Source organism: Pinus tabuliformis, chromosome J (genome assembly GCF_031772625.1).
Source record: "Pinus tabuliformis cultivar Carrire ecotype Pingquan chromosome J, CPIR1, whole genome shotgun sequence".
Taxonomy (NCBI): Eukaryota; Viridiplantae; Streptophyta; class Pinopsida; order Pinales; family Pinaceae; genus Pinus; species Pinus tabuliformis.
In genome coordinates, this window is record NC_142295.1 from 254304990 (window position 1) to 254377078 (window position 72089).

Genomic DNA, 72089 nt, shown 5'->3' on the forward strand with positions numbered 1-72089 from the left:
GTTTTTCCAATCATACTTAGTTTTCGCCCTCTCGAATCGAAGGGCATTTTTGAGAAATTTTGCAGCTATCCTTCTATCCTATATCTATCTTCTCTATCTTCTCAGTTCAAAAGAAAGAGATTTTTTGTAAGCCATTGTAAAAGATATTTCAGAAAATCTTCACAGCTCAGAAGAGAGTCTTTTTTGTATACCACTATAAAAGATACTTCAGGATATGTAAGAGAGGCCTTTTTTGTAATCATTGTGAAAGAAAAGACTGGTTTTGGTGCTTGAGCATCCTGCTCGCGCCACCCCACTCAGATTGTAAATACCAAATTTTGAATTAATAGAAACTATCTTATTTACAAATATATATATATATAAATTCTGGGTGATTTCTGAACTGTATGTTGAAAATTTTAATTAAATATTTTTTATATACTTTATTTTAGTTATTTAATAAAAAATTAATGGTACAATTTTTGTTTATTTAAATTAATTAATTTAAATAAACTACTTAAAATGCATAAGCAACACTAATTTTTTAATTCCCATACATTTCAACCAAATTTAAAAAAAAAAACTACATTTAAAAAACAAATTCATAACTCTTAACAAATAAACTAAGGTTGACAAATTTTCTAACTATTTTCAATAAATTCTTTCTCGGTGATGATAATTTCAGTGGAAATAACCTGATTTTCTATTTTTAACTTTGGTGGTGTTCTTTATAATCAAATTTCGTATGCGTGTCTTTATGACTCGGTTGCAATTTCTTATATTCATGTGTTAAGTGTACAAAATAAAAGGAAGTGTCATCAAGCAATTGTCACCTATTTGGAATATCGTCTACAGGGTAAATGTTCAGTACAGTTCTTCGCTGTCTTCTAATGTGAAACGCTGAGTGCAAAATAAAGGCGATGCTCTTCCCGTACAATTGTCCTCCTCCTCCTATTGGAAAATAATGTATTGACAGTAAATGTTGAGCACCAAGAAGTGCATATTTTATTGGAAAATGCAAGATAAAAGTGAGATTGAGCCTCTGATTACCTCCATGTGGGACCCAGGCTTCACTGATTACAGGATACAGAACACTTAGGCTTTCATTTTATGCCAAGCAGGACTGCATTTTGACGTTTTTTTTTTAATTTCATCTGTGCTTGTCATAAAAATTTAATGAGTGAAGGAAATAATTTTAAACGTCAAAATGCATCGTACATCACATTTTCTATTTTGAGGTCTTGATCTGTGCCTCATATGAATCGACCAGACAGATTGCTTGAATTTGACAACTTTATTTATGAATAAATAAATGAAGTCACAACGTAGCTAAGCTTTGTCCAACACCAATGAGTAATGCGAAAATAGAGCGAGGTGTGGTTCTTAGGGATGGCGCTGACACTCTACCTAGAAAATGCACTTGATGAATTCATCCACTTCTCTACCAGTTTAGATAGGGATGATTTAACAAGTCTTTCAAAAACTCTTTCTTTTTGTTTACCCCTTCGAAGCCTTTCTCTATATATATTTCCTTATTGACACCACTCATGAAAAATCGATCTACTTCTAATTGACTGCAATAATAATATACAACATGCCCACCCTAAGAAACTATAGATATATAATTCACTCAAAACATGTGAGTTGCAGCTCTTTTATTGATCACACAAAACATGATTCTTACAATGAACTTGGTGAAGGGTATTTAACATTGTCTAACTATCGACTTGCCTAAAAAATCTTGTCACGCAACCACACACTAAAAATCATTTATCACTTAATTCGACTTGACTCAACACTTAGTTAATTGACTCTCTAAGTTTAGTCAACTCCTCATCCGGGAGTAATTAGCTTATTTTAACACAACCTCTAAACTAAAACATACTCATGACAACTCAAACACGCCTGTTGGTCTATATCTCAGCTAGGCTTACAACAACCAAGTTTCTTCTATGAAACTCAACCACATCTTGTGTTAATGACTTAGTAAATATATTAGCCAATTGATCACTAGATTTCAATGCTTCAAGTGAACTTCTCCATTGCTCACAAGTTTTCTAATAAAGTGATATCTAGTATCAATATGCTTACTCTTATGATGAAACACACTATTCCTAGATAGTGCAATCACTGAGGTGTTGTCATAATATATTGTTGTTGATCCTTGTTGTTTATGCTTGAGTCCATCAAATACTCTTCTTAACCAGAGTGCTTGATATGTTGTCGATGTTGCTGCTACATATTATGCTTCTGCTGATGAAAGTGTCAGAATGGATTGCTTCTTAGATTCCCATGAAATCACAGCTGAACCAAAATGGAACACATAACAAGAAGTGATCTTCCTATCATCCAAACTGTCTACAAAATCACTATTTGGGTATCCAATCAAGTCCTTGTTTTTTGTGCTTGTATACCTTATGCCACAATCTCTAGTTCCTGCTATGTATCTCAGAATTAGTTTTCCTACACTCCAAGCTTCCAACCAATCTTTTGAATAGAGTTGGACTCAAATCTGATCCTTCATCATCCTGGCTTAACTTTGTACTTGTTGCAACTGGTGTAGGGACATGTTTGCAATTTTCCATCCCGAATCTTTTCAACATATCTTTGGCATATTTATTTTGACAAATAAAAAAATATTTTTCAAACTTCTCAATTTCTATGCCAAGAAAATATTTCATGAGACCAAGATCTGTCATCTTAGATTCTTTCATCATGGTTGCATTAAGTTCATCTAACTCAAAATCACCTATAAAAATCATGTCATGGACATATAAGAAAACAATCAAAATTTGTCCATGTTCATTTACCTTTGTGTACAAGGTAGGTTCAATGTTATTTCTGCAAAATCCATTCTTGATCATGTAGCTGTCAGTACTGCTATACCAAGCTCTAGGTGCTTGCTTCAGTCCATAAAGTGCTTTATTCAACCTATAAACTTTCTCTTCATTACATTCAACTTCATATCTCAGAGGCTGCTGCACATAAATTTCTTCTTCTTGAATTCCGTTCAAGAAGGTTCATTTCACATCCATCTAATATACTTTCCACTTGTTCTAAGCTGCTGTGGCTAGAACTGTTCTTACAGTATCCAAGCTGACTACCCTACTGGAGCCAACATTTCTCCAAAATCTATTCTCAGTTGCTATAAGAATCCTTTTGCTACAAGTCTAGCTTTAAATATGTCAATTTCACCTTTCTCATTCAACTTTGTCATGTACGCCCACTTTACACCAATGAGATTTTTGTCCTTTAGCAAATCAACCAAATCCCATGTATCATTCTTTTCAATAGCTTCAATTTCTTCATCCATGCCTTGCACCCAATTTTCGTTTTTGATTGCTTCTTCAAACAAATAAGGTTGGAATGAAACAATACAAAATTTAAACGAGTATCCAAACCATCATAAATATCTTTCAGACTTCTCATTTTTCTCTTACCATTGCTTGATTCATCAATTGATTGATTGTTGAGAGAATCTCGATCTATTGATCTGCTTGAAGATCCATGTTGCTCTGAAAATATTGCAGTCATTGTTGGTGTGTCTCTATTTGGTGTCTTCACCTGTGATTCTGGCTACTCCTTTTCTACTACATCATCTTCTTCCATCAGTGGCATTTGTGCATCAACTGTTTTGTCTACAATTGCATTCCATGACTCTTATTCTTTGAACACAACATCGCTGCTAATTATGGTCTTCTTTTTTACAGTGTTATACAATTTGTAAACTTTTGATTGCTCACTATAATCAGTGAATATGCATTTTTCACTTTTATCATCTAATTTGCCTCTTCGCTCCTTAGGCATATGTGCATAAACTACACATCCAAACACTCTGAGATGAGATACGTTGCAAGATATACCTGAACATGCTTGTTCTAGTACTCTTTTCATCACACTCTTTGTAGGAGATCTATTGATCACATAAATAACACATGAAGTTGCTTCTTCCCAATACTCATTAGAGAAGTTTCTTCCTTTGAACGTGCTTCTTGACATATTCATAATGGTTCTGTTATTTCTCTCTACTACACCATTCTTATGCGGTGCATATCTCATTGTAAATTATCTTCTGATCCCATGTTGTTTGTAGTAATCATGGAATGCCTTTGAATCATATTCTCCACCATGATTTGACCTCAATACCTTGATCTGTCGATCACTTTGGTTCTATGCTAAGGCTTTGAATTCTTTAAACCTTACAAAAGTTTTAGACGTCTGCATCAGGAAGTAAACCCAAGTTTTTCTGATATAGTAATCAATGAAAGCAAGGAAGTAACTACTTCCACCATTCAACTATGTCCTTATAGGTCCACACAAGTCTATATGCACTAGCTCAAGAGGTTTCTTTGCTCGTTGTGCAACTCTATTTGGAAAAATTTCATGGTGTTTCTTTCACAAGGTGCAACACTCATAAGTACTGGTAGGTTCTTTGATGGGAGGTAGTCCTCTGATCATTTGTTTCTGCTACAAGAATCTTAAACCAGAAAAGTGCAAGTGTCCAAATCGAAAGTGTCATAACCAATAATCACTAGAACATGCCACTATAAAAGAACTTACCTAATCACTGTAATTCATAATTAGAGGAAAGAGTATGTTCCTCGTCATCTGCACCGTAACTATCAGTTTCTTGCTTGGGGGATTTTCATATATAACACATTCTTGAACGTGAAAGATAACTTTGTATCCTATCTATGTCAATTGACCAACACTTATCAAATCATATTTGAGACTAGGAACATAATATACCTCTAAGATTGTCTTCGACGCCCCCTACTTGGTGAGAATGTTGACCACTCCTTTTCCATCTACATCCACAATATTGTTAGTCCCCAAATTTACCTTTATTTTCACAAATTGATCCAAATTTGCAACCAAATTCGTGTTGCCTGTCATGTTGTCACTGCAACCACTTTCCAATAGCCACACGTTATCATAAGGTTTATGCATGGTATGGAAAGCTAGGAACATGGAGTTAGTACTCTCTGTAGTGACATTAGCTCTCTGGTTCCCTTGATCAACTATCTTCTTCCTACAATCACGAGCATAGTGACCAAATTTAATGCAATAATAACATCTCACCTTTGATTTGTCAAATATTTGATTATTGCTGAAATTTCTACAGTTTCTTCCACATTCATGTTCATGCTCTTCTCAACCATCTCTTTGACCCACATATCTTTTTCCTCATCCTCTACCTCTTGATCTACTTCTACTTTGACCTCTGTCTCTTGAAATAGAAACCTGACGTTTGAAAGCAGTTTCTAAAGTGTAATCCTTATTTTTGTGTATCCTTGCCGCATGTGATAGAAGTGTTCCCATCAACTCATCAATTATCAATGATGCCAAATCTTTGGCTTCTTCTATGGCTACTACCACAACATCAAATTTGGCAGAAAAATATATAAGGACCTTCTCAACCACTTTTTGATCTTTAATTTCTTCACCATAAATTTTTAACTGATTTACGACAATTATGACCCGATTCATGAAAGAATTGATGTCCTCTGTCTCCTTCATCTACAGACTTTCAAAATCTCTCCTAGTATTCTACAACTTAATAATATTGACTTTGGACATACCTTTATAGTTTGTTGTGAATGTATCCCATGCTTCCTTTACTGAAGACGTGATCATAATATTTTGGAACACTGCTCGGTCCACTCCTTGCTAGATAAGCTGCTACACTTATGCATTCTTGTTTTTGTCCTTCTTCCATTATTCCCTCTTCGCATTACTGACAGCTCGTTATTCTTCTTCATTCTTAGGTTATGAAAACCAAAACTGGACATAATCTCAACCATCATGAGCATGCAAGATGGTCGCAATCTTAATGGCCCACACACCATAACCCTTCCCTATAAACAGTGGAAACAGGGGCTAGAAATTTGAGAAAGCCATCTTTCTCCAAAAATTTCTCTTCAAAAAACCCTAAATTTCTCCTCCTATAAGATTTGCAAAAATCCCTTTTCAAAAATGCCCCTTTCCATAAAAACCTAAGTTTTATTTTTTTTATATATATATAAACCTTAAAAAAATCCTTGATTAATATTTTATTTTATATAAAAAATATTTTCAAAAAACAATCATATAAAAAATATATACATCACCATAAAATAAACGACCCACTTAACAAATCCACTTAACATATAAGAAAAAGTGTATCACTCCACTTTAACATATAACAAAAAACTTTTGAATAGTATAAAACCTCTCATCATACAAACCACGTGATCTTGACTTCGCAATTTTAAACAAATGTATGTCCTTTAGTGTATTAACACTCTTGTTGTGGTGATGAAATGCATGTTAAATCCATCCACGGTGATGAACTCTTGCATTAGTCTGCTAATGCCACTAAATTGCGTTAAGTATGTCACCTTTAACGGGGATTTATGCTAAGACCATCAGTGTTATAACGCTTTGAATACCACTATGAGGTGTGCTATAGCTCAAATAAGAGAAAAATTCTCACGGATTACTGTTGATCCGATATCCCTCACTCTGATACAAAATTTTTGGAAAGGAAGAGGAGAAAAAACACAAATTACACACAAAACACACGAGCTGCAGCTCTTCTATTGATCACACAAAAGCTTGATCCTTACAATGAACCCGGTGAAGGGTATTTAACCTTTTCCAACTAGCGACTGACTAAAATATCTTGACATGCAGCCACAAACTAAAAGTCATCTATCACTTAACTCGACTTAACTAACACTCCAACACTCAACCCTCAACACTTAGTTAACCGACTCTCTAATTTTAGCTAACTCCTCATGCAGGAGTAATTAGCTTATTTTAACATTTCTCCGCATATATTTCCTTGTTGAAATGACTGGTGAAAAATTGATCTGCTTCCAATCGGCTGCAATAATAATATACAACATGCCCACCCTAGGAAACTGTAGATATATCGATAGCCAACATTTTTCTATTCCTATTTGGTATTGGATATAATAAAGGAATGCTACCCATCATGATGCCATGAGCAGGAAGATCAAGACATTTGTCTCACTGATTACACAACCTTTGATCTTATTTTCTTCCATCAAGCCCACCAACAAATCTAGGGCTTCAACATCATTAACAAAAACCTCCTTATCATCCTTATCGTTTCAATAGCCTCCTTATCGTCTATAAGGTCTTCCCATTTAGCAATGGGAATCATAAGCATATTGCGTTAGAATTGAATATATCTTCATACACTCCTTTCCCTGTCATGATAAACTGAAAAATCTCCAAAAATCCAATTCTATCAAATCATAACATGAACACCTAGAATTTGAATGATTTTGATGTGATCTTGAAGAGAGAATTGTGAGATATTGATATCTTACTCTCAATTGCAAGCATGTATACGTGATTAGGTTTATTGTGGCCTTTGGAGTCCTGAGAAATGAGGTTTCTTGTAAACATAGGGTAGTTCTAGAGATCAAGTTTGTCATGGGCTTGATGTCCCATTGATGCAGTTTCAGCTTCAATACCAATCTTTGACAACATTTGTTTCTCTAGAAATTTTGATGAGCTCCGTCATGTCTATCCCACAACATGAAAATTCAAACCATGGAGAAAATGCTATATGCTCTCCTTAATCCATGAAGGTGCTAAGGAGAGTCACTGATATAGGCCATAAATTTGTTTAATGGCATGAACATGTGCCATTATTTAACTGGCAGTGGTGGCTCTTCCATATGGTCTAGTGGCTTTTTCTAGAAATTGAATTGACTGGAACGACCTAGATCCAGGCATTGGAAAGGCCCAAGATGCTCTGTTAAATTTCCATAAGGAAATCTATATCTAGTTAATCAAATATGATATTACATATATACAGGAGTATTGTCTCAAGATAGGAAAACTATCTTGGACACAAAATCTGTTGGTTGAGAGACTATCTCAACCACACACCAAGCTAGGGAAACAACTCCTATAGAATAGGAACAAAATCTTTACATAGAAAGTCACAACTGAGACAAGTGGAATTACGTTTTCCAACACTCCCCCTTAATGACTACTTATCTCGATATCAATTTGCAAGATCTACATCTAGTCCAGTCTCGTAATTACACCTTGTAACTTTTTCATGCAATCGTCGATGTCCATATAAAGGAAAAACCATCTACCAGAATGCATGGGTTCCCAACCGCTGCAACTACCAGTCTACTAGGAAGTCCTTCACATACACGGTTCATCCAACCTCTCAATGAACTCCCCCTAGCTATACAATTTCACCTCATGGAGTCTAAAACCAATATGGCCCACCCAATTTTATCCATCATGCATGACACACTTTTCCAGGGTGTTAAAACTCTCTTACAGAGGAACACATAACAAAGGGTATGCATGCCTCTTTGGGTCTTACAACAAGTACATAAAACATTTCAAGGACCACAACTAACCATTACAAAACAATATATGACATGTATATTTTCTCTAATTACAATATGTGACTCATAATACACCATGATTCTATTCTACAAACCCACACAAACTTTCAACTAGTTGTCCATCATCCCAAATTTTCATAAAATCAATATTTGTTGCACTTCAACCATATTATCCACCATAGAGTGTCTTTGCATCCTCTTTCTTTTTCTACTTTAATTGTTGTCTTGGATTCAGATGCACAATTTGTTAGAGTATCTAATTCTAACAAAATCACTCCATTGAGTTAGCTAAGCTCAATGTAAAAAGTTCCAAAACATTTACAAATACCACTATTTCTTTTCCTTTGGAGTTTCTAAACATGCAATTATAATTATTTCTAACCAATTGCATTTCTACATTGAGTTGATCAGGCTCAATATATTTATCTTTCCAAACACCAAGTAAATTCACAATTTTTTATTTTACCACAGTATAAAATTTCCATAATATAATTGTCGTTGGTGGAGTCGAAAAATGCACCTCCACAACAATTCCATGGCAGTGTGAACCGGCTTGTGCCGCTGGTGGTGAACTTGAAGAATTCCAAAATCCACAATCCAATAAAATCACTATCAGTTGCAAGAAGTCGAGGATGATGCTCACGATATGTTGAGATTGAATGGCAAGATATATAGGTCCACCACCATGCCCAATACTTCCTCCACGGCCATGGAATATGGTAACTTTAATACCAAATTTTTTACCAGCAACTACAATATCTTCCTGTGCTTTATATAATTCTCATGCAATAGTGAAACACCCTGAATCTTTTCCTAAATTAGAATAACCAACCATAACCTCCTGGCGTCCATTATCATTTTCAATAATATGGTTTCAATACTAATATATTGATAATAACTTCCAAATTACTGATCCAGCACCTCTCAAATATTTGACAATCTCAAATCGGGGCAGAACATGCAAGGTGTTATCAGGGCAAGGTTGTCCTAGTTCTCTGCTTATAGCTAGACGCACATCTTTGTGTAGCAACTCCACAACCATAATATCACTAGCCTCTGAAACCAATGAAATATCATAAGCTCCAAGTGAATCACTCCCTAATTTTGCAACTACGTGGAATGTATCTAGAACCTCCCTTACTTTATCTTTTGATGCTCCCAATGGTCAATGTGTTTGCACTTCTCTAGAGCATGTAACAACACACAATTCAACTCACCTTCAATGCTTTAGACTAATCTACACAGTCTCCTCCACGCTTCTTCGACGCAACACTACCATGCATCTCCTAGTCTCATTGTTGGCACCATCAATCTCTCGACCTCGTTTCACTCTGTAGTAGCCACACCAGTGATCTGCAATCTACCGCCTGCTTGACACACACCATCGACCCGACCTCCTCCAATCCTATAGTGATCTGCACCCAACAATATTCTCCACGCTTGGCCACCACTCCATAAACACAACAACAACACTTCCAGTTGACCTCTGCCAACATTACCACTCCACCGACTCTATCGATCTATTGTCACCTGCTCGGATCCCACTCTCCAACTAGCAGACACACCACGACTTTCGATCTTGGAGGTCCTACTGAGATCAACACCATGACCTACAACAATCAATGGCACCACACACTAGGCACCTGCAGCAGTCTCACTCTCTTACACTGCACCACACACTTTGATCTAGCAATCTCCTTTCACACATTCACAACAACCACACCCTCTACTCTTTATCTCTTGCACCAGTCGGCAGGTTCACTTAGGCTACATAATGCATAAACACCCTAGCTTATATCATCTCACACTAGCACATACGCTAGTTCATATTACGAGATAGGGCTCATAAAACTCTAGAGCCAACACCAGAGGTACATAAGTCAAATTAAGATTTAATGCAGCTTGTGGTTCACATAGGTCCATACAACAACGTGCTGAAGCAGACACACTAGGCCACATTGCCATCGCTGCTCTGATCAACTTCACTCTAGAAAACATGCACACATAGCGCATCCATCAACACAATACCAGTCGATAGGCTCAGTCCATAATTATCCATATGAAGTAGATTTGTTGAAGCAGATCTCAGGCGTGAATCTCCACAACCACCACTGCACTAGCCAACAAAGGGTGATGGACAAAAAAACATTCACAAAAATTTTATTCTACTTATTTTACTTAGCCCAAGATGAGCTAAGCCTAGGAGGGGCCAAGCCCTCAAGGGCTTGGATACCATGTTAAATTTCCATAAGGAAAAATATATCTAATTAATCAAATATCATATTACATATGTACAGGAGTATTGTCTCAAGATAGGAAAACTATCTTGGACACACAATCTGTTGGTTGAGATAATATCTCAACCACACACGAAACTAGGGAAACCACTTCTATAGAATAGGAACAGACTCATTACATAGAAAGTCACAACTGAGATAGGTGTAATTACATTTTCCAACACACTTACCAAGGACAGGGCCACATTTCAAATCAATCGTTGCCAACTAAATTTCACCGCTGCTAAATTAAATAATTTGTTTTCCATCACTTCTCTCTCACTCGCACCACAACCTTCGATCTACAACTTAGATGAAGCATATTCCAGGATTAGTCACCGAGATTAAAGCTCGCCCATCCAATTAAATTTTAAAAGACGTCGACATCACCCCATCCACCTAGGTCAAAATAGGAAAGCCTACGATGAATTAGATCAAGGAAGATATCCTTCTTTCCTTTATGGATGGAATCCAAATCTATGTGTTCATCTAAGGAGTTGGAGGAGTTGAAGAAGCTCAATATTAAATGATTACCTAAAATCATTCCTCGATAAATATAGAATGCATTATGACAAGAACTTCTTGCAAATAAATATCCATCTATGCTTAGTGAGGACTTTAAATAATATGGGAATGAAAGAAATTAGAGCTTACTTCCATGTCTTTGTCAATAACTGGGAGGTGAGAAACGTGATCTTGTTCTTGATCTGGTTAACTACGATGGGTGTTGGAAATTGTAATTACTCCTCTATGTGATAGTTGGTTAAATTTGGAAACTCTATTAACCGAGTCAAGTATATTCAAGTGAGTTTGAGTTAAGTATATTTTGGGAAAAATCGAATTTCGAATGTGTGTGGATGTGAAGTTATTTTGGCCGAGTCACTAGATGAAAAAGTTTAAATACCCTTCACCGGGTTCATTGTAATTAATTCAATCCAAGATTGAGTGATCAATAAAGAATAACAACAACTCATATTGAATTTTTTGGTATTTTGTCTTTCTCCTCTTTGCTTTTCCAATAAATTGTGGGATCAATCGACTTAGCGATTTTGAACAATTCCCAAATGGCATTTGTTACTCCTGTGGCTTTAATATGCCTTTCGAAAATCAAAGGATTGGAATTTGGGATTGTAGATAATGTGAGTCCACAATCCTTCAATACCTTTATATATCCATTACAACCATGTTAAAAGATATAAACAGATACACATATCAATCTCATATCAGAGGGATCTTCCAGGTGCAAACTAGAATATTAATTTCATACAAGTTTAAAGCTAATGTATTAAGCATCTTTAAGTACATTCTGTCTCAAAGAATTGAGTTTCTTTTCAAAATAGTTTGAAATTTTATTAAATTAAAAAAAATGACTTCGTACATATTTTTGTTTATCAAATTTTAGAATATTCCAAAATCTATTAAGTTCAAGTCCTCGAACATGTAAGCCAAAAAAGACAGTGTTTAGTAAATCAAGTTTGAGTTATTTTTACTCAAAGCTTTTGGGCTAAGAAATACAATTCCACTTTCTTTATCAGATAACAATGCTCACACTACGGCCATGGGGCTTTGGATTGACGATGAATGGGTGCACTATTAAGGCACTCCTTGTAATAGGTCATTGGTTCAAATCCCCTGTGGGTGCTTACCTACCCAAAAAAAAAACAATGCTCACACTACTACATGATAGGGCGTTTTAGGACATTAGTTTGAGACAAAATAACAATTTCGTCTTAACTTGCTCTAGATGATAAAAGGAATAAGCGGGATGATGGTGCCCTATCACTAGAATATTAGGTCACCCTATATTTGGATTATCATTTATGGTCTGTAATAAGCCCTTCCCTGGAAAGGTTGATAAAGAATTCCTCATGGTGCAAGCATTCCAATATTGTCCAAGAATGCATGGTTATGTTAGAGAATATTTTAGTTGCACAACCACCTTCCACGTAACATGAAAAGTAGATGGAAAGTCCTTTTATCACCCTTGTTGTTTATGGACTCATTTTCTTCAACCTCATTGATGCAAAAATTATACTACAACCCCTAATTTCCACTTATGATTCAGGCTTCCTAACAATGGTGGAACACACACTATGTTGCATACAAAAATTGATAATCTACAGTCACATTAGGGGTGAGGGTGATGTGACCGGTGAACCCAAGGGAAAGCTTCTATTTCATCTCATGGAATGAGTCTGTAAGTAACACAATTTGGGAGATGAGAATATTAAGCCTCTGGTTCTCAAAACCCTACTTTTGAGGGTTACATCTACGAGCTTAAGGATTCATGGTTCATGTTATAGGTTGTGTAGACCTACTATAATGTTTACTTATGCAACAAAAATGTGGTTAATCAGAGCCGTTGTGGAATGCATACATAAATTGATATCCTATGGTCACATTAGAGGTGAGGCTAGTACATATATGACTAAATTATTCTTGAATTATAGGAAAATCATTGGGAAGAAGTTGCAGGATGAAATACTCAATTTTTTGGATTTCAATATCCAAAGTAAAAGATGGATCATTTCTATGGACCAAGGAGAAATCATCTATTTGTTACAAGGTATTTCAATATTCTGGAACCTGTTCTTCGGGCTATGAATAGTAACAATGGCTACCACAATCTTTCAGTGCCAACTCTTACAAAAAAAACTTGAAGATGTAAAGAAAATATTCAAATCCACCTTAGGCACTCCTTTCTTATTTCCTATCATGGGTATGTCTAGTCTTGTCTGAATTATCATGCTCATCTCAAGGTTTTGACTCTAACTTGCTTCTTTTTATATTTTCTTCAATGCATGTTTCTCTTATATTTCTTCTTTCTTCTATATATAACTTCATTAGAGGGGAACTTTTAAGTGCACATTGTTTTCTCTTCAAAAAAAAATTGGTTAGGTGTCCTCGTAGGGAGTTTTTGGATTCTTCCACTGAGAAATTCACCCCCTATATTTCTTCTTTCGATTCTACATCGTTGAAGGTTCTATATGTATGTATAATATCATTCTATTGTTTTTACTCAATTTCTTCCCAATCTGAAAAGCCATCAACCAGATGTAGTAATTCAAGGTAAATATCTCATCTTTTCAGTGGAAATACCACTTTTCTCTTTTCAAAAATCATTATCTACCCTCCAGAGTATATGTGTAGAGGTATTAGTATTTTATCAAAAAAGAACTTAGAGGTATTAAAACCCTCAAGATACACGACTCCCAGTAAGGAATCGACTTGGGATTGTGTGACCTCAAGGGTTTTAATAACTCTCAACTTTATATTGATCATGGTTTTGTTAAGGGTATGGTTATATTGTTGTGATTGGTTTCTTCTCAATATTAGCACACCATTTAAAATGGCCCTTGCTAAATCCATGTGAGTAGTCAAAATGGTTTTTGATGCTAGCTCATAATTATGTATTATACACCATAGAAAATCGAAAATTTTGAAACTCAACCTTTATGAGAGGACAAGGATTAAAAAAGAGTACATTTTGATAGAACCCGTACTTTTGGCATACCTTTTGTACTTTTGTTTACTAGAACTATTGGATTCTCTCAGCGCATTAAATTAAAATTTTAAACCCACTCTCACAAATTGTTCTTTTCTCTTAATGAAGTTGTGTGTTTGTATTTAGATTCATCAATTTTCCTTTCTGTGGCTTCCCTCATATGGTTACAATGAGTCAAAATAACTGCTAATTTATGAAATAATTCATTCGGGAAACTATTTGGTAGTTTCAATTTAACTAGATGTGGTAATGTATATTGTATAATTTTGACTTTCACGTTGGTGTTAGCTCAATCCACATGCATGGTGTATCAATCATCTAACATATATTTGTGGAATTATCCAAGTAGTGGTGCCTGAGAAAGTGCTCCTAAAAGCACACAATCACCATGGGGTCAAATCATCTCTTTGAGATCGACCAATTCAATCTTTTGTGAATTGATCAACTGAAGCACCTCAACTCTGATGTTTATGTTGTACAATGTGAATGGGGGACACGGGTGGATATTGGTATACTAATGGCAAAGCTTGAAGTAGATAAGGAACACAAAGTAAAGGCTATCTATTGTGTTCACAATGATAATACAACTTGGGTCACAAACAGTTTGTAAAATATAAGGAAGGTGCTCAATGAGTATGACCAATGGTGTTGATTTGATTGATTGCTTAAGAGTATTTATTTAGCATTTTACAATGCCACTTACTAAATCCATTTTCTATGAAGAAGAATAATTAGTTAAGGGTTAGAAAATTATCCTTATCTTGATTGCAGATTCCAAAATATTCTAGAAATCTAACAGAAAGGAACAACTGGATATAGTTATGCCATCCTTCTCTCAACTGTAAATTTTAGAAACAGAATAGAAAAAAGTGAATTCAACTATTTGAATTCATTGTTTTCAATCAAATTTATGAAATCTACAATTGACCTACACTCATATCTATAATCATAAGAAAAAACACTCTATTTTTTTTAATAGTAAGTTCACTTGTATCTAATGATATTTGGAATGGGGAGCTGCAGATGATTGCGTGCATCTTTCTTTGTTTCAGATCGATGTTGTGTCTTCTATATGTGCCATTGACTTCCATATGGATGAATGGGGAGTGGATGTAACACTAACAGGTTCTCAAAAGGCTTCTCTCAATCCAACAGGTGTTGGTATTGCGTGTGCAAGCCCAAAGGCCTTAGAAACAAAAAAGATTGTGAAGTCGTCTTGAAGCCTTAGATTTCTGCTGCTCCAACATGGGGTATAACCACCTAGTTCGAACCTTAAAGATAACTCCTTTTCTGTTTGAAGTGGTGGCTCCCATTGGGGATTATGGGACCAGTTTCCCAATGTGGGTTTTAAAATGAGAATGGGTGGTTTGCAAGTGATTGCAGTAAGAATAATGATAACTAAATGGTTTATTCTATCATGCAAATCTCTAGCTAACTTAATCTAATATACACCCGGGTATTCTGTGTGATATGTGATCTAAAAAGATATACGCTTAACATGTGATAATAAAGATCATTCATGCATTAAACAGAGATGATAATGTATAAAGATAATTTCTTTGACTAAATAGTTAGTTAAAGAAATGTATAAACTATATCACATATATTTGATGATTATATATGAAAATAAACACCTTCAGCTAGGAATCATACAGTAGTGTAATTACGCATAAAAGAAAGAACATATTCCATATACAATTCATGAAAATGAAATGTTATCACTAATTAAACAGAAATGTAAGTATTCATACAGGATAAAAGTACCATATGTGTGAAGTTCTGCTCATTTGACTAATGACATTGATCAACTCCTTTCTTCAGATCAAATTATTCTCCAAGTATACAATAGTGCATCAACAAAGGAAAGTAGTCTGATATTTAAAATAAATGACCATGTTCCATAATTTCATCAAGGCATTCACAAACTTACAGAAGTGTATTCTTTGCAAATGTTTTTGATAAAATTCTAGACCCTTCTCTAAATGCATGAGAAGGGTATAAACACTATTCTAACTAATGTTCAAAAATAGATTATACAAAAATTTGAGGAGGTTTCAGACAACCTTCCTCCTAACTAGGAAATAAATCTAAAAATAAAATTGACTTGATGAGCAGAGGTTATAAAGATGACTTGTTGTCTGCTAGCTTCTCCATTAGATCACATATATTGAACATCAGTTTCACTTGAGGGGGTGCCCCAAACTGTGTTCTGACCTGTCCTGTGAAGATATCATCTGTGAGAGCTGGTGACATCCTTTGATTTGAATGGAGTTAGCAATTGAGCATCATGATTTGGCTGTGAGGCTTGACAAGGTATTGCCAATATGCCTCCCAGCTAGTCATTCATAACTTTGTGATTGCTTCCCCTTAGGTTTTCACCTTTACCTTCCAGTTTTGACCCAAGTCATTTAAATCTAGAAGCGCCTTTGGATTACCTTCTTTCATCAAGTTGGTAGTGTGAAAAGTGTAATTTACTGCTTTTACTATCTTCTTTTCCACTCCTGTCGCTCTTGCCACAACTAACTCTACCTGTTTGATCTGTGCATCCCAATCTATGAGCAGAATTTCCTTATGTGTCTCCTTAATCTGGGGTAGATTAACTCTCCTTCCTTCTTCAGTTTCTTACCATTCAATGAATTTAGAGATATTTGTATTTAAATCATTAAATTCAGTTCTCTGGTTAATCACCTTGTCCATCAACTGATCACTGGTGATCAGATAAGGACTGACATGTGACATTCTTTGAAAAGGTAATTTTTGTTGTTTCAATAGAAGGGAATTTAGCTCTACTGCCTCTTTCATGAATTCATAAACAATAGGGACATCTTAATATTTTTCCATGGCTTCTTGTAATTCTTGAATTTGCATGTCCTTCACAAAAATTTCTACTTCATGGCTTATCTTTAACATTTCCACATTCTTCTGTAATTGAGCGATTTCTTCAACATATTTGCTGGTTCACATTTTCTTGTTTAATTTTCAGTTGTTGCTCGAGCTACGCTATCTTATTTTTTTAATGAAGCAAGAGACGATGCTTCTATTTCAATAAACCAAAAATAATGTTACAACATATACAAAAAACTTTTCATCTTCATGGACTGAGGAAATACCAAGGGTATTTTACCATAGACATGACCCTCACCCCTACAACATTCACTACCAACCTCTTCAATAATACATGAAGTTGGACTACAATATTCTCCAACCAAATGGAAAACTCTGCTAACTCCCCCATGCCATTGCCCCGAAAAGCAACAACAGTCGCCACTGTCCTTATGTCGCATTCCAACCAACAGATGAGGGAAAAAACACCTTGATAAGACTCATGGATAAAAGACATGGCCCCACAAAATAACATGTTCATTTCTGATTGTCGATTCATTCAGCGATATCCAATGGCCTGGAGAAATATTGGGCTGCCAAGATGACTGATCTTTAGTGAGCGATTGAGGGCAGTATTCCTTACCACCCCCCTGCCACGTGTTGGAAGCCTAATGGAATCACTTCCAAATCTCCAATACCACTTACCACTGAGGAGCCATGCGATCACCTGGAAACTACTTTGTGCCTGGTTTTCCATTCCGCAAGTAGATTGCAGGTAAATTATCGCCGTCGGAAAAATCTAACCTCCCTTTCTGCTCAAGCTAACTTCAGAACTTGCACCAGAGACTGCGACCGCCTGAAATTTGATCCCTGTGTTGCAATCTGAAAAAATGAGGAGATTGGTCAACATACACCAGGGAGTTTTGAGACTGATATTTTCTTGCCCTTATCCAAGATACATATAGGAATACTGTGATCTAACTTGCAGAGATAACTTCATTCTATGCCTTTCACTTTGGGCCGGTGTCTAAAAGTTTCTCTGTCCTCTACTGTTTGCTCATTGCAGAGATCTTTTAATCTACTCTGAGGTGTCTCCTGCCACTTCATCTCAATCTTGCATTCGAAATTAGTCACTCCTTGGTTGGCCAATATATCCGCTAGTTCATTGGCTTTTCGTCAAACATGGTTGAAACTAACAGTTCGAAGTCTCTGGAGATGATTTTGAATTATTTGGTAAACTTGGATTAGTCTCCAGTGTTTTGAGACTTTCTCTGGTGCTATTCCATAGTTGATTCTCTTTATAAAGTTTATGGTGATCTCTGAATCTGCTTCTATAATCACATTTGAGTTATGTTCTAGTTTTAGTATCTCTAGACATTGTTCCAATGCCATTAATTCAGCCATATTGTTGGTGGATTTACCTAAATGGCAGTGGAAGATGAACATGATGTTTCCTTCTTCATCTCTTAACACCCCTACATAACCAGTTGTTCTGGGGTTGCATTTTGAAGCACCATCAATGTTTCATTTCAAATAACCTTTCGATGGAGGATGCCAGAACTCCTTTTCCATTTCCAATACTATTTCCTTCCTATTTAGTCCTTGGGGAATGATCTCTTGTATTCCCAGTTGCTTGAGAGTTCTCAACTCAGTTTCTATGGGGGGATTCTTGGGGTAATTGAAAACAGTGGTGCTAACTGTTTCCTTAATCTATTTCAAGATCAAATCCAATAGGCGAAGGGGAGTATTTTTTTCAGCCTTGAATATTCTTTTGTTCCTTTCTTTCCAAACATTCCCGATAATGAAGCTTGGTGTAAAGGTTGAGGCCAAATTAAGGAGCTTATTCTCCACAAAGTTTCTTCTCCACTTGTTTAGGGTATTAATGATACTTCCTTTATCTCTATCTGTCTATTGAAAAATGGTGGCAAAAGAATCCCACAACCAGGTGGTGTAAGTGCAGTTGTTGAGAATATGCTCCATTGTCTCCTCTTGAGCTTCACATAGTTGACATCTAGAAGGCCCCATAACACCCCTTTTCCTAATATTGTCCCAAGTCAAGATTTTCTTATGATGTACCAACCACATGAAAATCTTGATCTTCATCCACCCTTGATGACTCCAAAGTTGTTGCCAGGACTTATCCGAAACACAGGAATCTAGGTCCAGGATAATTCTTTTTGCTTCCTTAAGATTAAAGGTGCCTTCTTTATTGAGGCCCCATCTTAACTGATCATGCTCCTCTGTTACCAAGATCTTCCTTTGTTTTAACATGCTCATGAGTGCCTCTACTTTTATTTTTATGGGGTTGTCATCTGTGCAGTCTATGTTGCTCCAGCTTCTGCACCTCCCCGAGTTATGAGGAATATCCCAGAAATCCTTTACTTTGTTTAATCCTTGGGAATCTATTTCCTGCTTGAGGCTCATAAAGTCCTCTCTTAACAGCATTGGTTCTTGTTGCAATTTGTCTTCCCAAAAGAGAGCTAGATGTCCTGCTTTGATTTCCTAGAAACTATTTTTTTGTACTAGGCTTCTGTTTTCCTAGGCTTTATTCGAGATGTAAGAGCCCTTTATGTTTCCAAACATTCTTATAAGGTCACTTGTTTGCCAGGATCTTGCATATTTTTCTTTCTAGGACTTAGCCCATTGAGCTTCTGACTCTTTAACCCATCACCACCAAAGCTTGGCTCCTAAACCTTTACTAAGAATCTCCTGATCATGTAAGCCTAGACCCCTGTGGCTCTTGGGTTTACAAATTTTATCCCAAGAAACAAGGGACCATTTCTTCCTTGTTTCCTCCTTGCCCCAAAGAAAGTCTCTCTGCATATTCCTGAATTGTTGTAAGACACCTTTGGGAGTTGGGAGGGCTGATAATATGAAAACAGGGATCGATTGAAGAACAACCTTTGTCAAAACCAACCTGCCAGCTATGTTCAATGATCCGATAGTCCATTTTTTGAATTTGTCCTACACCTTATTGAGCACCGGTTCCCCAATACTTTTGTGCATTGGTCTAGCTGTGAGGGGAATTCCCAAATATTTTGAAGGGAGGGAATACCTTTGAAAGCCCAAAGCTGGAGATATTTCTCTGAATTGCAATCCTAGTATTTAAGAAGAATATTTTTGATTTAGAGAGATTAACTTCCATACCTGTAGCCATGGCAAAGTCATTCAGGATTTGGTTGTAAGTTGAAGCTTCTTTGATAGTGGGAATTCCTTGCAGCATGGTGTCATCCACAAATTGTTAGTGAGTCAGTGCCTGACTGTTCTCAATTAACTGAAGGCCCTTAATCTTGCCCAAGACCTTGGCCTGATTAATGGACCTACCCAGTCGCTCCATCATAAGAATAAAGAGAAAGGGAGAGAGTGGGTCTCCCTACCTAAGGCCTCTAGAAGGACTAAAGATCTCTGATGGCGAGCCATTTACCAAAATCGAAAAGCTGGAAGAAGTTACCAGAGCCATAACCCATCTAACCCATTTGTGATCGAACCCAAAAGCAGTAAGGACCTTCTTGATATAAATCCAATTCACCTTGTCATACGCTTTGGCAATATCCAATTGCATGATCATTCTAGCCTAGCTCTTGCTAGTTAGCGTGTGGACCACCTCATGGGCTTGAATAATGTCATTTAGGATTTGTCTACCTTCCACATACCTAGATTGTTCCCCTGAAATTAGAGAAGGAAGTAGAGGTTTGAGTCTGCTAGCCAATACCTTGGATATAATTTTGTATACCACATTACATAAAGCAATGGGTCTGTACTTATCAGTAGTCAGGGCTAAATCTTGTTTGGGGATCAAGGAGATGAAGGAGGTGTTGAGGGCTTTCAAAATAGTCGTGTTTCTTTTGGAATCCTCCACAACATTCAAAATATCCTGTTTGACAATATTCCATTAGGCCTTAAAAAAATATACATTGAAACCATCCAGTCCTGGAGCTTTGCCATTCTGCATATCTTTGAGAACCTAATTGACTTCTTCTTCGGTTATTGGTCTATTCAGGTTAAAATTTTCCTCTCTACACACCAGCTTAGGGATATGTCTTGTAATTTCCTTGATGCATTGCTCTCTCTCTAATTTTTTTTCCTTAGTGATGCATCTTAAATTCTATACCAACAAAGCTTCGATATTCTTATGAGAATCTGAAGCTCCCCATCCTCATTCAATATCGAAGAGATTCTATTGTGAGCTGTATTAGCCATGGCGGATCTATGGAAAAATCTAGTATTATGTTCACCTTCTTTGAGCCATTTAACTCTAGACTTTTGTCTCCAAAATATTTCCTCTTGTTTGCATAATTTCTCCCATTCTTGATGGTGTTTGTCAGCTTGCTCACTTTTGACTTTATCAAAACCATCTATGATCAGTGCCTGGTTGAGTTCCTGTAGTTTGGTTTCCACTAATTTTTGTCCACAAAAATGTTACCAAAATCCTTCTTGTTCCATTCTTTGAGTCTGAGTTTAACGTGCTTCAGTATTTTATGTAGGAGGAACATATTCGTGCCCTAGACCTGCAAATATTCGGACCACCATTTTTCAATGTTGCTGATGAAATCTAGGTGGGAGAGCCAGATATTCCCAAATTTGAAGGGTCTATTCCTGGGAGAATCGAACCCCTTGATTTCTAATTGAATCAGTCAATGATCAGAGCCTCCAAAGGGGAGAGCTCTAGATTTTATTTCTCTATCTATGAGCATAATCTTCTCTGAGATCATAAATTTGTCTAACTTGGAGATGACCTGTGCCTCACCTCCTCTTTTGTTGTTCCAAGTAAAAATGCCATTGTGCATTTCTGAGTCAACCAGTTTCATATTATCTGTGAAGGTTTGCAATGCTAAGGAGTCTTTTCTTAGCAATCTAGTACCTCCTTTTTTTCCCGAAAGAGATTTAATCATGTTAAAATCTCCTCCCATGACCCAAGGTATTCCTTCATGTATGCTCCTAAGATTCACATGGGAGTCTAGAAATATGAGTTTATCATCTATTCTTTGAGGACCATAAACATTTGTGACCAGGAAGGTATCTGAAACCCCCACTGGTTGAATAATTACCGATAAACAATTTCTTGATGCCTCCGCATCCATTATACTAACTTTTTGGGGGTTCCAAAGAGTGAGAATGCATCCGGCTGTGTTCTCTTCTTTAACTTCTAGAGACTCAAATCTATTAAGCCATTTGATATGGATTTGTTTTAATTTATGAATGGAGCATTTCGTTTCCTGGATGAAGATTATATCTGGCGTTGCTAGTTTTATTCTATTACTAAGCATTTTTTGTTTTCTTTTACTACCTAGACCTGTGATATTCCAAGATATGAAGTTCATAATTAAATATTTGCAAAGGAGTAGCTGGTTAGGTCTTTCATCTTACCCGAATCTATCATTTGCTTTACACACTCCATCAGGAGTTCATTATGCTTTTTCTTGCCCCTCTTCTTTCCTGGATTTCTAGTAGCTAATCCTATAGTTGATTTCATAGTTTTCACACCTCTGTGCTCCTACTTGTTAATGTTTTTTCCTTTATCCAACCTTATTTCCTGAGTTTTCCATAAAAACAACTGTTGTATTCTGTTGCATTCTTCTTGAGACAATAAATATATTCCTCCTGTGGTTCCCTGCATCAAGAATCCCTCCAGATCTAGGTTTTCCTTATCAAGAATTTCCTATAGTTCATGATCTTCACTTTGGGTCACTTCTTGGTCCATATCCAATTCTGTTCCACTCATCATAGTCTCTTTTTGATAACCAATATCTTGTGTTTGGTTGTTGTCTTCTAATTTCTCTTTTTCATTAGGACTTTCCTTCTAAGATTGGTTTCCTTTCGTAACTTCTTCATTCTCTTCCAGCACTTGAAACTTGTTCTGACTGACCTTCTTCCCCACGTTGTGTTGTTGCTTTGGACGTTTTTTCCCTCCTTTTCCTCTACTTTCCACTTTGTGAAAGCTCTCTATGTCCTTCATTGTATTGGTTTTACTTTTTTTGTCTACTTTACTGAGAGGGTAGTCTCTGAACAAATGTCCATGTTCATGGCATCTACGACATCTGAACAGGATATGCTCATAGTCCACTATCTGCACCCACTCCTCATAAAAAACTTCCAGGATAACTTCATCCAGAAGAGCTCCTGATAGATCCATTTCCACACATATCCTTGCAAAGGAGGTATATTTCCCTCTTCTTGTGGCTTCAGAAGCTTTGACAAAACGACCTAGTTTATTGCCAATGGTAGCTAGCAATTCAGTTTGCCAATAATCAAGAGGTAGATAATAGAGCCTTACCCAGAATTGTATCGATGTGAAAGTCTCCCACTCTGGAACAAAGTTCATCATCCAAGGCCACATATAGAGAGCAGTTGCTGCATAAAATTAGGGTCCTCCTTCAAATATTTTGTCTTTATCTTCGATGTTTAAGAGAAGCACTGTGAAGAATCCCTTTGACCGAGGATGTAGGTCAATGCTTCCTTTGGGTTTCCAGTGATACTTGATCCACATCTGTAAATCTTTTTCAGTGGGACATAATCACATGAATTTACATATGATAATGTAAGTCCCCATGTGTTCCCTGTGTGCCTGCAGAGCAAGATCATTTAATATTACTCTAGGAGTGGTCTCTGCTTTTGGTCTGCAAGGTCCCTTTAGTTTTTTGTCTCTTGTTCCATGACTTTTTTCTTCTTCCTCCTTGTCCTTTGTGCTACTATTTTCCTTGATCTTGGTCCCATTTGTCTCCTTTTCATTATCCCTTTTCCTTTCCTCCGCAAAATATTTGCTATTCACCAATGGTGTTTTATCTCTAATGGCTATAGCATCCTTGTAAGAGGGAGTAGAGCTCCCTCCTCTGCCGCCCTCCATTATAAACTACCTCTGCAACTCTCTGTAACCCTAGCTGATCGCTCTTCGTTCCTTCACTGCCTCCCTATATCATGCTAATCTATTAATATATCGAGCTGCACTATCTTCACTTCCATCTTCCTTAACAAAATAGATACCTTCTTAGCCTTATCCATGTTGGCTATAGCATACACCCTTGTAAACTGCAACAGTCTTGTTAAATTTTCAGCAGGACTGGAAGGGATATCATTCCAGACTATGTCCATCAGCTCATTCCCTGCCGGGATCTTGGGTGTTTCCACCCTCCTTCTTTTCCTCTATCATATCACTACAACCTTGTGTAGTGGGTAATAGAACACATCTAAAGAAGGAATTTTAGTCACCTTTAGGATAATTTCCGATGTTGGCAATGCATAATGATTTCTGTATGCTACAAACTTGTCCCTTGCTCATCCATTGACTCAGACTCTGAAGTCTTCCAAGTTTATAGGGGAGTGTGATATTCCATTATTTCCCAGGCATCCGTTGTCTTAGGAGTGTCTTGTAGTTTCTTATTGAATTGGTACCACTCCTACTCTAGATTGGTTCTTTTGATCTCGGAACTGATATATTTAGTTAGGTCACTCATGACTTGCTTTTCGACTGACTTCCTACTAGATTATGTTGTATTCTTGGTGTCCTGAGCTTCCCCTATATCTTGTGCTTTCCCTATGTCCACTTGAGACTTTATGCGAGAATTTGGTCCCTCATTGTTGATAGTTACACTGGGTGTAGGTTTTTCCTCGGCTCTTAAAAAATGCAATGGAATTATTTCGAGCCTTTGATTTTTGAATTCCTGAAACTTTTAAAAATCTTTATGACTCAAATTGGCCTTCACCCAATCGAACGCCTGTTCAAATGATTCAGTAGATTGTAAATATCTTCATAATCATTAGCCTCATGATTAAAGGGCTTAATATTTACTGCAGTAGTAATATTACGTGTTATATTGTCAAGGTAAAATTGCTTCTTTGGTAGAGTATGGATGCCGAGGCTCTCTAGGCTTAGTGATTCCTTGGTTGCATGGTTTAAATTTGCCAATGAAAAAGAACCACACCGAATGGGAAAGGATGGCCATAATGACTTCTTCTTTTTTTATCTTTTAGGGTCTTGGTTAAGAATTTACCCATACTCTGGTGTGCTATTTCTCTTGCTAGTAGCTTGTCAGAGAAATACAAAGGGAGTACATGTGAGTCCACTGTACTGCCAAAAAATTTGATATACATAAACCATTCTTCAACAAAATACTTGCCTACCACAAGAAGGTCTGTGGTGGATTCTTTGGAAAACTTGGGGGCTTTCTTATTAAAAATGAATTAATGTAATGGTAAAATAACATTGTGTCATACTTTATAGAAATTAGGTATATAATGGGATTCCCAAATCTATTTATGGCTGGGATGGATGGGGTAGGTGTCCTGTAAAGTCCATTTCCACCACATGATTGGAAATTTAGTGCAGAAAAAAATGGCATCCATGATATAGGCACTGGAAGAAAATGGAGGAAGGTTCTCTGTGGAGGAGTATTTCTTCTAACGATATGCAGAAATGGCAGTGGCTAGATTATCATATAGGATAGTGGCCCAATTCATTATGTGGGAACTGACACAAGCATCAATTAGAGGAATCCATTATATGGAAAACTTGGTATTGTTAAGTAATCCATATAACCTACATAACATAGAAGCTTTGTAGTTATAGAGGTTTTCCAAAGAAGCTATGGGATACATGCCCATTTTATCATATTTAAACTTGTTCTCTAGTACCCTCCAACCCTGGATCATCTTGAAAGGTTCTTCATTTTTCTTTGCGTAGTTGGTCAAGTATGATTTATTAGATATGTCCTGAGGTTCAGGTATATGATACATTTTCTTTAGATCCTCAGCTTTGAATGACCCCATTAGCTCCGTCTTCGAGTTCCTGAATTGCTTGTCTTTAATACTGAGATTTTCAACCACCCATCTAATCATATAGGTGTATGGGAGTATTTTCGCTCTTGCCCCTATTCTGTGAAGGAAGGAACAAGAAACATCTTTGAATTGGACCCCTGAAGGTTTTATGGAGGCAGCCAGTGCCTTTATGATAGTAATTTTAAGACGCTCATCTTCAAATCTGTTGTATATTACTTCCCATGTAGTCGCTCCTCCATCGGCTCTGCAAACTGTACCAACAAATATAGGTGACATTTCTAATAGCTCAAACTCTGTAATGCTCTATTTCTTTTGTTTTTGCATCACCTTTTGTAATGACATCTCTTTCGAAGCTTGCCTGAAATGAAAAAGATATCAATGCACACAATGGAGGGAAATTATGGCAGAGAGTTCTTTGAAATGACTTTGAATCGTGGGAAGATTTTTCATGAGATTTCAGTGTTAACTAGCCATAACTTGAAAACATCAATTCCTCCCCTCGAGCTGCTAAAAATTAATTACTCTATCAAACCACTCATTATTACATTAAAACTTAATAACTTCTCCACGCTTCATGCTTTATTTTCACATCGTTGCTTTCAAATGTGCTATATAACATATTTTAGAGTTAATGCGAAATGCGATTGCGAGAATCACAACATCGCATATCAAAAATTCTTAAGGGGTGACATAATGGCATTCTCTATCAATTTGTGATTTGCGAAGTGCGATCACGTGTTATTCAAGTGTTGTGATCGATAAATCGCAGCGGGGACCTCATCACATATCGCATTTTGGGATTCCCAATGGAATGTTAACAAATGTTACATGGAAAACTACAAAATGCGATTTGTGATATAGGTTAGAAGCTTGGGTTGTATTCTAAGGGTTTTAAGGAAAATTCTTAGAGTTAGTATTTATTTTCAAAGGCTAAAAAATTAAAAGGGTCCCCATTTATATGTCAAATATTAACTATTACTCATATAAATGTGGGGGGAGGAGGTTGTTACATAGTACAACAATTAGTGATTCACTTGGGAGAACCAAATATCTCTGATGGATCTTTTGAAATTTCTAAAATTTTCAAAATAAGAAAAGTTATAGAGATAAAAATTACATGAGTTACAAACTAAACAACATTTCTCTGAAATCATAATCACTCACTCAATCTATTTATTCAACTACTTTACTCTTGTAGCGATAAAAATACAAATGTTTGCATCAGTGAATACTAAAATTTAAAGAGATATAGCAAGTGTCTTCTACAAATTAGGTTTTTGTTGTTTACTCATTTATCACAGACAGAGCCTATGCTGCTAGCAGGCATTTATAGCCTCGATAGGGTTATCTTTTAACCAAGAATGATTCATTGTCCCATCTGAAGCAATTTCAAAATTTAAAAATGATACTCTTTTGCTTTTTTCTCATTTAGACCATGTTGTTCTTTTCATGTAATTTTCTTTTCAAGTTTCTTAAAAGACATTATCTAGGCTTGGTAACCCATTGTTACTAAAATGAACAAGCTAGCTCTTGATGAGACCCCTTGTCCTTTGATTGATTAGATAATTTCCTATTACCCTGTTTTGATATGCAGTTTTGATAATATTAGTTTAATTATTCCCCTATGATCATGGTAAACAAGCTCGTAGTGAGACTTATTATCTTTTGAGTTTTGTATATTTTAGAATTACACTATGAAAAAAGAAAATTTTATCATATGGGGTGAATCATTGGCCCTTTTAAAGAGTTTTGGATGATAATAATAGAGTTTTGAGATACTGATATGTAGAAAGTCCTTACTAGGTTAAAGATTCTTTTCTTGACTCATAACAAAACATCTATATCTTATAAAGATAAGAGCTTGTTCATAGAATAAGTGTTTTTAGAGAGGTCAAGTTTTTCCAAAGAAATAAGGTTCACTTTGATACTCAAATGCTCTAATTATTTCTTTAACTTTTCCTACTTATAGAAGCAAAAAATCAAAATATTATCAGAGACTTTATTTTGAGAAGCCAAAAAGTAAATACTACTTAACCTTTATTTTCCTAAGAATCTTAAAAACAATATGATACAAAATTAAAAGATGTTATCTTCTAGGGAAAACATTTTTTCAGAATTTTGCCATTAACAGGCACAGAATCCATCTTACCTGACAAGTCTTGTAAAAGAAATGTTGATTGACCAATTTTCTCAATGATTTGGAATGGTACAAGCCACAATCTTTGGAACTTGGTATGCTTACCTTTTTCCTCATGTGCTTTGTCCCATTCCAAAACTAGATCATCTACTTCAAAAGTTTTATAACCAGTAGAGGTTGTATCAAAAGAGGCTTTGACTAACTGCCGACGATGGGAATGGGTAGCTTTAGCCTTTTCTCTTTCTTCTTCAAGCTTAAGGATCTGAAATTTTCTTGCTTGAAGAGAAGAGGAAGGATTTTCTTTAAGAAATTGCACTAGGGCAAGAGATGGGATTGCTATGTTTGTGGGGATAACTGCTTCTTTTCCATAAACTAAAGCAAAAGGAGAAGAACCGATTGAGGCCTTTTGTGTTATTATGTCTACCCAAAGAGAAAATGTCAATGATTTCTGCCAATTCCTATGATTTTTGTCTATTGTCCTCTTGATGATTCTGATAAGGTTTTTGTTTGTTGATTTGGCTAATCCATTACCTTGTGGATGATAGTTGGTTGAATACTTCAATTTGAAGCGTATTTTTAAAGAAACTTCTACCACAGTATTTCCAGAAAAATAAGATGCATTATCAAACATTAAAGTTGTGGGCAGGACAAACCTGGTGATTATGTACTGATCAATAAATTTTGTAATACTTTTTGTATAAGATACCTTTAATGGGATAGCCTCTACCCATTTCGTGAAATAATCACTAACTTTAAGGATGTACTTGTGCCTCTTGGAAGAGTTAGGAACAATCTGACCAATTATATCTAATCCCCATTGTTCAAATGGTTGTTGGATATTCATTGGCTGCAAAGGAATGCTGGTTTCTTTTCTCTTCCAACTGCAGTTTGCAAAGTTTTTCATTTTCTTGCATAGTCATATGCATCTTGAAATAGTGTTGGCTAATAATAACCTGCATGCAGGATTTTGTGAGCTGTCATGTTTCCTCCGAAATGACCTCCAGTTGGTCCATCATGTAACTCCTACATAACCTCTTTAGCTTCAGGTTTTTCTAGGCATCTTAATAATATTGAATCATATTTTTTTCTAAATAATACATCATCAATCAATTGATACTGATTTGATTTCAACCTTAAAGCACATTTTGTTTTGTAATTGAGTGCTTAAGAGCATATCCATTCTTTAAATAAAACTTAAAATCATCATACTGTGATTGTGCATCGTTGAGGATTACCTCTGATATTTTCACTTCATTACCTTGGTCTTCTTCTGTTGATAAGTGGGAAGCTCCAATTAGCATCCTACAAAATCCTTGGCCCCTAACAATTTTAGCTGGTCAGATTTCTACATCGTATTCTTGAAGTGCAATGACCCAATTGGCTCTTTTCTCCCCCACTTCTCTTTGATTCAATGATTTTCTTACTGAAGGGTAAGGTACTATTATTTTTGTATGGGTGTTGAAGAGAAAAGGTCTGAAATGTTTCAAGGTTTTAAAGACAACAAAAGCTTGTTTCTCATAGAACTCGACTGAGCACTGCATCTCGGCCCTTTCTCGGATCCTGCTCAGCCTTCCCTTGAGTTTCGCTCCTTGCGCGTCCTGCATACAACGCATGAGCCTGCACTCTGCCGCCTAGATCCCTGCGGACATGTCTATGCGGGGTGCTTCTCCACCCTGTGGTCGGCATCGCCATGGTGATTTCAGCTGCCCCTGCTCACTTCTGGCAGGCTCCCTTTTGGACTTGTGCTCATGGAGGTGTTGGGCACCCCCCAGGCGCCAATTTTCCCTCCCCCTCCACTGATCTCTTCAGTTGAGGCTTTCAGCCGGCTTTTGGAAGGACTCCCAAAGAAGAAGAATGTTGAAGCGGCGAAATTCATCAAGAAACTAGATGATATTCCAGAGATCTCTCTTCCTCCGGAAACCCCGATTCAAGTTTCTCTGTCTTTGGCCGAGTGACCTCTCATCGGCTAGTTCACTAGTCTATGGCCATCCCCCAAATCCATAGAGAGCTGGGTCAAAAGAAACTAGACGCCGCTGATCAAAGAAAGTGTGACCTCTTACTTTCTAGGGTGAGGATTCTTCCTCTTCGAATTCACCTCAAAGGATGACAAAGATCCGATATTTCGAAATGGCCCCTACTTCATGGGCCCCAAGGGTTTGTACTTGAACAAATGGATTCCGGACTTTGATCCAGCAGTAGATGTACCCAAAGCTGTCCGAGTGTGGGTTAGGCTTCCAAATCTCCCAGTCCATTGCTGAAACTGGGATTCCTTGATGAAAATTGGAAATGCCTTGGGGAAATTCATAGATCGAGTGAATAACAAGGACCAGTATGATTGTGCCAAGATCTGCGTTGAGGTAGATCTGGAGGTGGGACTTCCAGAGGCCATCAAAATCAAGGTAGGAAGTTGGATGCATGTGCAGAAACTAGACTATGAATAGTTACCCTTCAAATGCCGGAAATGTCATGTTTATGGACACTTCGCCAAAAACTTCCCATCTGCCAATGAAGCTGTGCAAGGGAAGGAGGACGGCTGGAATCAAGTTAAATGATCCAAAATTTCTTCCAAGACCCAGAAGTTGGGAGGCACTAGTGGAAAAGGTCCTCATCAGGACCCTGCTCAGCAGATCCCGCCCAAGTCCGCCCTAGAGAACATGTTCGATCTTCTTAGCTCTCAGCTAGAGGACACCCATGAAGTTGTAGTCCAAAAGCCTGTGTCCCAGATAAAGGTATCCTACCTATATTTTCAAAGGACACGGGTGTTGCAGAAAGCTCAAAATGAACCCTCATTGAAGTTGAGGAGGAGGATCAAGAATCAGAAGACTCGGAGGAGGAAGGAGAAATAGGAGATTCCAAAACCTCTGTAAGGAGATCTACAAGAGGGTGCAAAACAGATCGAGAGAAAAGAGAGCACGAAATGTACAAGGACAAATTACAGGGTAGCCAACCAACTCTAGAGAAATTGTTAGCAAAAAAGCCGAAGATGGCAAGAAACCAGCACCAAGGCTCCAAGGGAGCCCAGCAAAGCAAAGGTAAATAATGAAAATAATCTCCTGGAATTGTAGGGATATGGGGAGCAAAATCGAAGAAGAGGCTATAAGAAATTTAATAAGAATAGAGGCCCCAGATATACTCCTTCTCTAGGAGACTAAGATGGAGGATTCAGACTTCCTCCATGCAAGTAAAAAACTTTGGAATAAGAGTAAAGCAACAACTGTCTCAACCCGAGGAGCCTCTGGAGGGTTGGGTACTCTTTGGAATGATAGTAGGTTTTCGCTAGTGTCTGAGACTTCAAATACCCACTGGTTGATGTTAAAGATGCAACATCTAATTACTAAAGAAACTTTTTGCCTCTTCAATGTTTATGTGTCAGTTAATGCTAGAGAAAAAAAGTCCTGCTGGGATTCAATAAGACACCAAGCAGATCTAGGCAACCTGGAAAACGTCATCATTGCAGGAGACCTAAACATCACGCTGCACTCTTCAGAAAAGCGAGGAGGCTGCATTGTGTGAGATCCGCCAAGGGAATGGGTAGAGGATCTCCTCCAAGATTGGGATCTGTTAGATATCAATCATGTCTCAAGTAATTTTACATGGTCAAATAAAAGAATAGGCCCGGGACACATTGCAGCAAGGCTGGATAGATTCTTTGTGCAAATCTACTTTCTATTGCTTGGTTTAGACATTAGTATGCATATTCTATCAAGTAGCATCTCTGATCACAAACCTATCAAGCTCGATCTCTGGGCTCACACTGATCTAGGCCCCATCCCCTTCAAGTTTAGCCCTCTGTGGATCAAGGAACCCAAATTTTTGTAGATAGTCAAGGAAAGTTGGTCCCAGCCAATCAACGGATCTCCATTCTACATATGGGAAGAAAAACTCAGAAGATTGAAATCTGCCCTAAAGTGCTGGGCCAAAACTCTTCCTAACCCAACAGCTGAAAGAAAAAAGCTCCAAAGTCAGCTAGACGCCCATCATTTGCTCTCAGAAGAGGCAGATGTGTCTAGAGAAACTCTAGATAAAGAGGTCCAACTCCAACAACAATACCATAAAGCCTGCCTGGCCGAGGAGGAAACGTGGAGGATTAAATCTCGCTGCCTCTGGCTCAAAGCAGGAGACATAAATTCTTCATTTTTCCACAAGCAAGCTCAAGCTAGAAAATGTTTCAACTCCATAGCTAAAATCAAAGAAGAATCTACCATCCACAAAGACTTTGCAAGCATCAAACAAGCAGCCTTTCTTCATTTCAAACATCTGTACAGCGAAGAGGTGAATGCGTCTCAGAGCTCTTGTCTGCTGGACAGGGTTCCCTCTTCAATCTCTGCTGGGATGAATCACCATCTAGAAGCCAAAGTCACAATGGACGAGGTCAAAAGCGCTCTCTTTGCCATGGACCCAGATAAAGCCCCAGGTCCTGATGGTTTCTCCGCCAGATTTCTCCAAACCTGCTGGCACATCGTGGGAAAAGATCTCTATAAAATGGTCCAAAAATCGCAAGCCTGTCAGAAAATAGGAGGAAGTACAAATTCCTCGTTTCTTGCTCTCATTCCCAAGGAAAAGGGTGCCAACTCCTTTAATAGATTTCGTCCCATCTCCCTTTGCAACACTGGTTACAAACTGATCACCAAAATAATTGCTAACAGGCTGAAGCATATTCTCCCTAAAATCATTCCAGAGAACCAAGGGGGCTTCATCCATGGAAGATAGCTGGTGGACAACTTCATTTTAGTTCAAGAGGCAATCCTTTCAAGCCAGCAGTGCAAGGAAAAAGGTATGGCCATCAAACTGGATTTAGCAAATGCTTTTGATCGTGTTAGACATAGCTTTCTCTTGAATGTTTTGAAAAAAATTGGATTTGGGGAGAGCTTCACAAATTGGATCCGGGCTTGCATCTCGGAACCATGGATTGCTCCTCTAGTCAACGGTAGAGCTGCTGGTTTCTTTAAAGCTTCAAGAGGACTGAGACAGGGTTGCCCCCTGTCTCCTCTTCTGTTTGTTATTCAAGCTTCCGTTCTCAGTTTCCACTTAAATAAAAAATGCAAGAACAGGAGATTTCAGGGATTTCCATTGCGAGGGGGGTCCAAAACATCAACCACACCCTATTTGCAGACGATACCCTGCTTCTTGGGGCTGCTTTAATCCACTCTGCCATTAGATTCAAAGAGGCTCTTGATGAGTTTTGTATGGAGTCCGGAAGCAGTCTTAACAAGGGAAAGTGCCACACTTACTGCTGGAATACAATGCCCACTTTGCTTAATTCCATCACCAGATGCTTAGGATTTGCTACCTCCTTAGAATGGACCTTGTTCAAGTATCTCGGGCTCCCTATCTTTCTCAAGCGTGCCTATAGTAGGGATTGGCTTCCTCAGGTAGAAAAATTTAAGATCAAACTCCAGGCATGGGGATTTAACTGGCTAAACATGGCAGGCAAGTCAGTCCTTATCAAAGCCATTCTCAACAGTCTCCCTTTATTTCAGTTCTCAGTGCTTCTAGCTCCAATTGGCATTCTTCAGAAAATGGACCAGCATATTCGAAATTTCTTTTGGAAGGGAGGTAAACAAAATGAGAGGAAAATCCCCCTTGTTAACTGGGAGACTGTCCTCAAGCCTCAGATGGAGGGAGGGCTTAACTTCAAGAAACTTCCCCTGCAGAACATTGCTATGGGAGCCAAGCTCCTCTGGAGAATTATCGCGCCCAAGCCTGGCTGGGCTCAGCTAGCGCTTTGGAGAAAATACTTCAAAGGCGAGCGGACTAGATGTTTGGATGGGCCTCTCCCCCAAGGTGTTTCTCCATTTGCTAGTCTCTGCTCCAAAGCTGCCCCTTTGATCCGATCCAAGGCTTACTGGATCCCTGGAAATGGGAAAAAAATTAATATCTGGACCGATCGCATCATGGACCGCGATCCAATTGGTGACTGTCCATCCGTGAAGGCGCTGAGAGATTGGCTGACGGCTTCAGGGAAAACCACGCTGTGGGATATATCCTCGTGGGATGGGACACATTGGGTTGGCTAGAGCTTGATCAACCTGCCTTTGAATCTCCCCCATGATTCCATCCACCTCCGCGATTTGCTGAATGGGATTTCCCCCTCGCACATCTATAGAAAAGACAGGCGTGGCTGGGGCACTCTTTCGGCAGGTTTCACAGTTGCCCAAGGATACGCGAAACTCACCTTAATTCCAAACGTTCCTCCTGATCCGGCTCCGTGGAAGGCTGTTTGGGGCATCCCCTCACTGCCCAAAATCGACATTTTCTGTTGGCTCCTATGCCACAGAAAAATTCTAACCGATGACAATCTACAGAGGCGTGGATTCTATGGCCCGTCCAGGTGTTCCCTGTGCAAAGAGTATGTGGAATGTGCCACGCACCTCGTCTTAAAATGCAGCTTCACTGTGCAGGTCTGGAGAGAGCTGATGGACCATTGGAACCCCAAATTCGAGCTCCCTGCCTCCATAACTGATCTGTTCGCTAATTGGCAGAACAACTATCCCGGTCCCCCCCCCCCCCCCCCCCCCCAAAAAAAAAAAAAACAAAGTGATTAAAGCGGCTTGGTCTTCTCTCCTCAAAATTTGCTGCTGGCAGATCTGGCTAGAGCGAAACAGCAGAATTTTCAGAAGCATCCAGCATGATGCCAAGGTGGTTGCGGCCAAGGTAAAGCTCCAGTTAAAAGAATGCCTGGGAGATCAAAAAGACGACTCGAATCTCAGTCAGCTAGACACTGATTGGGGGACCTCCTTGAACCTGCAATTTCATCAAGCCGTCAGAAGCATGTTCTCTCCCGAGGAATGGCAAATAAGGGGAAAAATAAGGAGGATTTTCAAGACTGGATCTCCAATCAAAAGGTGCACTCTCTCTTCTTTGACGGGGCAGCAAAAGGAAATCCTGGCAAGGCTGGGGCAGGAGGAACTGTTAAAAACACTGAAGGCATATCGATCCACAACTTTGCCTGGGGTCTGGGGATCAACTCCAGCATTCAAGCTGAAGCATTGGCCCTCTACCAAGGTCTCAAGTCGCTCTTGAAACTGGAAATCAAGGAGGCAAATATTTTTGGGGACTCCCAAGTGATTATAAAACTCATGGTGACCAATTCTACTCCTCGGGACTTAAGATTAGCAAGGCTGATACATAGAATCAGAAGCGTGGCAAAGCTGTTCCAAAAACTGAATTACTTTCATGTTCTGAGAGATAACAACAAAGAAGCAGATCTTGAAGCTAATAAAGCTGCTCTTCTCTCTGTGGGGCAATGATAAGAGATGGGGACGAAACATGGGATCCAATTCCATAACTCAACTCAGCTGATATGTTTTATTGTTTGATTTTAAATTAGTTTGTTTGTATATTCAAGCTTGGGCAAATCACAGAAATCAACTTCATTGCTAAACCCAATAAGAGCTGGAAGGGGAGCACAAGCCCCACAGTACCTCAGAAGGTCAATTCTTTTTGGATCAGGCTCATCCCCATTGCAATTAGAAGTTTGGTATTTAGGCCATTCAATTAATAAAATTCATAACCATTCTTGTGAAAAAAAAGAAGCTTGTTTCTCAATAGTTGAGTAGTTTAACTCGACACCTTGTAAATTGGAACTGAAAAAGGAGATAGGTTCCTCTATATTTTGATTGTCCAGCTATGTTAAAACTGTTGCATATGATGTATCAAATGAAAAGGTGTACAACATAAAAGGTTTGAGAAAGTCTGGAGTTGTTAAAGAAGGAGCATTGATGATGGATTCTTTTATTAACTCAAATGACTCTCTTTCATGTTTACCCCATTTGAAGAATGCATTCTTTCTTATCATTGATTGAAGGGGTAAAACAATCTGTGACAAATCTGGAACAAACCTTTTTACAAAATTGATCTGGCCTAGGAATGATTGCATGATCTTTTTGTTATGTGAGAGAGAAATCTTTTCAATTTCTTGGATTCTATCAGGATCAATATAAATTCCTTTCTTGGATACTATGAATCCAAGAATATTGCCTTCTGCTAAAGCAAAGTATGACTTTTTTGGATTAAAAGAAATGCCATATTTTTTGCATATTTCAAATATATGCTTTAGGTCATTCAAATGATTGTTTTTGTTCCTAGAGTAGACTGTAATGTCATCTAGGCAAATAACAACTAATTTATTAATTAGACCTTTAAAAGCAATATCCATGGTGTGCTGAAATGTAGCACCTGCATTGATGAGTCCATGAGGCATCTTCTAATAAGCGTATGCCCCCCACTTGGTCCTGAATGTTGTCTTCAATATGTCATCTGAATGTACAAGAATCTGATTGTATCCTAAAAATCCATCTAGAAAAGACATTAGCTTAGAACCTACAACTAAATGCAATATTTTCTCCATGGTAGGCAAAGGAAAGTTATCCTTTTGAAAAGCTCTATTTAAGTTCCTTCAATCAATACAAATCCTAATATCTCCATTATTTTTCCTGATAGGAACCATATTTGATACCCATTTTTAATGTCTCACGGGAAAGATTATCTTTGATTTCAGAAGTTTTTTCAACTCAGATTTGATTTGACTTTCAAGGTTTGGATGAATTTTTCTGAGTTTTTTTGAACTGGTTTCCATTAGAGGTCATTGGTACAGTATGCTGAATTACAGAGGTATCATAGGTCTTGAGATCTAAATAATCCCAAGCAAAGACACCTTTATATGTTTTCAACAACTCAATGATCATGACAACCTTTCTTTAGATGCTAAAACAAGACCTAGGTTGACATTTAGAGGCTTTTCAATTGTACCTAGTTTTACCACTTCAAATCTCAAAATAGAACCCTGGGTCTTAGAGTTGGTAATCTTCTTAAATCTATCTTTCAAATCATAGGGATCTTAAATTTTGACTACAGAATTTGGAATTGGGTTTTGGTCTTGTTTATGGTTTATTTGCAAGTCATGTTCATGTTCATCTATGATTTATTCCTCGTAAGGTCCTTATGATGTAAGGAAATTGATTATATGAACATCATTATTAAACACTCTCCAATTTGTTACATTATCAGGAATGGATGGTCTGAAAACTAAATCTATGGAAAATCTATCTAGACTAAACTCCTCTAAAGGTATAAGCCTAGATGCTACATTAGAAAGTAAGTCAGCACTTACATTTTGTAATACGGAGATTGAAGAAATCTTAAAAGCAATGAAATGAGAAGTAAGATTTTGAGCTAAAGATTGATAATGTTTGAGATGCCTAGACACACAATGGATTATGTTTCTTACCTATTTAATAAATATTTCAAAGTCTCCATATACTTGCATATACTTGACATTAAGGCCAATGGCTTTGTACAACCCCTGAATCAATGCTTCATATTCTACAGTATTGTTAGTGCATTGAAGTTCAAGTGTGCAAGCTAACATGGTTTTTTCTCCTTGCAGGCTAGTTAAGATACATCCTGCACCTGCACCATCTTCAAACTAGGAACCATCAAAATAAATAGTCTATAATAGTGAATTATCTACAATTTTATCAACTACATCTACACACTTGGAAGCATCTATTTGTGAAAATTTTTCTATCTGAGATACTACAACATTATGTTGAAAGGGAGATCTTTGAGCATTAAAGGATCCCAAGAATGACTCAGTCGAGTAATTCCCAATGATGTTATTGGTGAAATCTACAGGTTCATTTCTTCCCTCAAGATTAGTGACTGTGTACTTCATGAATTTCTCACGGTCTACTCTGATTTGGTTAGGTTTACCATTGTGTGGAAACCACATGAGATACCAATAAATTGCAAAGTATCTGTGTAACGTTTCAAACCAATCCCTACTTAGAATTAAACCATAAAATCTAGGTATATCAGCCACTAGAATATTGATTATATGTGAGACTTTTGGATTAGAGGAAATCCTGATTGAAACTGATGCTATTTCTCCAAGTACCTCTACTTTTGTTCTGTCCAGTTGAACTATGTGTACAATAGATTTTTGAGGTGTAATATTCAATTTGGTGCACACAGTCCTTGGCATCATGTTTGAAGAGGCTCCTGAATCAACAAGGCAATTATGGACATTTATGTTGAAAATCTCATAAGTAAGAAGAAATGGAGGTGTATGAGAAATAGATCTATCACCTATTAGAACTAAATCTGTGGAATTTACTTTTTTTAAAGATGAAGGAGGTTTTCCTATATCATAAGTAGCTTGAGTGACTACAGCGAATGGTAAAGGAGCTATAGGGACTGCTTTTAACTCCCTAAGTAAGATTTTCTATTGTTGTTTGAGTTTAGTCAGTTCATGTAATGAAATATTTTCTCTCATCTTTTTCATATCTTCGATTATGTTATATTCTACTATATCTTAGATTACTAATGTTTTCGAAGTAATTGGAGGGTCTAGTGGAATAGAATCAGTTTGAGTAGTCTTAGACTTCTTACTTCTTGTATTCTCCTTCACAGGAGTAGAAACTTTCTATTTCTAAATTGTTGTAGATGTATCAGGAGATTTTGTACTTCTCGTAGTCACTGGTATAGCTTGTGCTTCCTCTTCAATTGGAAGAATGAAGTCCCACATTCCATTTAACTTAACTTCGTCTTCCGTTTTTGTTTCCTCTTTGGTTTCTGAGCCTTCTTCCAGTTTTTGATCGGTTTCAACATTTGAAATGGTATTCGGTGGCTGAGATGTGGAAGAAGGATTCCTTTTAAAAGAGCGAAAAGGTTTCTTGGGAGAAAATGATTCTACAACTTATTTCTTGATTTTGACCATTTCATTTGACATGGTCTTTAACACCTTCTGAAGGACTTCAAGGTCGAAAGGGTCCTTTGGAACTTTCTTTTTTGAATCATCCTTGAATGATACTTTCTTTGATTTCCTTTAATCTATTTGGGACCTTTTTTTCTAAGGCAATAATTCTTCTTTCTACAGATAGAGCTTCTTTCATGTTTTCTATGAGGGTAGCCTTGTTGGTGCTATCTACAAAAATTGCAATATTAGAAGGAAGGGAAGACATGTACCACTCTATTTGTACATCTACAGAAAGTTTAGAGGAAGCTGGGTTTTTTTCAGTAACTTGTTAAATCTAGAGTTGAAGTCTTTGATCCTTTCATCTGCATTTGATTTTAGGTTGGAAAGATCATTGATTAAATATGTTATAGTTGTTGGGTTGTGTTATATTCTGTCCATGACTGATCTACGTATTGAACCGGGGGGTTAGAGGGGGGGCGGAGCCCCCCCTCCATTGCGCTGATTATGCAGGGGGGGGGGGGGGGGGTCACAGGGGGGGCGGAAGCACCCCCTATCCAAGAGGTTTGAGGGGGTAGGTAGCCCCCCTCTACGGGGTCCGGGGTAGCGCCCCGGGAAAAATATTCTTTGGACCCTATAGTAGGTTGGGCGAACCTACCTATGGTTTTCAGTCCATGGTTTTGGACACGATGGTTTTTTGGTCCATGGTATTGGATGCCTCGGCATGTATAAATATGTATTGTAACATTGAAAGGAACATAATGAAAAATCAAGCTAGTAGTCCCAGTTTTGGGATCCAGTGGGAAAATCTTTATGTATATGTGTTTTATGTGTTATGATCTCGCATTGTTTATTCTTTTTGTTTTAGAATTCATATGCAGGTAATTTCTGTACGAGGTTAAAACCTATAATAGTCCCATCATCACCAAATTTGGCAAGAAATATTTCTTGGAAAGTATCCCAATTTCATATTAAGCCTGTTGGAAGGGAAAAATACCAAGATCTTGCAAATCTCGAGAAAGTATAAGGAAGCATTCTGATCACAACATCCTCATGTGAAACTCCATTAAGATTCATGGATAGCATAAAGTTATTTAGATGTTCTTCAACAGGAAGACCATCATTAGGATTATACTTAGGTAACCATTTTTTTGGGTTTTTTGGGAGAGAATTTGGGTTGGCAACCAGTACAGCACCAGGATTTGTCCAAGGTTGAGCAGGTTGACTGGCCATAACTTGAATTGGAGACTGAGAAAATGGGAAGGTCGATCTATAAGTAGGTATGGATGGTGAAGAACTTACTACTGGATTAGTACTACTAGTAGCAATACTAGTTGAAGAAGTGGATTGTTAAGAAGAGGTGGATTGAGTAGAAGTGAATGGGGAAGTAAATGGAGGGAAAGGTGAGGTGATCTCGCTGGTATCTGATTCAAATTTTGATGTGGTAAATTTCTTACATCACGAATGAATGGGAAACTCAAAAGGAGTTACTCCGAGAATTTCACTCTGTAATCGATTAAATACACCAGTTTCTCCTAATAAGGAAGTGACACTTTCTTAAGACGCTTCGGGTCTCTCGGGTTTCTCGATAGAAATGGATATCTGTTCGAATTTTTGTATCAAGGAGTGAACTTTTGGAGACTCGGGAGTGTAATCTAAAGAAGGTGGTTGTCTTGATACTTTAGGAGATGAGGGAGATGTTTCTACTACTTCAAATTTCTGATCCAGAGATTTTGAATGAGATCTAGAAGAAGTAGAAGATGTGGAGGGGTTTTGACTCTTATCAATTTTTTTCAATTGATATTTAGATTTATATTCCATTCATAGTCAGATGGCCCTCCTTCTAGTGCCAAAATGTTGAAGCCTCAAATTTCTACTAGTTTAACATGGGGGATAAGCACCATGTATGGACCTTATAGACAACCCCTTTTCTGTTTGAAGTGGTGGCTCCGACTGGGGATGATGGGACCAGTTTCTGAATGTGGGTTTTAAAATGAGAATGGGTGCTTTTCAAGAGATTGCAGTAAGAATAATGATAACTAAATGGTCTATTCTATCATGCAAATATCTAGCTAACTTAATCTAATATAAACCTGGGTATTCTGTGTGATATGTGATCTAAAACGATATCGGCTTAACATGTGATAATAAAGATCATTCACGCATTAAACAAAGATGATAACGTATAAAGATAATTTCTTTAACTAAATAGTTAGTCAAATAAATGTATAAACTATATCAGATATATCTTATGATTATATATGAAAATTAACACCTTCAGCTAGGCATCATACAATAGTGCAATTAACGCATAACAGAAAGAACATATTCCATATACAATTCATGAAAATGAAATGTTATCACTAATTAAATAGAAAAAAAACTATTCATAGAAGATAAAAGTACCATATGTGTGAAGTTTGTCTCATTTGACTAATGACATAGATCAACTCCTTTCTTTAGATCAAATTGTTCTCCAAGTATACAATAGTGCATCAACAAAGGAAAGTAGTCTGATATTTAAAAGAAACAACCATGTTCCATAATTTCATCAAGGCATTCACAAACTTATAGAGGTGCATTCTTTGCAAATGTCTTTTATAAAATTCTGGACCCTTCCCTAAATGCATGAGAAGGGTATAAATACTATTCTAACTAATGTTCAAAAATATATTATACAAATATTTGAGGAAGTTTCAAACAACCTTCCTCCTAACTAGGAACTAACTCTAAAAGTAAAAGTGACCTGATGGGCCGAGGTTATAAAAATCACTTGTTGTCTGCCAACTTCTCCTTTAGATCACATATATCAGACATCGATTTCACTTGAGGAGATGCCCCAAACTGTGTTCTGAACAATCATGTGAAGATAACATCTTTGAGAGGTGGCAACATCCTTTGAGTTGAATGGAGTGATCAATTGAGTGTCATGATTTGGCTGTGAGGCTTGACAAAGTATTGCCAATATGCCTCCCAGTCAATCTTTCATAACTTTGTGATTACTTCCCTTTGGGTTTTCACCTTTACCTTCCAATTTTGATCCAAGTCATTTAAATTTGGCAGCACCTTCGGATTACCTTCTTTCATCAAGTTGTTAGTGTGCAAAGTGTAATTTACTGCTTTTACTATGTTCTTTTCCACTCCTATTGCTCTTTCCACTACTAACTCCGCATGTTTGATCCACGTATCCCAATCTGTGAACAAAATGTCCTTATGTGTCTCCTCAATCTTGGGAATATCAACTCTCCTTCCTTCTTCAGCTTCTTTCCATTCAATGAATTCAGAGATCCTTGTATTTAAATCATTAAATTTAGTTCTCTAGTCAATCACCTTATCCGTCAACTGATCATTAGTTATCAAATAAGGAGTGACATGCGACTTTCTTTGGCAAAATAAATTTTGTTGTTTCGATAGAAGGGAATTTAGCTCTAATGCCTATTTAATGAATTCATCGACAGTAGGGACGGCTTCATATTTTTCCATGGCTTCTTGTAATTCTTGAATTTGCATGTTCTTCGTAGAAATGTATACTTCATGGCTTATCTTTAACACTTCCATATTCTACTGCAATTGAGCAATTTGTTGAGCAACTTGCTGGTTCACATTTGCTTGTTCAATTTGTAGCTATTGCTTGAGGTGTGCTATCTTCTCTTCCCTCTCCTTTAACAAAATAAATACCTTTGTATCTTTATCCATGGTGGTTGTACCATACACCCCTGTAAACTGTGACAATCTTGTTAAAGTTTCAACAAGATTGGAAGTGATATCCTTCCAGAATATGTCCATTGGCTCATTCTCTACTGGGATCTTAGGTGTTTCCACCCTCCTTCTTTTCCTCTATCTTCTCACTACAACCTTGTGTAGTGGGATGTAGAACACATCTAAAGGAGGAATTTCAGTCACCTTTAGGATAATTTTTTATGTTGGCAATGCAAGAATGATTTCTGTATGACACAAACTTGTCCCTTGCTCATCCATCGGCTTAGACTCTGAAGTCTTACGAGTTTGCAAAGGAGTGTGATATTCCATTATTTCTTGGGCATCTATTGTCTTAAGAGTGTCTTGTAATTTATTATTGAATTGGTCCCACTCCTACTCTAGATTGTTTCTTTTGATCTCAAAATCAATATCTTTAGTTAGGTCACTCATGACCTGCTTTTCGGCTGAACTCCTACTGGATTCCCCTGTATTCTCGATGTCCTGGGATTTCCCTAGATCCTATGCTTTCCCTGTGTCCACTTAACACTATATGCGAGAATTTGGTCCCTTGCTATTGGTAGTTACATTTGGTGTAGGTTTGTCCTCAACTCTTAACAAATGCAATGGAATTATTTCAAACCTTTGATTTCTGAATTCCTAAAACTTTTCAAAATCTTCAGGAATCAAATTTGCCTTCACCTAATCGAACGCTTGCTCGAATGATTCAACAGATTGTAAAATATCTTTGGAATCATTAGTCTCATGATTCAAGGGCTTCATATTTACTATAGTAGTAATATTATGTGCTATCTTGTCAGGGTCGAATTGCCTCTTTGGTAGAGTATGGAGCTTGAGCCTCCCTAGGCTTAGTGATTCCTTGGTTGCATGGTTGAAATTTTCCAATGAAAAAGAACCATGCTGAATGGGAAAGGAAGCCCATAATGACTTTTTGTTATCTTGTAGGGTCTTGGTTAAGCCTTTACCCATAGTCTAGTGTGCTATTTCTCTTTCTAGTAGCTTATCGGAGACATACAATGGGAGTACATGCGGGTCCATTGTACTACCAAAAACTTGGATATACATAAACCATTCTTCAACAAAATACTTTCCTACCACAAGAAGGTTTGTGGCGGCTTGTTTGGAAAACCTGAGGGCTTTCTTATTAGAAATCAATTGATGTAGTGGTAAAATAACAACATGGCATACTTTATAAAAATGGGGTATATAATGGGATTCCCAAATTTGTTCATGGCTGAGATGGATGGGGTAGGGGTCCTGCAAAGTCCATTTCCACCCTATGATTGGAAATTTAGTGTAGAAACAGATGGCAATGATGATATAGGCTCTAAAATAAAATGGAGGAAGGTTCTCTGTGGAGGAGGATCTCTTCTGACGATATTCAAAAATGGCAGTGGCTAGATTATCAGATATGATAGTGGCCCAATTCATTATGTGGGAATTGAAACAAGCACCAATTAGAGGAATTCATTCTATGGAAAACTTGGTATTGCTAGGTAATCCATATAACCTACATAACATATAAGCTACGTAGTTATAGGGGTTTTCCGAAGAAACTACAAGATACATACCTGTTTTATCATATTTGAACTTGTTCTCCAGTACCCTCTAGCCCTGGATCATCTTGAAAGGTTCTTCATTTTTCTTTGTGAAGTTGGCCAGGTATGGTTTATCATATATGTCCTGAGCGTAAGGTATATGATACATTTTCTTTAAGTCTTCAGCTTTGAATGACCCCATTAGCTTCACCTTCGAGTTCCTAAATTGTCTGTCTTCAATACTGATATTTTCAACCACCCATCTAATCATATCTTTGTATGGGATTATTTTCTCTCTTGCTCCTATTCTATGAAGGAAGGAACAAGCAACATCTTGAATTGGACCCCCAAAGGTTTCATTGAGTTAGTCATTGCATTTATCACAGTTATTTTAGGACGCTCGTCTTCAAGTATATTGTATATCACTTCCCATGCAGTCTCTCCTCCACCGACGTTGAAAACTATGTCAATGAATATAGGTGACATTTATAATAGCTATGACTATGTAATACTTTGTTTCTTCTCCTTTTGCATCCCCTTTTGCAATGACATCTCTTTCCAAGCTTGCCTAAAATGATAGAGATATATCAACGCACACAATGGAGGGAAATTATGGTAGAGATTTCTTTGAAATGAATTTGAATCATGGGAAGATATTTCATGAGATTTCAGTGTTAACTAGCCATAACATGAAAACATCAATTCCTCTCCTCGAGCTGCTAAACATTAATTACTCTGTCAAACCACTCATTATTACATTAAAACTCAATAACTTCTCCACGCTTCATGCTTTATTTGCACATCATAAGTTTCAAATGTGCCATATAACATTATTCGGAGTTAATGTGAAATGCAATTGGCAGAATCACAACATTGTATTTCACAAATTCTTAATGGGTGACACAATGGCATGCTCTATCAATTTGTGATTTGCAAAGTGTGATCGCTTGTTATTCAAGTGTTGTGATCAGAAAATCATAGTGGGGACCTCATCGCATATCGCATTTTGGAATTCCCAATGGAATGCTAACAATTGTTACATAGATAATTGTGAAATGCGATTTGTGATATAGGTTATAAGCTTGGGTTGTATTCTAAGGGTTTTAAGGCAAATTCTTAGAGTTAGCATTTATTTTCAAAGGCTAAAAATTTAAAAGGGTCCCCATTTATATGTCAAATATTAACTATTACTCATGTAAATGTAGGGTGGGTGGGGTGGTTGGTTACATAGTACAACAAGTCGCTAAGGGTATTTTTTTACTAGAATGACTATTTGAAGTTTTATAATTTGGGGACATATTGGCCCTACACACCATCAATTTAACTCCTATATGGATTGTGGGAAACTCTAAACCTTATATTATTTGAGGAAGTCTTAGATAACTTCATTCAAAGGAACACTCACTTAGGGAAGGAAGAAAGGTAATTTTACTTTGGAAAATGCATGTTTCTTTTTCACTTTTGAAACAAGCATGCTCATAAAATCCAAAAGTTGGCCTAAATAGTCACTATTTTGGATAGCTTGAAGATCAATTAAAATACTTTGGCTGATAATTTTGTAATATTTTCTTTCATCTGATGTTCATCAATATATATATTAGATCAATAACACCATAACATATATTTATGGTCTGGTGTTATTGAAGTTACTAATGTTTCTTCTTTGAATTGGATTGCCAAGATTATCGTGGAAGCATGGGGGTTGAAGAACTGCACTCAAAAGGAGGAATGGTACAATGACATTGTTTCATTTATGATTGTTCCCCCTTATATTGATAGTACAAATATTGTGAAAAGAGCATCGAAGAGATACTATTTTAGCTTGGGATTTGGACTCAATAAAGTTGTAAGTAAGGTGTCTATAATAAGACACATGGGAAACCTAAATGAGGTAAAATTATTCCCCACATAAGTCCATGTGACATTAATTAGTAAGGAATAATGAAATAATGCACATAGACAGGAAAATTCATATATGTAGCTATTCCAAGTAACTTTATCCACAATAAGATTATTGAGTAACCATCTCTTTCTTGCTTTTCTTTTTAGAACTAGAATCTTGAGACATCAAGAATGTATTTATTCTATTTTGTAGCAATAATTGGCAGGCAGCCTATGTTTTATGGACTTTGGAAACCTGTAAAGGAATGGCCTTAACAAATGAAATTTTTCCATTCTAGATTGTGAACAACACAACTTCAATCCCAATCAGAGAATGGAATATGTTTTAGAATCAATTGTCATAGAGAAAAAATTAATTATGGATTTCAAGACACAAGTGATTTCTAGTTATTATAGGAATTATTTATGATCTAGTAAAAAGCGAGTACATATAGGTAAGTTTATAAAGGTGATAGAAAACCCAAGCCCTTCTCAAGCTTAGTTACATTCCCTAATTGAAGTTTGGGAAGTAAGTTTTTTTTGAAACTGTGTCACAATCAAATAAAATAATGTGATTTCTAATTGTTTACTACAATCATAGTGTAAGTTTAACAAAGGTTTTGAATGGATTATCCAAGGGTATAATGGTATAAATAATGAAAATTAAACTTCCAAAGAGAGCCCTTGTCAACTCCAAACCTCTTTGAAGACACTTCATAAAAGGATTTTCTGATTATAGAACATGAATTCAAGGCATGGATGGTTTTATAGCACTTCTACCAAAAATTATCGAGAAATCAAAATCAGTGCTACTCCCGTAATACTGTAAAGATAAACAAAATTCCTTTGAATATCAAAATTAATGCCACATTAGTATCCCTATGAAGATCCTACTTTCAAGGCACTTGGTAGCAGACTTGTTTTCCTTGTTAGTCATTATAAGTTCATATGATTTAGATGCTCTAACGTTTGGGCTAGAGTCAAGATTATGCTAACACCTTACATATATTCTCTTATAATCATGGTTGCAACTTATTGTTAATGCAACCAGACATTCTATGGAGGGAGATTTTTTAAGTAATTTTTTAGCTTACAAACACTTCTAATGAGATCATTGGAAAGTCATTTCAGGTATGGTATATAAGTAGTCCCCAACCTTAACACATTATTATTTATGTATGTTGTAATCATGGCTTCTATTTTGAAGGAAACTTTCTTTGATTCTATTAACACATGATTTAATTTTTTCTCCTTGGTAATCATGTTACAATTGTAAATGTTGGGATGTCTCGGTGGCATTTAAATGGTACTGAATGATATTGCCTATCCCATGAAATTGGGTACTGGAGTTGCAACAACTAAAGCTTACCCCCAAAACACTACTCCCTTGATACCATCTAGGGTGTGATATTTATATAATATAGCTAGGGACAAGAAATTTATTAATACACCTTAAATCGAAAGGTCACAACATCACACATGCAAATGATGCAAATCACCCGTATAATAGTCAATTGTGTGACTTAAAAGTAAGAGTAGTAATAATCCTAATTAAATGGTAATATTTTGGTTTTTTAAAATATTTTATGTAGGTTTCATAAAGTTACCACTTTTCATCTTGGGGTAACCAAAATACCATTTTACTATCATTTTCAATTTGCTAGTCTCTGATTCTTCTACTTGCTTTTTTATTTTCATGATTAATTTTCTATTAACTACAATTTATTGGGGTAGGTCGGCAACCGCCCGACGTGGGTTCAAGCCCCACCGGCTCTATCACATGTTATATTATATGTGGCATATGGTTGTAATGGACGTGGGCCATGGACGGGATCTCAGGTAAGCCACGAGCCCCTACTCATTTAATATTTTATATTTATAATTTTCATTGTGGGGTTGGTGGCCTGCCACCCCAAAAATTTATTTGTTTTTATTTTTGTATAGTAGAAGTTAAGTTATCAATGGTAGTTTTTAAGAGTTACTCGATAAATTAAAGAGGCGATAAATTTTCCTGTTTTGAGCGACGGATTCCATGTGCCAACCCTTTGCTAAATTGTTGCCTCATTAGTGACTGCCACTAGGCCTAGTTTGAATAAAACTTTGACTGCGAATATCTTGAGCATACAAACTTGGATTTGAGTGGCATTCATGTCATTGAAATCAGGGTGATGAGAATTACAATCTAATACTATTTTCACTTCAATCCAACAACTTTGATTTTTGAGCTTTTCTAAGGCTACTTTTGAATTTTGAGTGTTTCTGGAGCCACTTGGATCACTCATGTTGGATGTTATCCTTTAATTCCCTATGAATACATCAATACTATGTTCCTATGGAATATAATTTACTCTTATATTCATTTTTTTGAAGTCCTCAAATCGCTTTGCCATTGAACCCTTTTGTTTGAGATTTATCAATTGGCTAAAGAAGGTGTTTCTCTTTGTATCCTCATAATGTGATATAATTTCCTCCATTAAAATTAACCAAGTGACAAGTGATTTATGAGAAAAAATCCATTGATACCATACCAACTGATTGTGTTATAAATATAAATTGGCAATGCATACCATTTGTGAGTGTTGCACATTATGGAGATCAAAATATTGCTCCATCTATAGTATCCATGTTACCGGATCCTTGCCATCAAACTTCCTCATATCGAGATTTGGAATATGGTGGGTCTTCGATCCAATGTTAGAGTCTATGAAATCATGATTAACATTTCTTTTTTTCTCATCATGAGTTTCATCTAATATATTTTCGCCTTTAGGAAGCATTTATTGTAGCAACTTGGTCAAACCTTCCATGTCTGATTCTAAAATGTCCTTTAAACCTTCCATGTCTACTTTTAATCCATCCTTTAAACCTTCCATGCATTATTTTAAACCATTCTTCAAACCATACATCTTAGCTACCATTTCATTTTTGGTTACTGTTTGCGAGAGCGAAATTTGTTGCACTTGGTCTCGTAATTTTGATATATCATGTTGCATTTCTTCCTCTTCATGTGTCATAGTAGAGATTTATGGTTTCTTACTAGGTGTTTCTATTTTCTTACTTTGATAAATTTTGGAATGAAACAATGATATTTATGCTTCATTATGCCCCTCAAATCACTTCAATCTGATTTTTCAAAAAAAACTTATGCAAATTTTAAATTAATAAACACATTTTTCTAACTTTGTAGGAGATCTATCTTGAATCTACTATATATCTACAAATTCATATCTCCAAGATCTGAATTTTGGTCTTGTATTAGCCCACCGAGTCTTATTTCCAATTCCATAAGTTAGACCAAATTTGGATTCTTCAAGTTAAAGTTATGTCTAATCTCCCATGATAATATGATTATGGATTGGTTCAGTAAAGTTACCTTGTACTGAGTTCCACGTGCCACTACTTTGATATTTGGCTCTAAAGAAAATACACAAGATACTACAGTATGTGCACTTTCAACCACTTTTTACAAAATTCAAATATGATGCTCGTAAAAGAAGATATGACGATTTTCTGAAGGTAACCTATTTGAGATGAAATTTCGAAGCATGCAAAAACCCTAATTTCTTTGGATAATATCTCCACAAATATAACAATCCAAGATCAAAAATTTTTACACAAAGTTCATCAGGATTTTTTATCCTCGTGGTAACATTTTTAGCTTCTAAACCTTCGTAGAAAAAATTTATAGTGAAAATTCCACGATGACCTATTTGCAATAGCGAAACCCTAGAATCCAAAGCTCTGATACCAATTGTTATGCATCAAGTTCACAAAATAGAAGAAAAGATAGATCAACGACTTAAAAATTAGCCTATTCGAGGGGAAACCTCTTATACATTGCATAAATGACAAATTCTTTGATGATACAAATGACAATACCTCCTTTCTATATATAGGAGTCTAATGGGTCACAATATAATCAGAGCCTACATAACAATAACAATGTAAGGGCATAACAATAACAATATGGGGACTACATGGGCACAATAATAAAAATAAGGGGGGTACACTATCAATAAAAATAAGGGGCTACACTAGTATTATAAGGACCTAACAATATCCTTCTTAATGACCACGGGGGCTTCACTCAATGAACCTTTGTCCTATCACGTGCATTCGTGGCATATTAAACAATACCCTTAGTTTGACTACATATTGGAAAATATCCCTAAAAATCACATTATTTAACCCCCTACCAATACAAACCCAATACACCTTCCCAATTTAAAAAACCCCTCCTTCAACTAGATATTGTAGGTATCCATTTTTCATTAACATTTTTTATACCCCTTTATATTTTTTCACTAACTTTGAACTCCATTTTTTATACCTTCTCTTACACTAAAAAATGTCACCATGGCTATTTACAGTTAGTATGGCTCTATCAACAGTCATGCTATCCTCTTAGGCAAGTCTTATGCCTCTGCTCTCCATGTCAAACTCCAAAAAGAGAGAAAGTCTTTATAAATGTATTTATCTCTGGGTACGCAGGTTCTCTCAACCTTACCTGCGGGTACGCACCCAATGTTCACAAAAGCTGCGTACTTGTACGCTCTGTATGTAAAGGGGTAGGTGCGTACCCCTGTAAAGGTCAAAATTCGCAAGTTTCATCTTTAAAAAGTTACTTGTGGTCATTTCTAGAGCATTCTAGAAGGTTTTTCGACGTGTATTGAGCGCCTCCAGATGGTTCATGTACCTCTACCAAAGAGGAATTTATCCCATCAATGAGGGAGCTATCCCATCCAAAGAGAGGATTATCCATTGATGGTGGACCTGAATAACTTCCTCTAGACCACTATAAATACAGGCATTGGGCCAGAAGGAGGGGAGGTTGAAAGCTAAACATTTCTAAGGGTAGATGCTGCTGGAATTAGGAATCCCATTTAGAAGCTTGTGAGGAGAGATTGCCATCTTTGCTTGTTCTATTTGGAAGTGGGTGAGCTTTGTCAAAGTAAAGGAGAACTCCTGATGGACCCTGGGAGGGACTTGCACAACACCAAGGCTCAGGTTGTAATTGTTCCTTTTGTTTCCTATTAATGCAAATGAGTCCATTCTTCTCAATAACTTATTATTTATGACTTGTTTCATGTACTCCTTGGTCTACATGTTAAATATGTTTTATTTTATGAGATTATCAAGTGCTATTTAATCGTTTGATTGTTAGTGAATGCAGGTTTCGAAGTGAAGGAGGAGCTCATCCGGATCGGCGAGGCTGGACTGCTACAAGAGCGTTGGACTACAGGTAGGATCTAAACACTTGATTTCTCGTATAGTAAATGCATGTTTAGAGAAGGATTGCTCTTGTTTGTCTTGTTTGTCAATAGAGAGTCTTAGGCTCCTAGGGAGGTTGGTTGTGTCCGCACTATCGACTCTTTCCGCCTGACAAAATGGCGACTCCACTGGGGACTCCATTGATGTGAAAGTCTTTTCCTTTGTATGCAACTTTGATCTGAGAAAAGTTATTTATTTTCTGGTTTTTGGCTCTGTGACTTTGCATTTGGGTGGGTTAGCTTAGGGTCAGATTGAATTTAGTTTTTCTTGGCTTTTTCAGTAGTACGCACCCTCTGAGTATTGCACAGTGCGTACTTGTACGCGCTGTTGCTGTGTGCACAGAGCGGGCCCGCACCTGTCTTAACGGGTTGCCTGCGTACCCTGCTAAAAATTAAGAAATTTCCATTTTTTACATTTTTCCTCTTAGATTTTACTTTTTCTCAGTTTTTACTGCCCAGATCCATTAGTCTCTTGTCAAAGATCTTCACCTGAACTTGTTTCGATAGCATTGAGTGTTTTAGTGGATTTCATAGAAGTTTAAGCCCTAGGGTTTGATTTTTGAGTAGGTCTTGTAGTGACTTTGGCGGTAGAAGTTGTCAAGCCTTAGATCTCTCTGGTTTTGTCAGCCTTCTTAGAAGTCGGACCTGTCATAAAGTCTACCTGTGAGAGAAACTTACCTTTGAGTTATCTCTTTGGCAAATTTCGAAGTTCTTGTTGATTGAGTATTGAATTCCATTTTACAAAAAGAACAAAAAGATTTGAGTTTTGTTTTGACTGGTCTTTTGATTCTGCATTAGCTGGTCCTTGACTTGATTTTGGTCAAGTAAAACAACCTAGAATCATCCTTGTAGGCTTTTGCCTCGTTAGGTTTGCTTAGAGTAAATTTCTTTTTGATTTGCTTGTGAGTCAAGTTTTCATAGATTTTATAACTTTTGAGATTGATTTTTGTTAAAATAGATTTATATGCTTTATTAAATAAGAGAAAATACAAAAACATCTCCTTTGAAAAGTTTTGTTTCAAATAGCTTTGAAGGGTTTTGAAAGAAAAAGAGTTTTTCGTGCATGTAAGGAGTGGTCATGTTTGTATGCTTGGAAAGATAAAGAGAATTGTTTCTTTGATTGTCTTTACTAAGAAAGTTGTTTTCTATAAAATTTGCATTTCTCAACTCTCTTAGTTAGGAATTTCATTGAAAGAGAAAAGTAGCGTAAATCATCTTAGGTGCATCTTTGTAGTGGTTTGAGTTGAGTCTACACACCATTGGTTTCACTTCCGCTACCTTTTGTCTTTAAGAAAAACCATAAAATTAACGCTTAAAGTAAAATCAAGTTAGTAACTTTTATTTACTAGGGCTCTGAAACACCAATTTAGATCAAGCTAGTGTCTTGGAGTAGGAGAGTAATTAACTCTCCAAGACAACAAAACCAAACAAGTAGCTTATCTTGTGATAGAACAAATCCAATTGTCTCATTTGTACTCTGGGAAAGCTCCTCTTAAAGGAGAAGCACGAGCTCGTGTCCGAACCAGTGAGGGGATCAATCCTCCCTCGTTGGGAACGACGCCAAACACGCACGTATTACAAACGGTAAACCTCGGATTAACCATTGTCGAGGAGCCAGGGGTCACTTGTCGGTAAACCTTGGATTATTGTCAAGGAACCGACAAGGGGATTGAGCTTGATACTCTGCCCTTGCGTGCTGTCGGAGTGTAGACTGTTCCCCCAGGTGCATTTGTTGCGGTTGGTAACCTTAGTGACCATTATCTTTAGGATTCTACCGAGGTGACGGTGGAGGGAAGATCCCACTGTACCTGGAGTAGACGTTGGCTAGACTCACTTGGATTTTCCGGGGGGTTCACTTCACTCGAGACGGTTAAAGTGGAGGAACTTGTGCTGGTCTATTCATTAAGCAGGTTGTCGGGGTAACTGTTCCACCCGCCACTTCTGTACTGAATCCTGCGATGTTGGGTTTCATCTTCAACTAGCGTTTTCAGTCTGGAAGGCTACTGTTTGTGCTTGGTTTGATGCCCTAGATTCTTTAGGCGTGTGATTCAAATTTGTTTGGTTCTTTAGAGACTTTAGGTGGTTTGATTTGAGATTTTACTTTGTTTTCGTGTGTAGTAGTTAAAAGTTTTTAGCTGTGGCAGAATTACCGAGACAGTCCCGTAGATTGCGGGGCCAGTCTCCTGAAGTTGTTTCTGTGGTTGAATTGTTGAGAAGATCCCGTAGACTTAGGGGTGAACCTCCTCGAGACGACCCCAGTAATCTAGAAGGTTTGAAGGTCCTTGTAACTCCTCCTAGTGGCAGTAGAGTAGGTTCACCTGAAGAAGGAGAATCTTCCTTGGTAGTCCATCCAGATTACCAAAGTCTAGAGACAGGTTATAATCCCGAAGCTGTTACAGTTTCTGAGTTTGTTGGTAGTTTTTCGTCTGCTAGTGATACAGGCAAAGAACCTGAAATATCTGAACCTGTTACTCCGACTTCTAGTGTTCCAGATTCTCCAAGAGTAGAACGAGTTATCACCGAAAATCTTCCTACTGGTCTGATTGCTATCGAAGAACTTGCTCCAGAGGAAGAAATAGGCGTCTCTAACCTTGAAGATCAACTTACTATTGAGCTCAGGGAGCGTGAATATATCTTTTACAGTCCTCCTAGAAGTACTACTTGGTACCTTTCATTAACCAATTATTTAGACAACTCAGGGGTAGGTTTTTCTACACCTCGTACTCCCTTTCCACCTGGAGGTATTTATACTCCTGTAAATATGTCTGGTCAGTCGTCCGTGTTTACTCAAACTCCTGAATCTTTCTTACACAGCGGTCCTTCTGTTCCCACCGGGTATCAATCACTTTCTGGTACTTTTGCGGGGGCATCTCCTCAACCCATTGATCATGGGTTATTAGCTGGAAACAATGGTAATATACCATTGGGTGTAGGAGACATTTACATGATGTCAGGTTTAGTTTCCGTTTCCCAACATCAAGGTGGCCAATTACCGCCTGGGGGGTAGCCTCAGTTAACGCCTGGGGGGCAACCTCAAGGTACAAAAATCGTGTCTGGGGGGCAACCTCAAGGTTAGTATGTACCTATGGTGCAATACATGCCTCAAGGTCAACCCCAACCTCAATATGTACCCCAGGGTCAACCTCAGTATCAATATTTACCTCAAGGGTATCAACCCCAAGGGTATCAACCCTAAGGGTATCAACTTCAAGGGTATCAACCTCAAGGTCAAGGTCAACCCCAGTATCCGTATTTACCTCAAGGATATCAACCTCAAGGTCAATACTCGAGTCAAGGTTATCAACCACCTCAAGGTCAGTCATATGTTCAAGGTATGGGAACTGCACCTTTCAATTATCAATCCTATCCTCAATCCGGTTATGGATCTCAGTATCCTCAAACTGTTACGGGTCAATACCCCAGAATTTTAGTGTGGGATCCATCACAGGGTCAACAGGTGTTGCAGCCAAGTATACAGTTGGTACCTCAAGCTGGACAACCCATAGTTTCTGGTCCACCCCAGCAACCGCAACCTGTCCAGTCAAATGTTCAAACTTATGTAACTTTGGCAGTTACTCAGCCGCCAATAGCACCTAGTACTCCATCTCAAATTGCTGCTACAACTACCGCTACATCTGTTGCACTTACTTCTGGAGTATCGACAGCTCCAGTTTCTACTGTCTCTGCAACCACTCCTCAGACATCTTTACCATTGTCTGGATCTACGATTCAAACCACGGTCCAGATGCCTACAAGTCAGCCTGGTATAAGTACAGTTGTCACTACTCAACCTCAATTTTTCCATCAACCGTACCAGGGATAGTATCAACATGGGCAAGCTGTCCAACAGCCGGTTTACCATTATCAACCGTATCCTGGGTACACTTATCAACAACCTCAACGACCCCAGTACGGTCTGGTTAATCCTAGTTTTCCAGGAGGATATAATATCCCTAATGCGACTCCTGTTCCTAGTTATCCTGGATATCCTCCTCCTGGGACTGGTCTTGTGACCTAGAGTTTTAGAGATCCTAACCGGCAGTTACCGTTTATCGCAACTTTGGATTTACCAGACTTGACGCGCCTAACGAACGATCCAATTCAATATCTTCTGTTCTGGCCGCCAATGCCAAATAAGTTGCCCAGTGATATACCCAAGTTCGAAGGTAAGTCTGGAGAGGATCTGTCCAATCATGTGATGACTTACCATCTCTGGTGTGCTTCAAATTCTATCTCGGATGATTCGATCTGCTTACGTCTTTTCCAGCGTACACTCATTGGTCTCGCGGCCAAGTGGTACATTGAGTTACCACGGGCCTCTTTTTACAATTTCAGCCAGTTAGCTACCTCATTCTTAACTCACTTTCAGTTGCCGGTCAGATACGATAACGGCACGGAGTTATTAACTTCACTAAAACAATCGACGTCCACGTATATTTCTGATCACATTCATGAGTGGAGACGTCGAAGAAGGCTAGTGAAAGTTTTTATTCCGGACCAAATCTTAGCTGAATGGTTTGTTAAATCATTATTACCGAAGATTACTGAAGATGTAGCTAAGGCCGGAGTAGTTACTGAGGAGCAAGTCATTGCTCAGGCGCAGTACCTTGACTTAGTTTATACTCAGTCGGGTACGTTGCACGAGAAGATTCTAGATCTTCCAAAATCGAATCAAATTGATGCTGCTCCTTCGAGATCTCATGCCGCTGATGGTATGATTGGAATCGTGAATACAAAGAGCAAGAAGAAGTCTTCCAAGAATTCTACTACTCCTTTAATCACTTTGCCTGATTCCCCGACAGGAGAGTCTTCTCCTGAACTTTCCGCCGATATTCACGCTGTAGAGTCATCTACGGCCAAATCAAAAAACGGTGGAAAGAAGAAAGGAAAGAAGAAGGCTAAAGCAGACAAAGCTCCGAAGGAGAAAACGGAAAAGTCAGAAACCAATGACGAAAAGCGCAAACCTCGATATCCTTGTCTTATTTGTGAAGAGGATCATTTTACAAGAGATTGCCCTCATCGGGCCGAGGTTGTGAAAATAGTCAAAGGTTCTCCCACTCCTGCTGTGTTAAAAAATCCATTTCCAGAGCAGGAGAATAAGATGATAGGTTCTTCCTCGACTGCCAGTGAAGAACCCATTTTGATGATGTCTCATGTGAGGATTGCGACTCGATCGCAAGATTATGGTAGTAAGAATCCTGTTGATGGTAAAGAAGCAAAATCTTCTCATTCTAATCCATCAACCTCAGCTCCTGGTTCCGATCCACTACAGATCAAAAAACCTAACCCGAACTTAGTAATTAAACCGCCCGCCAAGGGTGTACTTCGAAGGTCTGCTTTCAATCCACATGCGAGAGCGGCCCAAATTACAACATTGTTGAGGACTTAGCTGTTTCACCCTCAGCAATGTCGGCTTTAGAAGTGCTGCAATCATGCCCAGCACAACGAAAATTACTTTTGTCGGCTATCGGAGCTGTTGATGTTCAGGACCCGAACCTGATAATCTTCGATCTAGAAAATAGTACACCGTGTCTACCCCATCAAATGGCTTTCCAAATTCCAGTGATAGTAAAAAACAGGCCTATTCATCGGACTGTGATTGATGAGGGAGCTTCTACGTGTATTATGTCGATTCAATGTTGGAGATCGCTTGGTTCTCCTTCGTTGAACCAATCCCTGACCATCCTTAAGGCCTTTGATGGCCGTGGGTTCCGTCCGTTTGGTATTCTACAGGAATTGCCTATAGGGGTAGAAGGTAAAACCGTTAGTCTGGATGTGGAGGTGGTTGATGCCCCTCTAGACTACAACCTTCTTTTGGGTCGAAGTTGGTCATATGCTATGACAGTGGTCGTTTCGTCGGTCTTCAGAGTAATTAAGTTTCCACATAACGGTAAGATCGTGACGATTGATCAACTGACATACTTTTCATCCGACCCAGCCTCTTTAGAGAGTATCCAGCATGTCGGTAAAACGACGATCCCTTATAGGGACGTTGGCGTAGGTTTAGTTAAAGATTCCGGTTTACTAGGAACTTTTCCTTTCCCTCCAATCAACGTAGACCCTTCATTTGCATCAATTCATATGATTACATCAGAAAACATTATTTATGATGATCCTTGGATTGTCCCATCTGAATCTGAGATAGACTCATTCGGTGATGCTATGCCTTTGAGTCCATATGAAATTGCTTATGAAGCCGTCATGTCTTTTACCGACTCACGTTCAACCGAAATCGACCAAATGAATGTGGTCAGTGAAGAATCACTTTTCACATCAACCTTAGAACGGATAGTGTTTCCCGAAGTCGTGTCATCTGACGAACAACTTCGCGAAATCCTAAGTGTAGACAATCTACCATGGGAAGATCTCCATCACAGATCTTCGTTTTTACCTAAGGATGATGCTTTTGAAAATGATTTTTCATCTATCTTTACCGCTGAATATGTCAAAGGCGCTCAGAATCCAACGAAACATTCTGATTCAGAGTTGAATTTAGGGAATATTTCTCGCACTATTCCCATTGATATTTCAGTGAAGCCTGGAATTGAGGAAAACATTCATATAGGTGCCTCATGTACAGAAGATGAAATTCGAACTTACAAGGCCCTATTCCAAGAATTCCGCGATGTGTTTGCCTGGTCTTATGAGGAAATGCCAGGAATCGACCCTGCCATTGTTGTTCATGAAATAAAGACCTATCCGGATGCTAAACCCGTCCGGCAACGGTTGCATCAGATTCACCCTCGGAAAGCGGCTGCAATTAAAGCAGAAGTCGAGAAGCTGTTGAAAGCAGGTTTCATTTATCCAATCCCGTTAATGGATTGGGTATCGAATATTGTTCCGCTCAATAAGAAACAAGGAACAATAAGAATCTGTATCGACTATAGGGATATAAATCGATCTTGTCCAAAAGACAACTATCCTATGCCTTATATCGATCAAATTATTGATGATTGTGCCGGAAGTGAAATGTTTTCCTTCATGGATGGTTTTTCGGGCTATAATCAAATCAATATTCTACCTGTCGACCAACCAAAAACGGCATTCATTTGTCCATGGGGGACATTTGCTTATTGCAAATTACCTTTTGGACTTAAGAATGCCAGAGCCACTTTTCAACGGGCGATGTCTTACGCATTTCATGATATCAAGCACATTGTGCAACCGTACCTCGATGATTTGCTTACTCATTCTTTACATCGAGCTGATCACCTTGTCCACTTACGAGCAATGTTTATGAGGTGTCGGCATTATCGAATTCGGTTAAATCCCCACAAGTGTGTGTTCTGTATAGAGACGGGTCGATTGATGGGATTTGTTGTTTCAAAAGCCGGCATTCGCGTCGATCCCTCGAAAGTCGAAGCTATCATCAAATTGCCTCCTCCTTCGAGTTTGCGCCAACTCCAAAGTTTGCAAGGGAAAGCAAATTTTTTACGCCGATTCATTCCAAATTACGCCGAGGTCACTAAAGGTTTTACACGGTTGTTGAAACAGAATGCTCAATTCTTTTGGGATGAGATTGCCCAACAATCTTTTGATGCACTTAAGCACGCATTGACCCATGCACCGTTGTTGCATCCTCCCAACTACAACCAGAACTACTTCTTATACCTCGCAGCTTCAAATTCCACCATTGGAATGGTGTTAGTTCAAGAAGATGAATTCGGAGTGGAACATGTGATATATTATCTTAGTAGGACATTAAACCCCACTGAACTAAAATATTCGCATGTGGAGAAGTTGGCCCTGGCAGCCGTTCAAGCTATCCAGCGTTTTTGTCACTACATTCTTCTCTGTAAAATTACAGTTATTTTGGATTGCAACCCTATGATTTATATTTTGACAAAACAACTGCTAGGGGGCAAGTACTCTAAATGGATCGTTATCCTGCAAGAGTTCGACTTGGAGTTTGAGAAGTCCAAGTCTAAGAAATCCTTAGTTTTTGCGGAATTGATGTGTGATTTCCCGCGTGCTGACACAGAAACTGTGGCAGAGGAGTCCATTGCGGACGAATCTTTGTTTCTTATCAGTACTTTAGATCCATGGTACGGGGATATAATCATCTATCTCCAAACCCAAACCTTTCGGCCTGAAGCTTCAAAGTTAGAACGTCGAAAAATTCGGTTTCAATCCCAGCAATACAAGATTATTGGAGATACACTTTATCGCCGGGGGGCAGACTTAGTTTTTCGATGTTGTTTAACTCATGAAGAGGCTGAGAGGGTTTTGAATGATTGTCACTCTGGAGCATGTGGCGGTCATATGTCTGGGTATGCCACAGCTCAGAAGGTGTTGCGCGCTGGCTATTTCTGGCCGTCCATGTTTAAAGATTGTATCATTGTGGTCCGGAAGTGCCACAACTGTCAAGTGTTTGATCGCAAGATGCGCGCACCACCTGCTCCTGTCCATCCTATAATTGTCGTTGGTCCTTTCGCCAAATGGGGTATCGATTTTATTACTTGTAACCCTCACTCGGCCGGGGGGCATGCGTATATCATCCTCGCGGTTGATTATTTTACTAAATGGGCCGAGGCGATGCCTACATTCGACGCAAGCGGCAAAACAGCTGCAGTTTTCGTATTCAATCACATTATAACTAGGTTTGGTGTCCCACAAGCAATCATCACTGACCATGGGAGCCATTTTCGAAACATCATGATGACTGAGCTTACAAGCCAGATTGGTTTGCGCAACGATAGCTCTACTCCTTATTATCCGCAAGCCAACGGTTTGGTTGAGTCTATCAACAAATTTCTGGTTATCATGATCTGACGAACCATTGGTATTCATCGGTCGAATTGGCACAACATGTTATTTTCAGCGCTATGGGCATACCGAACCTCAGTGAAAACTTCAACAGGGTTCACTCCTTTCCAGATAGTTTATGGCTTGGAAGCTGTGTTACCCATTGAATGCGAAATACCATCACTTCAAATGGTTGTCGAATTACTCCCAGCCACTTCCGAAGAGGAGAAACGTTTATTATACTTAGCTCAGTTAGATGAGACTCGACATGACGCTGCATTGGCAATCGAGACTCACGCGAAGCGAATGAAAGCTCAGTATGATAGAAATGTGACCCCTCGAAGTTTTTCGGAGGGAGACCTAGTGCTATTATATGATCAAGCTAACGATAAGCTAGGTGCTGGAAAATTCGTTCCTATGTGGCATGGACCCTACATTGTAAAGCGAAAGCTAGCAAAAGGGGCCTATGAGCTGGTAGATTTTGATGGGAACTCTTTAGGTAAACCCAGAAATGGACTTTACCTTAAGAGGTATTATGCTTAAATGATGGGTATGGAGAATGTTAGTTAGGTTAGGTTTTCTTTCTAGCTAGTATGTTTGTTAGTTTAGATAGTGTGCTTAGCTTAGAAAGTGTGTTTTTCGTCGTTATTCTGGCTTATCTTGGTTTTACTCTTGATATTGCAGATGTCGGCGCCTCTCCAAACATACATTGGATTTGCCGATGGTGCTTGTCGTAGTACACGGAATATCTCTTCCGCAGCTTGGGTTATCTATTCGCCCTCTGACGAGTTAGTTTCTATGCATGGGGTAAGCCTCGGTCAAATGACGAACAACATTGCAGAATACAGTGCAGTGGTTGAATTATTATCTGAATCTATTTCATTTGGAATTCGACGTTTGATAGCGAGGTTAGATTCTGAACTTGTTGTATTACAGCTTAATAGAGTATATACCATTAGAAATCCTGTGTTATTAAGGTTATTTTTGAGAGTGCGTCTCTTGGAACGTGAATTTGATTACATTGAATATCATCATATTCCAAGGTCTTTAAATACATTAGCAGATGCAATTGCTTCTCGAATGTTGGACAGACATTTACGATAATCATGCAAGTAAATTTAAAAACATTTCATCACATATGTTAAACAAAATGAGCTGGTAATAATGATATATATATATATAGATAGGAGTGTGTCAAAAAAAAATATACATCGTCTTCGATCATAGGTTGAAAAACACCTTATGATCGGCAAAAATGATAAGTACAAAAAGCCAAAAATGTCATATGTGTCTACAAAAGTGACTAGCCAATCACTGGTGGTGCTCTCTATACAAGACCACTGCCCGCGCTACCCTACACAAGAACCTCCTAAAAGGTCCTGGGACTGCGACCACATAGCGCTGAAGTCGAATAGGAATATCATCTATGTTGGTCTCTGTTATATCCGCCGTCAGACGCTCTAGATCCTGTTCCATCTCGGCTAAGGTCTCTGCGGCCACGTCCTGTGGGGCTGGTGCTGGTACAGCTGGTACTCTCCTCTCAAAGGCCCGGAGGTTGGCTGGACGCCGTGGACGTACATCTGCATTTTGAAAATTTGTGCTGTCAGTTTGAGGTGATATATAAAAAAAAAAATATATATATATATAATTTGAAAACTTGTGAAAAATGAAATACCTCTATCGTCCCACTGTTCTCCCTGTGGAAGAACCATGTCCGGATCATTCCGAAAATCCATTCCGGCATAAGGAAAGTCCTGAATAGCAAAGACCTGGCTCTCTAGCCAGTGAAAGTAACCATCATGAAATCGAACAACTGTTGCGCCCTCATCAGGATGTCGGGCCATTACCGCAACCCATCTCGTCAACTTAGGCTCCCAAGGCGCCCCAACTGGAACTGTAAGATGCTGGGGGACCAGCATTGGAACTCTCTCTAGGGCAAAGCTGACAACTATAGGCCCATATCCAAAGGTCTTCAGTTGTCCTCTCTTTTCCCTGGTTAGTTGGCCCTTCAAATTAGCCAACACAGCATCACACCAGTTGAAAATGGTGCCATGGAAACAGTCTATAACCATCCGCATTTGGGACCTGGTGGTTTGGTGCAAAGCGGCCGTGCCGCAAATTCTGGTAACAGTAAAGGCTATCACCATAAGTTCAGGTCGGGATATGTACTTGATTTCTATCCCCTTCTCATGGTTTTGGTTGTTGCACCACTCTAGTCAGAGACTAGCAAGGGATTGGCCACCCGGCCTAGTCCCGAATAGAGAAAGTTGCTCGCCCCTGTTAGGCAAGCCAGTGAGAAAATATATGTCGGAGGGCTCTATCTCGAGCTGGTGCTCTCCGATGTAGAAACATTGCTCCTGAATGTTCCACCTTTCAACCAGCCACTCCAGAAAAGGCACTTGGCCCCTCATGCCAGGTATGGCCCAGTATTTGTACAGTCCGCAGGCTTTTAATGCATCAATGGAAGGTTGATGACCTATCGCGGCCAAATCAACATCCTCGTGCTCTCTTTCACGCCAATCAAGCATGGTGTGCTCCCTGCACATCATAAAACATCACTGAGAATCCATAAAATTTAAAAATTTTGGTATTTTGGAGGGCCAAGGGTTTCAAATTGTGTTTTGCGGGGTATGCACCCCGACCTTTAGGGACAGAGTGCCAGTACGCAGGTTCCCTTAAGGCTGGGTGCGTACACCCCGTAATTTTCCCATTTGGAAAATATCAGGGTACGCAGGTCAGCAGTGCATGACCTGCGTACCCCAAAGGGCGCATTTTGAAACCCCAATGCCCCCAAAAAATCAAATAAAAACTTAAAACTAGATTCTAAATGGATGAAAAACAAGAGAGGGGTGTTGTAGAATACCTGGTGAAACGGCGTTCGATTCTGACGGTCAGATTCTCCGCAATCTTCACGGGAAGTTTCTTGTCAAAAGCCCTTTTCTCAATCTCAATAGTAAAATGGTAAAAATGACATGGTAAGAAGTCTTTTTATAGGTTTTTTGGATAAATAAATGCTAGATTTGTTTATTTTTCACCATGAAAGGACATTTTCGATGAATTTTTGCCCATCTTAAACAAATATGAGTAATGTGTTGTTTCTGTGCAGGAAAAAGGGACTTTAGGGTAAATTATCATTTTTCACGTCAGAGTCATCTTTTAAGCTCTTTTCTGACTCCTAAAATATGAAAAGATCGTCGAGCATTTCTTTTACACTCGTTAAAACAGAATTAAAAGACGGTCCCCTTATAGCTCTTTTCTGACCGTAAAATTAGGAAAAGATTGTCAGGTTTTTGTCGTTTCAAACTCGATACGGAAATAAAACGACGTGTCCTTAATCGCTTTTTACTTTTCAGGTCAGAGACACTAATCATGAAAGTACTCCTTGGTCGCAAGATCAAGCGGTTCTCCCAGGTATTATTTTATACTTTTTCGGGCTTGGGGGACACAAATTTACGAAAAAGTTCAACCTGGAGTCTTCTTAAGTTTTTCAGACTCTCTAAAATTGAAAAACGTCGAGTTTCTCCTATACTGGGCTTGTTAAAAATTTCACAGTAAAGGACCTGTTCAATTACAAACAGGAACAAACAACTCCTTCCTAGGGTTCGAATCAAAACTAGGTTGGACTCATCCGAAGGATGAGCTTATAATCAAGCATATGTTATCCTCCTCAAGCTTGTTAAAAATAAAGAGGTACTTGCCAGAAATGGTGGGGGAAAAGAGAGAAGAATGAGCCTATTTGTTATCTTTTGTCACAGAAGAAAATTTATTACCACTCTTGGACACGACACTTTTCATTCACCTGGGTTGGGAAATCCTTTACCTCACAGTTGATCAAACCACTTTGAAAGTCTTCAGCCGGGTTCCGGGGATTAACTTTGAGTCGTTTATCACCAAACCATCTGTTGTGTCGTTATGTGTTCAAGAGGTCTGTAAGCAAAACTTTCATCTGCAAAATACTTGTCATCCATTTGACCATCCCTGAGTCAGTCCTTACAGCAACATTTCTTCAACTTGAACAAATGATTTCGTGTTGTGGGCTTGACTGCAACTGGTCGCTTTCTATCGACATCAACACATTATCTAGAGAGATGACTTAGAAATCGTCAGTACCTTGAAGTCTACATGCATCAATGGTAGGTTTCTCGCCTTTGACGTCAGTTTACATCATTGACTTTCGATCAAAGGATTCCGTGAAATGTTCGACATCAACTCATTCATTCACATCTCATGGATTGTACTGGGTACTTTGAGAACCATTGACATTACTGGTGGTCTCTCTCACACTTGTTAACAGTTTACATCATCGACTGGTAATCAAGTGGTTTCTACCATGTTCGACATCAACTCATTTATTCGCATGGCTAGAATCGTACCAATTCGGGAAGCAGAAATGAAGACCCTGGATCTAGTTTCCACCATCCAGGCTGCGAGGAGTTTTGTATTCATTATCTGAGTAGACTAATCATAAACAGATGGTTGTGCCCATACTGTGTCTACAAAAGTCTATGATTATGATGTACTGCAAGATCATTCCTGTATCAGAGTAGTTAGTCTGTTAGTTAAAGTTTTGATCTGAGTATGGGAATGCCTACCTCAGTGATGGTATAATCTTATACATGTATTTTGTGTTGAAAATTGCAGGTTCTAACCAGGCTCTCCACGAGATAATCCTTGAAATGATAAAGCGCTTCACCCTTCCTAGATAATACAAAACCCTAATCTATTACAGGCTTCGCACTTTAGGGGGAAATCTGTTACACTAAAAAATGTCACCATGGCTATTTACAGTTAGTATGGCTCTATCAACAGTCATGCTATCCTCTTAGGCAAGTCTTATGCCTCTGATCTCCATGTCAAACTCCAAAAAGAGAGAAAGTCTTTATAAATGTATTTATCTCTGGGTACGCAGGTTCTCTCAACCTTACCTGCGGGTACGCACCCAATGTTCACAAAAGCTGCGTACTTGTACGCTCTGTATGTAAAGGGGAAGGTGCGTACCCCTGTAAAGGTCAAAATGCGCAAGTTTCATCTTTAAAAAGTTACTTGTGGTCATTTCTAGAGCATTCTAGAAGGTTGTTCGACGTGTATTGAGCGCCTTCAGATGGTTCATGTACCCCTACGAAAGAGGAACTTATCCCATCAATGAGGGAGCTATCCCATCCAAAGAGGGGATTATCCCATTGATGGTGGACCTGAATAACTTCCTCTAGACCACTATAAATACAGGCATTGGGCCAGAAGGAGGGGAGGTTGAAAGCTAAACATTTCTAAGGGTAGATGCTACTGGAATTAGGACTCCCATTTAGAAGCTTGTGAGGAGAGATTGCCATCTTTGCTTGTTCTATTTGGAAGTGGGTGAGCTTTGTCAAAGTAAAGGAGAACTCTTGATGGACCTTGGGAGGGACTTGCACAACACCAAGGCTCGGGTTGTAATTGTTCCTTTTGTTTCCTATTAATGCAAATGAGTCCATTCTTCTCAATAACTTGTTATTTATGACTTGTTTCATGTACTCCTTGGTCTACATGTTAAATATGTTTTATTTTATGAGATTATCAAGTGCTATTTAATCGTTTGATTGTTAGTGAATGCAGGTTTCGAAGTGAAGGAGGAGCTCATCCGGATCGGCGAGGCTGGACTGCTACAACAATGTTGGACTACAGGTAGGATCTAAACACTGGATTTCTCGTATAGTAAATGCATGTTTAGAGAAGGATTGCTCTTGTTTGTCTTGTTTGTCACTAGAGAGTCTTAGGCTCCTAGGGAGGTTGGTTGTGTCCCCACTATCGACTCTTTCCGCCTGACACCTTCCAATATAAAAACCCTTTACCCCCTATATATCCCCCAATATATTATGCAAATTTTTCCTCAATATATATCCCCCAATAAGAACCCACATGGTATGGTATTATTCCGCAGTGGAGCCCCTACGTTCTTGACATGGATTCACTCGCCCATGTGGGTCAACCAATGTGTCAATGGTTGTATTAGAAGTTTTATTTTACATAAGTCTGGCCTATTCTCAGTTAGTTTAGGAGTATGAGTAGTTTATTGTTTCTTTGCTTTTTTTCTTTGATTTACTTTCTACCCTTCCCCTTTTATTTCCTTTTCTTTGTAGGATAACTTCCACATGAGACCATGTTTGGTTCCCAAAGCAAGCATGGTGAAGTTCAAGATGAAATTTTGCTACTATCAGTGTTTGGTTATTTGTCTATTCCCTCTCTTTGCATGGATCTTGCACATTTTAGTCAATGATACCCTGATGGAAAATATGTTCTTTCTCAGAGAAAACTATAGTGGAATCATGATGCTTAAATATATAACTAGTACCGCCTAATCTAATTAGAAATTATAATTGTTTCATTTCAGCTTGTCAACTAAGTCGAGTAGAGTAAGGAGGGGAGGAAATTTTAACAAGTGATTTATATTTCATAGGTATATAAATACCCTTTTCTAAAGGGACAACCTTTTGTGCTCTCAATAAGTTGGGATCCGTTTTCCCCCTCATTAAATCAATAAGTGATGATGCATAATTCTATGAACTAAAAATAAATTTAAAAGAAGAGAACAACATCTTATGCAGGGGGGTGAAGCAAGCAACTCCACTGTGGTACTATCGAGGCTCACTGGAAGCAGAGCAATGTTTGTGTTCCTGAAGTGACTCCATAGGGTTACTGTCAAGGCTTGCTCATAGTGGAGCAAAACCATAGATGAAAACCAAGATTCTAACAATCCTTGTTCACTTGTGTATATTTATACTCCTTATACCCAATTGAAAGAACGCAATTTGACTTGTCTTTGTTTATGTGTTTTCAATGAAGAGAACGGTAGGGACTATATCCTTAACTTAAGCTAAGTAAGGAAGCTATGGTGACTAATGAACTGAAAAATATTTCCTAAAGAGTTAGACATGTGTTACATGAAGTAAGACCCATACAAAGAGTTGGATTTCTGCCAATGTATCACCAAGTGTTGTAGCTACTACAACCACCCTCCAAAAAATTTCCCATGCTTTGATTTCGGAGCCTCCCTTCTATCCACAAGAGCTTATCATTCACTGTCGTCATGTATTCATGTTATTATCAAGACTTATCCTTTAATGTTGTGCTTGTGATTTATTCTTTTGATCCTAATCTGAACCTTGTCAGACATACCTATCTTCTACTTAGACCCTACAACATTGTCAGACTTCCTCCTAGAAACCACATAATATTGGGAGGAAGGCTATCCTTGAGGATATGAATTGAAAAATCTAAATAGGAATGTTAGCCTTGATCTCAAAAATGGCGCAATAATGGGAGAAAACCTAACCTCAAGCTTATAAATTGTGAAAAGAGTCCCTTGACTCTAGAAACTGTGCAACCCACTGAGTCAAGTAGTTGCCTAGTCCCATGTGGTGGGGAGCTACAAAATCCTTATGGGAAGTGTGAATAGTAAATTTCCAAAAAAAAAGAAAAAATCCAAAATGTAATCCCTATGAAATAGCAAATGTTTAATTAGTTTCCTGAAGAGTGGCACAAGTTGTTATTTTTATACTTTTCGCCAAGTGTCGCTTTTTCCTTGATTTTAGGCATGCACGTCAGAAACCCTAACCAGTCTAGATATATATAATATACACCCCTATATCTCATTTTCACATTCGATCTTACAGATCTATCCTTCCTAAGGATATCAAGGAGCCTTCAGTGGAGTTTGCATAGCTTTTTTGGGTGAGTTTTAATTTTGTCATCTTTTGTCGCCTTTTATGTTTCTTTTTGTCATTTCACTTCTGTGAGTGTTTCTTAAATCTTTTCTTATTTATTTTCATGGTTTCTAAGTTTTTAACTTATATTATCTTGTACAAGTTTTGGTTCAGTCTACCATTCTCCTTTTACGAGTGTCACATTAGTTTTCTTATTTTTTCCCATTATTGGTGATCATTTGGCCAACTCCTTGTCCATGTTTGTTTTTTATTTTGCATGTCAACTTTCTACACTTGATTTTGACTAATCTATATTCCATTAGCGAGGTATGTAATATAACTTACAAAAACGCTCATAACTTCCCTTTCCCATCCTCTTTTCGGGCAGATCTTCCCTTCACCTGGCCAATAATTGCCTTGCTCAACTAGGCATTGCACAAGCCCAAGGCTCAAGCTTCATTCTTTTCCATTGGGATTGTGTAATGTAGAGTAAATGGATTTCCTAACTATGCATTATGTCGTTCTAGGGATTAAGCCTCATCCTTTTTCATTAAGACTATGAAATGCGCAGTCTCCCCCTTAATCTGCCTAGGTTGGGACTACACATTATGTAGTATCAAACCCCAAACTACTCCCTTGGCTATTGAGACTATGCAGTTCGCAGTTTAGGAAGCTAACCCCTTCCCTCAACTCAAGATTTGCACAATCTTTTCTCCCAGTCATGTGGTTTCTTCTTTGATTTTTCTTTGTGAGTCATTTTATTTAAGCTAATTTGTGTCTGGCATGAGTGATTTTCTTCCTAGAGGTACTGTAGTTGTGGAGAACTTATCTTGATCAGTTACCTTCGTCATGGCCCCTAAGAGATCTACCTCAAATGTCAATACAAAAATCAGCACATGGGAGACAGTTTTGAGAACTCCAGTGAACTTACCAGTGTTCTAAGATACTCGATTGTTCATAGAGAAAGAATTAGACATCACATGGCAAAAAGTAAATGAAGCATTCTCAGCAATAATCTTCAAAGTAGATCTTGAAGACTAACAGGTGTATATCAATGTCCAAAGGTCAGGGTTACACAAGGTTGCATGCAGGTACCCATATTTCCCATGTGGAGATATTGTTAGTTGGATATTCTCTCATACAGATGCAAAAGCTATGACTCTTAGCAGTTCTAGCAGACTAAGGATTCCCTCTTTAATGGCATTGGATTACCATCTCATGAATCATTTTTTGGAGCCGGAATCACTCATGGATTCACATTTCTATGCAGTCACCAATTACATGAGTGTAAAGGATGTTTCCAAAGGCTGGATGAAAGAGCCAACAAAGTTTCGTCAAACACCCACCAACGCGTACAAGACAAAATATCTCAAGAAGGATTATCAGTACTTGATAGTTCTATGTTACATAATCTATGGTTAGTGGAGTACCGAGACCTTGCCTGAAGGGTGGGAATTATTGCTCAACTAGATTTTGAATGAAGGAAACCAATTCAACTTCTCAAACTTGTTGGCTCAATAGTTGAAGATCCATGTATCAAATTCCCAAAACCCTCCCTAAGGAAAGCCAGGAAAATTCTACATGTGTGTCTATCTATTGGATGCTATATGCCCTCACAATGGATTTCCTGACATGAATTGGACTTGGTCACTGAGAGAGCCTGTCGCGCACATTTACTGCAAGCTACTTTTGGAGTGCCGCTGCAAAGGAGTAATGGAGAAGTTGGTTGATCACTTCCTCATTCCATTGTACAAGTTAATGTTTAAGGAAGAACCAACTGGCATGTCACATGGGGAAATGGAAGCAGTGTCATAAATAGTATATTTTTTTACCTCATGGGATGGCAATTTCCTTAGAATGTTTAGCTCTCAGAAGTTTCCACGTATTTTACCGAGGTAGGCCACCGACAAGCTGGTCATGCTAGAAGTTGCTTACCATGTTTCCATAGGGTTATCATCAGTCTTGCACAAGAAGAAGAAGACACGTTGGCCCAATCTTCCTTTGCAAGTCAGATTGTACGAGATCAAGAACTTGAACGTTGCAAACACCAGAGGAAAGAGGATAGAGAAACTCACATTCAGTCATATTAACTTCAATCTGTATGATACCAGGAATATTTGTAAGGAATGTTTTGCAAGGATTCATTTCCAGTGGCTGAGCAGGACATTTCACAGACCTGAGGAGGAGGAGATGAAGAATTGTTACAATGCCTCAAGTCTCGTGAGCCAGTTAGCTTTGCAAGAACATCACAGGTTACTCCATAAGTGGAAGTCACTCCAGAAGCAGTACTAGGAGGAAGGTGCAACCTGGTGCATGAAAAGGGAAAGAGGAAAGTTTCACATAGTCCAACAGAAGAGTGAAGCCACAAGATGAAAGTAGATCTAGTCATACTTAAAGTGAACATAGTAGCAGAGAAGAGGAGGAAACAAAGGAAGAAGCAAGAGAAAAAAAGAAGAAGGGAGAATAGGAGAAAAGGAGATTGGACAACGAAAGGAAGAATAAAGAAGAAGAATAAATATGGAGAATAGGAGAAGAAGCAGCATGAAGAAAAGCCAAAGAAAAGAATAGATTCAGGAACTCGAAGAGCAAAGAAAACAATTGCAGGACAAAGAGCTCACTCAAGAAATTGAGGAGTTGAATGTGATCCAAGACATGGAGGTGGAACCAGAGCTATTGAACCAAGATGTTGACCTAATGTGGACCACTCAATAGATCAAGGTTCAGTCTCCCCCTCCTCTGATAGTAGAGAAATCTCCAAGCGAGGAAGAGGAAATTGTTCCTCTTGATGATGGTTCGATCATGGAAACATACAATCTAACTTACGATGAGGTTTAGAAAAATATTGTATAAGCAAGGAAGAAAAATTTTCTGGATGATATTGCATCTCATGCATTCATCAGAGAAAGGGTGATTGTGAAAGACACCAGAAGAAATCCAAATGCCATTATTGCAACCAACTTGGCCTTCACAGGAGCAGAAAAGTGCAACACAGGGCATCTAATGGTCAAGAAAAAACAAATGGCAAAGAAATTACAAGTTACGAGGCAAGAAGTTGAACAAATCTAAGAAGAGGTCCATAACACAGCTCCCACACAAGTATATCTAGAAGAACTTAAGGTATCTGTTACACAGTAATTTGTCACTCTCTCCCTGTCAGTTACCTTACTGTGTCAAGAATTCACAGTAATCAAGTTCATGCCTTCTGAACTGGCCCAAAACCCACTTTTCCAAAGTTTTCCTCATCAGCGCGTGTGTTTCTAAAATATCCGCACTGACTGGCGGCTCCTAATGTATTCGGTGCGCTGCCATGGCGGAAGCACATCACTTTTCCACGCTAGTCACATTTTATGAGCCAATGCATCTCTCCTTGTATTGGGTCACGCTGACATGGCTTTCCCAGTTATTAAGGCGCGACGTCAGCGCGTCAGTCACCTTATAAACCGCGCTGATCCTGTTTGGGTGAATTTGTTCCAACAGCCAGCCTTCCAGATTATTCCAGGCTTGGTTGTTGGCTTTGTGAGTATCGACTCCCTTCTATGGCATGTCTGTTCGACTCTTTGCAACCACTTCCCTCAAGGATAAGCTCATCCTTCCACCTTTTTAGGAGGCTCCTTCTCCTATATAAACTTCCACCATTACCATGAGCAGCTAGTTTGGAATGGCTTGGATTGTGTAGAGCTTATAGTGCTCAGATTGCTGTTACTATAGGTATTTGGTGTGCTAAGTGTGGAAGTGATTGATAGCTTAGGGAAGGTTGTTTTGTGTTGCTAGTGTGAGAGAGAGTTTCTTGTCTTGGGAGAATCATTTCCAAAGGTGAATGCTTGAGACGCTTGCTGACTGGCCCCTCCTGAGAAGGATATCGACGTCAGAAGATTTGGTTGTACTCTTCTCTATTTTGATTAATAATAGATGACTGCTACTATTGTTCCATTCTCATTTGTACATGCAGTGGTTAAATGTGAATTACATATTTTCTGACTGATGTATGTGTTGTAGGGAAAAGTATCCGACTCAGATGACCCTATCCCACTCTAAGGATGATAGTACCTCAGCAACAACTGTAAAGAAAACTACTTAAGGTTTACTTCTTTATGAAAGCAAAAGAGAGTGGATAAATGCACTAACCGTTGCCTTGCACTTAATGTCGAATCCAAACTCTTCTTTATGGCTGCTTGCTCCCAGCTCCTTGCTCTATTACTGGCCCAGCTACAATGAGATCCTGCAAAATAGCAAAGAAGGAAACTACAAGAAACATGCAATCATAACTGATTGATAGATTAGTGTAAATCAAATATACCATCATCACAATATATCATTGAAACAAGAGCATATAGAAGAACCTCAATAGCTTTTATTAATGAAGAAGTAAAGGTTCTGAGAGTGTTACAACCATTGAAGGTCCTAATCTAGCAACACCTCCCAGCATAAATAATTTCTCCTCTTCACCTCTCTCAAGCAATCACCCAATAGCTCTATAGTGAAACCAACAACATATCATTACTTTGCACAAAATTCCAGCCTCCTGAGCTCATAGGAGAGAGCTCAATATATAGATGAATTGAGAAAGGATGAGTCAGCTTGCAACTGATGTGTAGCTGCCTTGTGTCCTCTCTCTCTTCAGTTAATCTTTAGTTGATCTTCAATTTTTGAGTCCACTTGGAGAACCTTGCTTCCACTTGGAGAA

At 38.2% G+C, this 72089-nt stretch overlaps 1 pseudogene; it reads left to right on the forward strand.

Annotated features, from left to right (window-relative positions):
* The first annotated feature begins 13161 nt into the window (after positions 1–13161).
* On the forward strand, positions 13162–47119 carry LOC149226732 (serine--glyoxylate aminotransferase-like; annotated as a pseudogene).
* Positions 47120–72089: the final 24970 nt, after the last annotated feature.